We start from the raw sequence: 72,089 nt of genomic DNA, 5'->3' as shown, positions 1-72,089 counted from the left end.
TACATAACTCTTGTGGACTACTGTTTTTCTCTTTGAGAGAAAGATTTCAAAATGTGTAAAAACAAAAGAACTGTTTTCTGTATGTCTTCTAAGACAGTCAGAGCTCAAGGCAGTCCAGATTTACATTCAGAGTGTCAGAAGTTTCAGAGTTACTACCTGAGCAGGAAGAGGGCCCAAAAGGCCAGAGAAGCCAGGGGACCAATCGTCCCCTTAACTGAGAAGATGCAGGAACAGGCCTCTTTCTTTTCAGTCTTAGTTCTCTTGCACTGGCAAGAGCATAATGCCTTTGACCACCACTAGGGACATTACGCTCTTGGGTGGAACCACCAGTGCTTTTGTATCAGCAGCCACAGTAAAAAATAGCAAAAGAGGATAATGGTAGACACTATGTGGTACAAAAAGAATTAGCCTGCAAGCATGTCCAAGATACTCCCTGTGTGTCTCTTCACAAGGGGAGAAATTTGATTGAGTCAGAAGTCCTACCAGAAGTGGCATGTGATAAGGACAGAACCAAAGAATAACATTCTTGGGTCCCCCTGCCACCGTACTCAGGACTGAATCTGGGGTGCTCTAACACTAAGCTACATATGCATCCCTTTTTTTTTTTTTTTTTAATTTTGAGACAGGATCTCACTAAGTTGCCCAGTCTGGCTTCCAACTTGTGATCCTCCTGCTTCAGTCTCCCAGATCACTGGGATTATGGGTGTGTGCCGCTGTGCCTGGCAAGAATAATATTCTTGATACTAGGAATTGAACCCAGGGGTGCTTTAATATTGAGCTAAACTGCTGTCCTTTTTTTTAATTTTAAGACTAAGTTGCTGAGGCTGACCTCATACTTGCCATACTCCTGCCTCAACCTCCCAAATTGCTGGATTACGGGTGTGCACTACCATGCCTAGCTAAAAACGACATTCTTAAGGTCAGTAATGTTATTTTTAATCCCTAAGAAGTAGTGATTTCTGGAGTGAGTTATGAAACATAAAATCATACTTCTAAGAAAAAAGGGGATAAAGTAAATTCACTTTACACAAGGAGATTAAATTAAGGCTCTTTATAATAAAAATATTAGTATCGCTTCAAAATTTATGTGTTAAATCCCCAACTCCCTGTGTAATGGTATAAGGAAGTAGGGTCTTTGGGTGATAATTAGATTTAGCTGAGGTCATGAAGGTGGAGCTCCTTGATGGAATTTGTGTCTTTATAAGAGGAAAAAGAGTCACCACAACTTCCTTACTGTGCCACATAGGGATACAACAATAAGGCAGCCATTTACAAGCCAGGAAGAGTCCTCATTAGGAACCAAATCTGTTGACCTTGTTCTTAGACTTCCCAATTCCAGAACTTTGAGGATATAACTTTATGTTGCAACTTTGTGGGGTTTTTATAGAAGCTAGAGTAGAGGCCCAAATGAGTAAATGATTTATATATATTTAAATGTTTTCTCCAGAGAACATGGGGACTAAGTCTAGGCTTCAGCCTGAGTTAACCCCTTTATATATTCTGTGTGGCAAAGTGGTGGAACTGAAAATGCTTAGCAATTTGGTAACCAACACATGATCAGGTGTGTTAGTAAACTTCTTGCTACTATAACAAATACCTGAGATAATTAACTTATAAACAGAAAAGATTCATTATGGTTCACAGTTTTGGAGGTTTAATTCCATGGTTGGTTGGTCCCTTTGTTTTAGGGCTGTGGTGCTACATCATGGCAAAAGCATGTGGCAATGCAAAACCACTCACCTCGTGACTGGAAGGCAGGGAAGGAAAGGGGTAGGGGCCTACTATTCCTTCAAGTGCACACCCCCAGTTACCTAAAAAGCTCTCACAAGGCCCCATCTCGTAAAAATTTCCACCATCTCCAAATAGCATCAAGCTGGGGGCCAAGTCTTTAATACCAAGCCTTTGTGGGCCATTCAAGTCCCCTGGTACTATAGTACCAGGAATTTTCCTCTAGCTTAGCAGCAGGTATTAAATATTTTCATTCATGCCTTCATTTAATTCACCCATTACTTCTAAAATACCTATTATTGCCGATAAGTACTTACAGTGGATCATGTCCTGAGCCAGGAGATGAAGATTTTTGTAAGTGTGCTTAGGCTTTGCTTTCCATTGTATTCTGAGCTTCTTGAGCTCATTTACCACTGTGTTTATCAATGTATTATTTAAGGAATATTTGTTGAAGAAAGAGAATGAATAAATGTGACATTGAGCCTACCGCTTTTCAGCCAGATTCCAGAGAAATATGTTGACATTCTTGAGGTCGTTCTTTTACTTACTAGCATCGTTGCAGTGTGCACTGCTAATATAAGTTTTTTTCTCTTGGGCTATAATTAACAACACACGAGTTATATGCCAACATGTTTATGAATTTCAAATATGAATAAGACATGGTGGTTTTATAGTCTTGAGGAGAAAAAAGACAGAAACAGGGGAGCTCTGACATAAAATAAGAGTACCAGGAAGAATGTGGATTCAGTCTAACCTGAGGTTTGAGGTGAGTTTTCTTGGCTGTGATCTTGGCTTTATTTTGCCCAACCTATAAAATTTTTCAAAAATGCTATTATTTATCTGGCACCTATTATATGCCATATTTTATTCTCATCATCCTAAAATTAGCCTACTTAATCTGCACAACAAACTGAAATGATGATATCATCCCAGTTTGAATATCAAGAAGCAGAACCTCAGAAAATTAAAGCAACTTGCCCAAGTTGCTTACTATTAAGCTAGTAAGTTTGGGAGCTAGGGATGCAAAATCCAGATCAGTCTGCTTTTCTCTTGGTTCCTGTGTAGACTCACATAAAATCAGAGTTATACAGTGTGGAGAACACATTGGACTTGGAGCCAAATCCCAGATCTATTTCCTATTGTGTATGTGACCTTGGGTAAGTCATGTAAAACTCTAAGCCTCAGTTTTTTTCATCTATAAAGCAGAAATGAGGCAGTTAATGATAGGATGGTTGTGACCATTAAAATATAGAATTTAATTTGAAATACTAAAGCAAAGTGCTTATCTCCATGAATATTATTAAGAAAAGACATTTTAGTTTCCCTAGGTCTGATCAGAGGTCCATGATGCCCTTGTGTTTGCACAAAATACTTCCTTTCTCTTGTGTGCATGCTTCAAAAGCACAATTGTTAACCAATAGCAAATGCTGGGTAATTGTCTTGAGAATTTGAGGTTTTATCAGTAGCTTTTGAGGTAAAAATGTCTCCCAGAGGAGAAGCAGAAGCATATTTTCACACTAGCGTCTAAGTTTTCTAAATTCTTGAGCACAGCTGGGTGAAATAAATTGAAAAAGACTGAAAATATTATGTAAACTTGCTTCTCTCCACTGATGATGGGGAGTGAATTTGACAGGAGACCAGCAACTCAAACAAATCCTAGGATTCCAAGGAATTCTAATGGGCAAATAAAAGTTAATATTAACTGTCAGATCAAGACTCAGATGATCATGTCAAATCCTCACAGGCATCTCAGTGGTATTCCTTCCACGTCTTACACATGTGCCAGACAACTAATAGCATGACCAGTGTGCACAATGCAGTCCAGAGCCATGAAATTTGACAAGGACATGGTTGACCATATTCATACTCCAAATATGATCCTCAGACCAGTAATATCAGTTTCACTTGGAAACTTGGAACTTCTTGGGCTTCACCCAGACATACTGAATCTGGGACTGCAATACACAAAGCCTGAGGTGATTCTTATGTTTATTAAAGTCTAAGAAATACTGAATTAACCCTGATGAGGAAGAGCTGGTGCTCAAATCTACATAGTGGTAATAGAGGCTTTTTTAACTTCCTAGCTGTGTGTCTTTGGACAAATTACTTAATCTCACTGAATCAATTTCATCCTTTATACTGATAGTTCCTACATTATAGAACTGTTGGAAAGTAAATGTGTGACTATATATAAAGCATTAGGCTAGTAATGGTGCATAGTAAGGGAGCTAAGTGTTCTTATTTTAAAAACCCATGTCATACAGAATAGAAACAGAAAATTATAAGCCTCCAAATTGTTGAAGTCAGAGGCCATTGCTATAGTTTGGACGTGAGGTATCCCTCCCCCAGTCCCCCAAAAAAGTTCCTATATTAATTTAGGAATGTTCAGAAGCAAAATAATTAGATTATAAGAGCTGTAACCTCATGAGTGGTTGGACTAATCATTTAAAAGGACTACAGAAATGGGTGGTAAATGTGAGCAGGTAGAGTATGACTGGAGGAAGTAGGCCACTGGGGCCATGTCCTTTGGGATTATATATCTTGTCCCTGACTCCTTGCACTCTCTTTCTTCTTCTTGGTTGCTGAGTTGAGTGGTAAGCCTCAGAGCGGTAGACCTCTGCCACACCTTTCTGCCATGATTTCTGCTTCATCCAGGCCTAGAGCAAGGGTGTCAGCCAACCATGGACTGAAACCTGTGAAACCCCGAGGCAAGAAACTTTACTTCTCTACATTGTTCTTGTGAAGTATTTTGTTCATAGTGAAGCAAAACTGACTCACATAGCCATCAACTTTGTTTCCTGTCAAAGAACTGTGAAGGAGGGAAAATGTTCACACAGTGATCTTTTGAGTAGATTCATCTCCAGATCAGCCAGGATGTCTTAGCATACAGATTAGAAAAGGTCAGCAAATATCTGAAACATCTATTGCATACCAAAATTTAAGTTAAATTATGATATATTCTATCTTTTATTATCATAAGCTTTAGTTTCCATTCAAGTGTATTTCCTAAGAAAAGCAGAGAGCCTCCCAGTAAAAGTGAGATGTCTGTTTTAATGGTTCTCATGACTGTTGCCTAGTGACTTTGGGATTAGAATGTTTGTTATAGTAACATTTTTGAAAATATTTGCCACAGACAAGTTTATTTGCTCACCTGTGTTTTTCGTAGGAATTTGATTTTACTCTCTAACCTATTGATAACAATCCTATTATATCCCTGATTTGACCCTAAACCAGTGGATCAGTATAAAAGGTCTGTGCAGATACTCCTTGAATTAATAGTACAGCCAGGCATAGCAGTGCATGCCTACAACCCCAGAAACTCAGGAGGCTGGAGCAGGAAGATCACAAGTTTGAAACCAGCCTCAACAACTTAGCAAGACCCTGTCTTGAAATAAAAAATGAAAAGGACTGTGGCTGTATCTCTATCTCAGTTGGTAAAGCACCCCTGAATACAATTCCTAGTACCAAAAAGAAAGAAAGAAAGAAAGAAAGAAAGAAAGAAAGAAAGAAAGAAAGAAAGAAAGAAAGAAAGAAAGAAAAAGAAGAAGAGGAGGAGGAGGAGGAGGGGGAGAGGAGGAGGAGGAGGAGGAGAGGAGGAGGAGGAGGGGGAGGAGAGGAGGAGGAGGGGAGGAGAGGAGGAGGAGGAGGGGGAGGAGAGGAGGAGGAGGGGGAGGAGAGGAGGAGGAGGAGATGAGGAGGAGGAAGGGGAGGAGAGGAGGAGGAGGAGGGGGGAGGGGGGAGAAGGAGGAGGGGGAGGAGGAGGAAAAGAATTAAGAGCACAGATTAAGGTTGTTTTCTTGTTTTTGTTTTTTGGTAAAATATGTGTGTGTGTGTGTGTGTGTGTGTGTGTGTGTGTGTGTGTGTGTGTGTGAGAGAGAGAGAGAGAGAGAGAGAGAGAGCGCAAGCACCCATGCTGGAGATTGGCAACAGTGCCTTGTGCATGCTAAGCAAACCATCTACTACCAACTTACATCCCCAACCCCTGTAAAATATATTTTCAAAGTAAAATGAAGTAACTTGCCAATTAACTTTGAAATTCATATATATATATGCACATATATATTTATATATAAATTTTATATGATAATAAATTTAATTAATTAGTTTAAATTAAATAATAAATGCAGTCTTGCTGTGTTGCTCAGGCAGGCCTCGACTTTGGAAATCAAAGAATCCTCTTGCCCCAGGCTGCTGAGCAGCTGAGTCTACAGACTATGCCACTAGGACCAACTGACTGGCTAAGATGTATATTGTGGAATTTAAATTTGCCACAATTAGCAAGTGTTAGAATAATTATGCCACTACTTGGTTGAGCAGAAGGATAGGTACATAAAAAAGAGTATGCAAAATAGATTCATATTAAAAGCTTAGATTGGGTGGAATTGGGAAATTTAAGTAGACTACCAAACATCTATATGTCATACAATTAGTTTTCTCTGAGTTAATGATGCTTTAGAGATTGTAATTTTAAGCCATAGTTGCTTATTTCATCATATTAGCTATTTAACCTAGTTTTCCTTCCTCATTAGTCTACGGTAACCGAAGTGGATTGTTTTCAATTTAACCTATGTCTTTTAAAATCATTTTCATCTTTATAAACATAATTTCTTCAAGTGTCCAGGTGGGGAAATCTTTTCAATATATATACATACATATATGTAAATGTACACATAGACAAATAATAATTTAGATATTAAATGCGGAATTATGTAGATTCATGGGCAGAGAGCAGATTGGTATTTACCATCTATGCTAAATGATATTTGCATAAAGTAATGCAATCTGCTTCTGAGAAATAAACTTCTTTTGTCAGTGGGGAGCAAAATCTTTCTCATTGGAGAAAATCTTTCTCATACCAGGGTTAGTTCAATTTGGACTGCCAGACATCATAATGACAAAGCTTTTTCTTTTAATTAATTGGGTAAACTAGAATAACTCTCCTGCATTCAGAAAGACTATTGTGTTTTAAATGCTCAAAACCTACTTATTCAAAATATCAGAGTTCATTTGTACCAGAAGAAAACCAGGAGAAGAGATGGGGAAGGAAATTCTCACAGTTGTGTTTGTTCCATGGTGTTAACAGATTTAAAACTTCACCTGTATTGCAAACTGTATCACTTTATCGACAGTGAGGAGACACAGCTGTCTGCCTTGGCCCTCTTGCCATACCAAGTGGATTTTGTCAAGCCATCTATTGTGAGGGTAGAGGAGCTCGTTGGTTTAATGACACATTGGCTCAAGACATCCTTTGCCAGCCCCACCGAGGAAAATAAGTATGTAACTAGCACATGGGCCCCATGTGAGCCTTTCTCTTTTCATGTCCCTTTTCTTTATTCTTTCAGGTCCCACCCCTTTCCTCGGAGGCCGAGAGGATGAGGGTGGGTGTAAGGGCTGTTATAGAATATGGAACATCTGTAGGATATTATTCCAAAGCACAGAATAATGGTTTGGTAGGAACCAAAGAACAGAAACAGAAATATTCAGTGGTATAACTGAATAGATTGGTTGAAGGAAGGAAGGCACAGAAAAGAAAAAAAGGAGCTCCTAATATTTAAATGGGACATTTGATGTTTGTGCTTCAAGTTTTCCTCCGGTTACAGCCAGTTCCTCCAGGCTGAGCAGTTCTCCAGAGAGCAGAATCAGCAAAAGTTGACATGTGCATATTTCAGTGTCTTTCCTTTCCTTCCTTTGCAGCAAAATCTAGGCTATGGTGAAGGGATGCAAGAGACACCGTGATGGTTTGAATATTTAAAGATAAACTTTTGAAAAAAACAGAGAACTGGAATAAATTTGTGTAAATTTATTATAGCAGAGATGGGAATTTCTTATAACATGTATACATAGCCACTTTTTACAGGGGATATGTCTTCTTCATCTTTGTATAACATTGCTAATAGTCTTTATTGGTTAATCTGAATGACACACTCTCTGTTTATTCTTTGTATATGTTTGTGTTTAACATTGACGTTAACTTTGTAAAAACATACATTACTCCTATGTAATTGCTCCCATCACTAAACATCTCTAAACATTGTCTATATATTTTTTTTCTCATTTGGTTGAGTAAAAATTCACTAGTGAAAAATAGAAAAATGGAAGAACAAAGAAATAAAACTTCTTGAATGTGTAGATTCTCCATCAGATGATAGGGTCTGGTTTTGAAATTCAACACTTCTTTTTCTCTTTTGTAGTGAAGAGCATTTACAGATCTCGAGAACCTTACCTATTACAGCAGCAATAACAATAATTCTAAAACTTTTAAGAGGTGACTTTGTGGGCAAATTGGACCACATATGTTGCAATCTGTAATTGGTTTTCTATTTTTGGAGAGTAATCTCGTAATATGTGCTAAGTATTTATTATGTGTTAAGAATCTTTAAATATTCAAACCATTTGTCAAGTTAATTCCACCCTAAAAAATGTTTGTTTATTATTATGTGATTTTCAAAAGGGATTGAGGCCACTTATATTAAAAATATTTCATAAAAGAGTACTCAAAATAAAGATTTAAAAGAGAGTTCAGTAATACCTAACAGAACTACCCTTGGAGAAAATAAATCAGACAAAAAAGGTGGTTCGTACAAGAATTTTCAGAATAGTGCTACTAAAGATATTGAAAACTAGAACAACAAAAATTCCTCTGAAGAGCAAATAAACTTGCTGATGACATACTATTTAAGACAAGTGTGGGAAACATGGTAACACATGGAAAGATTTACGTGTAATAATGTTAAATGACTAAAATAGAACAAAATAATATGGATACAAATCAGAGTTATATAAATATATGTAAACATGCTATAAAAGTGAGAGAGAATAGCTTAATGTTTGTTAGGTCTTTATTTTTCCTTCTAACATGAAGAGAATCTCCTGCCTCAGGAATTTTTCACCACAGCTTCCTCCTACCACTGGTAGCAGAAAGATGGAATTTAAATCTTCCATGCATTGTTATCAACCCCTTGGAGAGAATCACAAGAACCAAGTTATTGACTCACTGAAGTTTGGTTTGCTGTCCACCACCAAGACAAGACATTTTACCTACCTTTTTTTTTGTTTTTTAATTTCCTTTACTGAGTTTAAAAACAAATGAATAATAATAAAGAAAATTATACCATTTCTTTAGGGGAAAACTGAATGTTGAAGCAATATATCATCAAATGAAATTTCTATAGCTAATGAATGCCAAAGCAGCAAAACTCATATTTGGATATTAACCAACATGAAATCCTGAAACTGTCACAGTTGGTTGTTTATTCTCCCCAAACCCCATGAGTTTACTTTCAATCGTCAGCTCTTATAAAAAAAAAAAAAAAAAAAAAAAAAAAAAAAAAAATTCCCAACATACATAAACTGAAATTTAAAAGACAATGTATTTTCCCTCTTCACCCCCAATCCCTATTTCCCCCAAAATACTGAAGCATATTGCTCCAAATTTGTTTTTTACATATTTAATTTATTTTTTAAAAGAATTTGTACCTTATGTATTGCTTTGAAAATTGTTTTTCAATCAATCTATGTTGGATCTTTTTGTGTCAGTACATGAAGATCTGCCTTCTTTTAATACATTTAGTACAGATAATTGCTAAGAGAAATACAATGCAAATTTCAAATGTGAGTCACATATGCAATTATACATATTCTAGTAAATATAAAAAGATAAAAATAAATAGATGAAATTAACTTTAAAAATATATTATAGCCCAATATACCCAAAACATTATCATTTCAGCATGCAGTCAATGTAAAAATATTAATTACCTATTTTACTGTGTTTCAAAATCCAGTGCATCCTCAATTCGAACTAGCTATATTTCAAGTGCTTAGTAGGTACATGTGACTTGGACAGCACAGAAAGTAATGTATCATGAACCTATTTAAGTAGTCTCTACTGAGGAACATTTCAATGTTTACTATTATGAACAATAAAATAAGGAATATCTTTTGTACTTATTTTTGTAGAAGTGTTTCTACAGGATGAGTTTTGTAGAAGTGAAAATCTTTGGGTCAAAGGGACAAATCATAACAAATTTAATAGCATTGACTCCAAAAAAGACTGCATTGATTTATATTCTCACACATACAGTGTATTTCCTCATGGACTGACCTGACCGATGTTGGATATTGTAATTCATTACTTTTTCCAACCTGACTGCTAGAAATTTTATTGTTCGATAAATAGTGAGGTTGAAAATAGGAATTTCTTCTCCTGGAAATTGCCTGTTGAGCATGCATTTTTCTCATAATAGAATAAAACTGTCTTCATTTTCTAGGTTAATAGGACCAGATTCTAACTTTTAATTCTGTGTGTCTAGATTCCAGAGACTTCTTTCCTCTTACATGGTGGAGTGCCTCCCAATTCACATCTGGGAACTGACTGGAAAACCCCTATTCTTCAGCCTGGTGCAGGAAATGAGGGCAGTCCTATTGATGCTGTTTGGCACATACACTATCTTTCCAAGTTCCCCATCTTTGTGAAGGTTAACCAGAAACATACAAGGTCACTATCTTTTCTTTTTCCTTAGGATAAAAGACGCTTTATTGCTGTCAAGAAAAAGATGCTGGCAGTACCTCTCTGAGTTATATATTTCACCTAAAGTACTCCGGGTATCATGGTGTAGAAATGCATGGCACAAAGAAAAAATAAACACTTTTCTAGCAAGCCTGATTGTTATAAATTGACATATTGTTATAAAAATGACACAGTAATATTTTATTATATATAATATACATTAATATAATGATATTAATATGATATATGCAATGACATATTATCATAAAGCAATGATACTAGTAAAAAGGAAGAAAGGAAGGAAAAAGAGAAAAAAGAGGAAAGAGGCTGGAAGGAGAGTAGCTTTATTGGGAGTAAATGTAAATGAGAAGGCTTTAATTACCACAGTCAACTTCCTTTGATTAGTGCCACAGAACTTTAATTCTCAAGTGTGAATAAATAATAATTTGAATAAAATGAATGGAATGTATAACAGATGACAACAGCTTGAGAAGGAAATTGAAGATTGAATCCAGGGAAGGGCTGGTCCTCGAGTTAAAAGGAGAAATGAGGGGTCAGAGTTAGAAGGGTAAAATTAAATTTTTCTGCTTTGTACTGGGTACTGTAGGGAGAGAAAACTTCCTGCCCTCTGAAGATTCAGTACTGGAGTTTATGGAGTAAACTGTCAGGGCATAGATTATCAGGAGAAAAGCAAGTTTTATTATAGGCATATGTGTGGGAGTCCCATAAAATGAAACTTGAAGAAGAGCCAGATGATTGAAGCTAATATTCAACGTCCTGAATGGAGATAGGGGTTAAGGGTTTCTGGGAAGGGTGAGTGGAGGAAATGTACAGCTAAAAAAGTTGTCTCAGAGCAGCCCCTCAGAGGGCGCAAGTCTGGGACAGACTCTGTCTGGGTGTGGTATCTTCTCTTTTGTGAACTAATTTTCCCTGGTTGGTGAGATTCCTGAGGAGGGGCTCCTGACAGTTGAGTTCCTTTTTAAAGGATTTAGCTTTAGGTAGATAAGGGGATGTTAGAGTAAGCCCCTCCCTAAGCACTTGGAGAGAAAGAGGTACTAGAGATAGGAGAACAGGAGGTCAGAGAGACCATGCTTCTTTAGTTCAAAGTGGTTGGCAGCTGGGCATTCTGGCTCATGCCTATAATCCCAGTGGCTCCAGAGGCTGAGTCAAGAAGATCCACAAATCCAAAGCCAGCCTCAGCAACTTAGTGAGAGCTGTCTCAAAATAGAAGAATAAAAAGGGCTGACTGGTGACGTGAACCAGTGGTTAAATGTCCCTGGTTTCAGTCCCTAAAACAACAAAGTTGCTTAGCAGGCCTAAGTATCACAATTGGGAGTGTCATTTTCTGATCTGCAACAGTATGATTAGCTCTCATCTTCCCCAGAGTCCTTTTCTCAACTGAGTTCCTCCCTTTAACTCTGACACACTCTCTTCTAGTTGTATATATAGCTTTTGGGTTTGTTTTCTTTCTTTTCTTTTTTTTTTTTTTTTAAGGCCACTCTTAGACCCTGTAAATCCTACAGTAAACGTGTGTGACACTTGCAATGCCTGGGATGAAGCTGCTCATGCAGGAAGATGCAGCCTGTTAAAGCCTCTTTTCAGTGGAGTAATAGCCAAGCACCCCTGGCTTTTCACAGGCAACTGGTAAACCAGCCAAAAGAGCTTGTCCTTGGATTTTCATGGGAGAAAAAATGAAAAAGGATGCATGACACATTGCCAATAAGAATTCTCTAAATGAAAGGTAGTAAGTTCTCTTAATTTACTGAACTTAATCTTTAACAAGTACATTTATGTGAGTCATTTAAGATAAAAAGAGCTATGTTTTGATGTTTTGACCTTCATGCGAAGTGATGTTTCCTCCCTCTTTATTTCAATTTGCTTTGGTGGTTTTATATCCAAAAAAAGTTTTTTTTTTTTTTTAAGTCCAAGAAGTCATAATAAGTAAATAAATAAATGTATCTCCCAGATCATTTGCAAGATTAACTGAAAGGGTAAAATATCTCCCACTTTTTGGTTTCAACTAATTACGGTAACAAGTTGACTTTTCAACTCTCCTTGCAGTCTGGAATCTCGATGGTTCACCTGAATTTTCAAAATTTCCATATGGAAAACTGTATGCACTCAGCAGTACCTATTTACTTCCAGGCATCATCTCACAAATCACTACACAAAAGAAAACTATCCAGGAGAGACACAGTGGATTGCCTCAGAATAAATTGTTTCCAAAATCATTTTAGGATTGCCTGAGTCTGACTTGTGAGTCAGAGGAGGGCCATACTGAAGGCTTGCAAGTCACTCAATATTAAGTAGGGATGTATAAACTGCCTAGGCTATTGAACTGCTCAGTTTTGCTACAACTGTTTTCATTTGTTGGGATAAACTGTTTTCCTTTCCATTAAGGAGCATTAGCAGCCACTGATAATGAAAGCCAGGGCCCACCAGAAATAGAGCAAAGGAAATTTCCTGACTCACTTGCATAGCATCAATTCATCAGCTCTAAAGATATATGAAGTGTGACTGCAGAGTAATGTGAGTGATTAGGTTTCTCCACACACTAGAACACTTACATATAAATGAGCACTGTCCCCTTGGGGAGTCCTAAGGGAACCTGTCTGCTTATTTCAGTGTGATTGTCTGGAATTATTTTGGGATTTCCCCTCTAGGGAGAATGCTCTTTTGAACATCCTTAATAGTGACAGTTTGTCCTTTGAGGATGGATTCGATTTTTGGAAATGGTACAATGTATTCATAATATACATCTGTTGTTTTTGTCTACCCAGAAAGCTTTCTCCCAACTTCTATTGTTTATTCTGTCTTTGAAGGCTCTCAAAGAGGAAATGCTTTTTAAAATGTCTTGGAAAATGGCCAAGTTTCCCTCTGGTTATTGAACCCATTATTTTATGTGGGTTTCTCTTCCTCCTTCCTAGGTATAAATTTAGGTAGGCTGACTTGTCCACTGATTCAGAGGGACAGAGAAGTGACATAGGCCTGACCACAGCCATTGATTCAGGAATGGTCACATGACAAAAGCACCACGATGGCCCTGAGCTCTGGAACTGGCACTGGTCATGTTGGGGGGAAATGTCCCACTCTACTATGACAGAGTGAGACATCTGCTGCTGAAAATTGAGATAGACATTCGCTACTATAAGAAGAGCTCCTGCCTAAAAATGGGACCGACACAAAAGAAAGCAGATCTGAGACATGAGAGGTGATATATAAATCTGTGCACATCCATATACAACTATACAGTAAGAGAGACCAAATTCTGGTTTGTGCTCCTGGATTCAGATATGCTTGAAGCAAAAATTGGCCTGGGATTTTTTGTGTGTGTCATGAAGCAGTAAAGTCCCTCTTTGCCAGAAGGTTTGACTTGGGCTTCTGTCTTACCCCAGGTCAGTCCTAACTAATCCAGTAGGACAGAGTATTTTTGGTGAATGAACTTATCCAGAAGGGAGTATGGAAGGCACTCAATTATGACAAACTTCGACTCAAGAAACATTTATGGAGCACCTGCTAAGTGTTGGGCCTAGTGATCAAGATACTGAGATGAGTTGGTCAGTTCAAGGTGCCAAGCACTTTCACTTACAAAAGACTCTGTTTTTCTCCCTTTCCTTATGCACACTCACAGGGTCCTTCTTAGAGAGGACTTAGTGGCAGGAAGGCTTTGGCATTTATGCATGGTCTGTATGTGTGATTAATTTCCCAAGGTGCATAAGTTTTGAAGAAAGCAACAAATGTTTGAAGTTGTGAATTCTATTTTTTTAAATAGAATTTTATTTCCATTCTCTAGGAACACACACACACACACACACACACACAACAGAAATTTCTGTTCAGGGGAACAGGATAGAATGGTTAGCATATAATTTGCAAGTTTATTTCAGAGTAGAGAAGGACTCCTGACCTTGAGATACTTTCTGTGGAGTGGGAGGAGCAATAAGTGGATTAATGTCAACCTTGTCACTAAATCTAGTGCTGGATCTAATTTTCCCAGCAGTGTTTCTGTCACTGAAGAAGGTCCTCATAGTGTTAGCTTTTTTGATCTATTCCTAGAATGAAAAGTCCCAAATAGTCAAATGTGGTTTTGCTCTTAAGTGGGTATGGTGAGCTTTCTTTGGCTGCAGGTGAGTGATCTACTCAGAAAAGGATTAAGGAAGTTTATTGTAGGGTGCATGGGCCCACAGTCCTCATCATCCTCTCCTGGGCTCGTGCTCTCACCATCTTGAGTCTCTGCCTCTCTCTGCATCTGCTCTATGCACCAACCAACTTCTCCACCTTCTCCACCAGCTGCCTTTACTGACTGGTTTCTGCTTTCTCCTTCCTTCAACAGGCAGAGCCTCTTCCAATTTCAGCTCTCAGTTCAAAATGGCAAATTTCTTCCATGTTTCTTAGTAAATATCCCCAAGGAGGACATTGATAAGTCCAGTGTGTAGATTTGAGCAGATTTCCCAGAATTCCTGTCTAACTGATGGTGTTGCTAGTTGTGATGAGGGTGAGGCAACGTCACCTGGAGACAAATGAGGACACTGAGGAAGCAGGAAAGCTCAGAGGCCACCTGCCCTCTGTAATCCTGCTTCACACGGCTCTGCCTTTCCCCACAGGCCCAAGTGAAAACAGACTGCAGAGAGGCTTATTGGCTGCTTTTTTAAGTCACCTGGACATTCCTGTTTCTAGTTATAACAATCATAGAAATTTTCTAGGGATTTGTGGGAAAGGCAGGAAAAGCCATCACTTTTTCAGCAAGTTGGTAGAAGAAACCATGATCAGAAGAAGCAACTTCTTGTTGATGGCAGTGGTGAGGCACTGGAAAATTGATCTATTGGGGAACAAAGGAAAGTAAAGGGACTGTCCAGACAACCTGCCTAAAACTGAGAAATGCACCTAGAGAGGAAATTCAGTAGGATGCCCTAGACCCATTCACGGCTGCTCCTTGTTCTACTTTCCCTGCCTCGACACAATCTAAAATCATATCAGGTCCCATAGATCAATATTTTAGGTACCCTATGGCTTATCTAGGCTGGTCTAGCAAACTTACCACCATTTATGACCTTGTTTCTACAGAAAAATGCACCCTCAGGGTTGAACTAACTGATTTACAAATGGACTTGTGGAATGCAATTTCTGCCAAAATTGAGAACTACCCATCAATAGCAATCTGGGACTTTCACTTGGGAACAACCACTAGAAAATCAACACCTCTTAGAAAAAAGATTCTGCTTGCTTTCCCACCACCTACTCTGTTCCCAGAGGAAAGAGTTACCCGGGTTTAGTTAGGTTTTAATAAGTGAATTTAACCATGAACAATAGCGATTGTCATGGTTTCTAGTAGAGCAGTTAAGTGAAGTTCAGTGTTGGAGCCAAAGTGACCCAAGAGTGGGAGTTGCTCCGTGGGAGAGAGCAGGCACATCTCTGTATCTCTTCTGCCTCTCTCTAGCTTCCAGGAGAGGTATTCCTTTTCATGTCCTCTCCTCAGAGGCCAGACTACTGTTGCCTAGGAAAGGATGTCTTAGATCACTTTAGGCCAGGAGATCTCAAATTAAGTGTGCTCTGAAACACAGCAGAAGTGGTAAATAATCTTGACTCTCTGCCAGAAGTTTCTCAGTAAGTCTGGGGTACAGCCCAGAAATTTGTGTTTTTAAACCAGGCCCCCAGATGATTCTGGCGCCGATGGTTCATGTATCATATTTGAGAAAGAGCCCATACCCTGGGGCAGAATCTGGCTCTCTGGCTTGGATGAGGGGTGTGTGTTGCATGTATGCGTGCCAACGTGTGTGGGCACTTGCCCTGTTTTAGTTCTGGGTTTCAGGAGAGACATCTTGTCTACACAAAAGGATTTGCCCTACCTAGTTCAGAAGAGCTCTACATTTGAGTTTGGGGCCAAGTTCAAATGAAATAATAACCCCCACTGGTTAGGGCATTGAAGCCAGTGCTTCCTGGGCAGAGCAAGGACTCTCAGCCTTCTTATACATTAGAATTACCTAGGGAGCTTTAAATAATACTGATGCCTGAACTGTAGTCTCAAATAGTTGATTTGAGTATAGTCTGGATATAGTACAGATATCTAGATTTTTTTAAAGCTCCTTGGCTATTTCTAATGTGTAACCAAAATTGAGAAACACTATGATAGGGAAAATGAACTTTATTTTCCTGGGCCCTAGCTGAAAACAATTTTAATATTAATTCTTCTTTTTTTGCAGAACTGATGGATTTAACCTAGGGCTTTATACTGGTGCTACATCCCCAGTCCTTAACAATAACTTTTGGAATTTTATTATATATTTCACCATAGAAGAAATCTCAAATTTGCATTTCTACATGGCAAAAGAAACAAACAAAAATAACAGGAGAGACTATCTTGATTAGGATTTATCTGTAACATACTCAACAATTATGAAAACATTGTTAGTCTGCCTTCTTTTGTCAGTTAGTTATAAAAAAATGTCATGACTGAATTCCCTAATGTATCTCAGCTATAGATAAAGTCAACTACAACAATACTTTTGGCTTTAAGTGCTTTCCTTAGAGAAATAGGAAAGTTTTAGACCATTAAGGTTTTTTACCTTTACATTTGTTCCGAGACCTATACGATGAGATTCAAGGTTGAAAATAGTTACATTTCCTGAATTCTTGTACTTTGCTAGAAGTAGGTGAATGAAATTAATAGCAAAAGTAAAAGTGAACTTTTGAACAAATGGACAACTGATTTTGAACATTAGAGGAACAATGCTTTTATTAAGTCTGTAATATTCTGATATATTTACCCTAATTTATTGGCTAGTTTGTCTAAGCTTTTTCCATAACAATGGTATATTTGGATTTCATGAAAATTAGATTATCTTTTGTCAAACACAGTGGAATTCTGTATTTCAGGGTGGCAATATTTATCATAGAAATAGTGTGCATGGGCTATAGCTAAGCCACATTGTATCTCTGAGGTGACGCTGAAGAGACTGTATGTATGTTTTCAAAATTGTGTGTCCTAAACTGGGGACCAAGAATGCTCTAGGCAATCCATGGACTTTGGAGAGGCAATATACTCTCTGAAACTGTTCAATTTTGAATGTATATGCCTTGTTCTATTTTCCTTGGAGATGGAACAAAACATTTTTGAGAGTCTCAAGGGTTTATAATCAAATAAACAACAAAAAACAACCCACTAAGATTCAGGACTTCATATGTTTAAAGAATCCTTCACTCTGGTCCCTTTTACTTCAGTGTGTTACTGAGAACAAGATACAGAAAAAGAAAAGACAAAAATCTGCTTTGCTCCTCAACCCTGCTCTTCCCTGGGCCAGAATACTTTGCTTATATGATGTTCTGATAGTCATTGTCTTAGCCGAAACTGATTTACTACTGAATGGGAATCAAAGAGACCAGTCAAGATTTCAACTTTTGTTTCTTTTGCCTCTATTTACAGTTTAAAGAATGGATATCATTTTCTACATTGTAGGACAGAATGTAAATTTGACACTGTCCCATCTGATCCCTGTTCCTGTACTTAATTAAATGGTGTCCCCTGAGGTGTTCATTATCAAATGCTGCAAATCCTAATAGTAACCTAAATTTAGATACACCCAACATGGGAAAGAGTGGCCTCTGAAATAATGTAAAGAGGGATGATTTATGAAAAAAAATTAATAGAAAGTTTCCTTAACTTTAAAATTTATTCAACAAGCAAAAGTTAATTCTAATTCCTTTCAGGAATATAAGGGACTAGAATTCCCTTCTAGGTGACATTTAGCCCCATTATGGGGGGACTATGACTTTTGTTAAAATAATATTTTAAGATAAAGTTTATTTAATATTACATATCATCACCTTTTTGAGATATTAAAGGAGGGCAATTGTATAGTTAAAATTTCCCTTGCTCTACAGAAATGGGATGCTTTATATTTTTATTATCAAGTCTATTTTCAAAGTATATGATCAGATAATAGTTTTCATGAGGAATTAAGGAGTGACAATAATCTTTATATGTATTTAAATATGAGGGTGAAATATGTTTTGTAAGCTTCAATGTAATTGTAATGATTTAACTTTTGGGAAAGTTAGTCTGCATTTGCATTAGCAAGAAAAAAGAAACTATTTAAACTTAATTTATAATTGAAAAATCTTTAATTTGAATTTCTATCTAAATGCAGAATAATCCTTTTCATGTTAAAGTTACAGAAATACCTATGAACATTTAAAAGTATTATTGATGTCATTCTTAAATCTGGGTGGCCAGGAACTATCTAAAAATTCGTTTGTATTTGTGATTTTCTAATTGCTTGAGTGACCCATAGAAATGAGTCAAATAGAGATGGAAACATTTTATCCCTCTTGTAAAGAAGATTCCAGTGACTTAAACTTAATAATGATACTACATGTGAGCTCCTGGTTTCTTATGTATTTAACAACAAAGACATCTGAAGATCTCTCTAGTCTGTGAAATGGACCAAAAGTGCTTTGTTACGTGCTAATGATTTTTCAAAATGTTTTAATGCTTCAAGTATCTCCATCATATCTATCATATCTCTATCATAGATATATCTGCAATAGCAAAAATCAAAGCAAATTATTTCAAGTTATCTATTTGCGAATTAAAAATGAACATGATCCCAGCAGCTCGGGAGATTAGGCAGGAGAATCGTGAGTTCAAAGCCAGCCTCAGCAAAAGCGAGGCTCTAAGCAACTCAGTGAGACCCTGTCTCTAAATAAAATACAAAAAATTGGGCTGGGGATGTTGCTTGGTGGTCTAGTGCCCCTGGGTTCAATCCCCAGTACCAAAAAACAACAACAAAAAACAAACAAAAACCCGAACGTGATTGACTGTAAGACTCAAAATTTGGATATTAATTCTTCTGGAGGAATGATAATGAGAGTACCACCCTCAGTGACATTTATCCTCACCTATGGAAGAATATGGATTTCAAAAAATTATTACAATGGTGTTTTCATCCACATTAAATTTATCTAAAATTTTTATACTGTTGCTACATTTGATAGTGAAATGTCCAGAAAAAATTCCCATAGCTGCCTTAGATTATACTTGTGGAGTATAAACTTACATTTAGCTTTCAGAGATTAGAAAGAGACTCTGACCCTTTATATTTTTTAAAACAATCTGTGTTGTTTATTAAATTCCAAGTATTTTTTTTTTAAATTGCTATCCTCCTACCTCCCCTGGTCCTGGCTGCTGTTTTCTGGTGGGTCCTATATCGGTCCATTCTTTAAAACAACATGAACAGTCTAGCAAGGCACATGTCAGCTAGGTTTTAGATTGAGCCAACCCTGGAAAATTGCTTTTTTCAAACAATCTTGTCTTCAGTCTTTTCTTCTGAGGCAAAACTCTTGAGGAAGTGATGAGAAAATAAATCAAGTGGGAGGTTGGGATCTGGAGCAGGCCTACTATTCACACCGTCTATGAATGGCATGGATGGGGTATTAGTACAGCCTTAAGGTAGTAGCTATTGATGCTCCTTCCAAGAGCTTCCTAAGGTTAGAGTCCTTGGGGACACCGGGACCTGGCCTTGCTAGTGGTAGCCACAAAGGGCCGCAAGGCTCAGTTGGTCATCACTGGGTGAGGAAGGGTCAGGCTCACTGTAGATCTGAGTCAGGGCTAAGCTTAGGATTTCTTTCTTTTCTTTGTAAAACCGCAATTCTTGTCCTGCTTTCCTAGCTTCCTCCAGCTGCCTCAGGGCCATTCGTAGCTCTTGAGAGAGAATTCCTGGTGACTCCCGCTCCTTCATGATCCAGTCCAGGGCCATATGACTGCGCATCTTTTCATCTAGTGAATACTGGGAATAATAGGAGATGACTTCCTGGGAACCAAGAAACCAAAGTTCAGTGGCAGTTAAGAGCCACAGAAGCACTGTGCTCAAGGTCTCCCACACCCTGCCCTCCAGTCTTGGGCTTTACCAAATCTCCTGGACATGCATTTAAAAAGGAAACGATGAGCTAATTTTGGCTCACCAAACAAGTCGCTTGGGTCTGAATCAAAACACACTATTAAGAATGACAATAATGTTCACAAAATAAAGCCCTTTACATCTCTAGAAAATGCAAGCCTTTCTTTGAAAATATATTCCTGTAACAACTGGTATGAATACTGCCTCATTCATTCATTGGACACGTCTGCCCAGCATTATTTCCTTTAACAAGCTAGAAAGAGTGAAACACCTATTGCAGGAAGTGTTTAATCAAGGGGGCTTCAGAACAAGACTTGTTGGAAGCCTGGAGAGTCAGCTTCCCAGTTGCTGTGCTATTAGCATACAGAAAATGACAGTCTAGATAGTTCATAGTAACTACAAAGAGAATGTTAAAAATGTATTATGGAATATAGACATTATTATTATTGCTAGGATAATGATAGCTTCATGGTATTGAGACATGGTACAGTGTCTCTTGCTTGGGAAATGATTAAAAATCAGCCACCACCTTCAATTCAATTGTTAATACATCCTACTGTCATGTATAGGTTTGATTGTGTGGAGTGGATGCATTGCTTATTTTTATTTTCAAAAACATGTGGTATTTATTTATGACCTTAACAAATTAAAAACAATCATGGAAAAGTGTTTATAACCAACCCAGCATATTTCAAAGGACTTCTACAAAATCAAAGGAAAGGGGAAAAAAATAGCCAAAGCCATTGTCAGCTACTCATTTCTTTTCCATTTTTGACATTTTGAAAACCAGGCTTTCTAAGCAAAGAACAACAGAAAACTCCTGGGGCAGCAGGGCACAGGAAAACTCTCACATTCACCCTCCACTTGCTGACTATAGAGGCTTTGTTCCTCATACAAATTCCTGTTAGGAAATTCTCGAAAATAAACTACAGTCTTTCAAATTCTGTTAAAGAAAGATATATCTCCCAGAGGCCAGCAAGTGAAGACCATTAAATACGGAGGGTTTACGTTTGCTATTAACAAGGGGGAAAGGGTGCTTTTCATCAGAAAGAGTGAGAGACTCTGTCTCTGAAAAAGGAAGAACTGCTGAAAAATTGAGGTGATTGAATACTAGCTTGTCCAACTTAACAATCTTTTCTGTGGTCAGTGGGAATGTTTGGTGTGTGTATGTGTGGGGAAATACCTTAATCACAACCACCTTTGCCTGTTGGCAGTAAGAATGTTCCAGATGGTGTGTCTCAACTTCCTTCTCCACTAGAAGGTTGAGGGCATCAAGCTGAAGCAGGCAGGACAGTCACACAGAGGAGATTCTGCATCTGACTTGGAGACCAAGCCTGGCAATGGTGGCTGTGTTCGGCATTCAGTATGGGTATTTATATCAGTCCTATGCCCAGACATTTTTCGTGTATTTGGACTGTTTTATGTATTTCTTCATGCACCCTCTACTCTTATAAATAATTATGAAATTTAAGTAGAGAAATAATCTGCATCAAGGGAATTTCCCAAGAAGATGACTGCGAGCCATCTGCTTCATCATACAGAGCAACTCTAGTGCTGACTGGACAGTCTCACCTGTCGAGAACACTTTGTTTCACGAAGGGCTTTTAGACTTCCATTCCAGTGCAGTAGTTGGAAAATGGTCATCAGCTCCTAGGAAATGGAACACCTGTCATTAGTCATGAAGCAGATGTGTCCATCTGCAAGAGAGGACCAGGGCATAACTCTGATCCCCCAAAATATTAGGGAAACATACAATAGTATCATAATACATTGGGACTTTTCAAAGACCAGAGTCCCCAGTCTCCTGGAAAATTCATTCTTCACACCCTTGCTATATCTGTGCCTGCATAACACAATGACTTGTATTTCTCAACATTGAAAACTCATATACTCTAATAATAACACACCCAAGATGCTTTCTAAATATACCAGCACATCTGAAAAATAAGGTAAAGGCAAAGTTAGATGTTGCATTGTTTTTTGAAGTTGTCAGAGATTGGGAAAATTTTAAATGTTCTTTTTTTTTTTTTAGAAAGAAATTATTAAACAAGTATGATATATCCATGCTACTGAATACTTCACATACAAGAAGGATGAGCACACGCTCTAAGTTCTAATGCAAAGAATTCCATGATATATTGTCAAAACAAAAGCAAAGTGCACAACAATGTATACTCTGTGCTACTTTTGATTAAAAAAGAGGGGCAGTGGTTGAAGCTCAGTAGCAGGGCACTTGCCTAGCATGTGTGAGGCACTGGGCTGGATCCTCAGCACCACATAAAAATAAATAAATAAATAAAATAAAGGTTAAAAAAATTATCTATTTGAAAAATAAAAAAGAAGAGAAACTCCCTATATACACATTGACATGTAATTGCCTAGAAGAGTTCTGACAAAGCATAAAAGAATCTGGTAATAAGGTTGGTGATGTAGCTCAGGTGTTAGAGCCTGTGCTTATCATGTGTAAGGCCCTGAGATCAATCCTGAGAACCAAAATAATAATAGTAAAATAAATTAATTAATGAAAAAAACAAAAACAAACAATAAGAATCTGGTTGTTGTGGTGGTGGATACCAGTAATTTGGGAGACTGATGAAGGAGGAAGGCAAGTTCAAGACCAGTCTTAGCAACTTAGCAAGAAATTGTGGAGGAGGAGGAGGGGGAGGGGGAGGGGGAGTAGGGGGAGGAGGGGGAGGGGGAGGTGGAGAAAAGGCCAGGGAATAAGAATGTAGTGGTAAAGCATCCTAGATTCAATCCCCAGTATCAAAAGTCAAAACAAAACAAAACTGGTAGCACTTGCTATTTTTAGGAATGGTAAATGTATACCTGGGAGACAGGAGTGGGATCCTTCTTCTAATCTTTTAGAAAACCTTTTGAATTTTGAATCATGTAACCATGTTACCTTATTAAAGAAAACAATTTAAATTTTAAGAATTTAAGCCCAAACTAAATATGTAAATATCACGAAATAAAATTTATAGGAGGATACTAGTTTTGACTGAGCTTTTGCAGGACCCAACAGACCAAACCAAAATGGAGTCACTCATGCTAATATTATATGTTACCAAGCTGAAACTAAGCTATTTTTCTGATCTTCCAAGAAACCAGAAGAGAGAGATCCCAGTTGTAGCTGGGATCCCAGCATGATAAGGAAGTCGTCCTGCTTTTACCTTTACAAGGAAATTAATTTTGAAACAACCAATCTACTTTTGATTCTGTTTCTGCTTTCTTTTTTTTTTTTTGATGCAAACCGCAAGAGGTGTTTATTCCAGCACGCTGGGACCCAACTCGAGGAGTCCAGTCCCTAGCAGAAAATCTTGTAGGTTTATAAAGGCAGAAACCACACATCGGGAGGGGTCGCACATGAAAGGGAAAGGGGGACAAAGCTGCCGGGAAATTTCAAAGGGGGTCTGGGTTTGCTGATAACATACAACATGTTTCACAATGTTTTACAACAGGGCGTAGATTCTGGTCAATAGTTTCTGGTAATTCTACTGTTTGAGCACTATCTAGCTATCTGGCTCAATTTACCCTTTTACTCCCTGTTTGGGGCTGATTTCTTGGAACAGCTTTAGGGGCTTTGTTCCCATTACTGGGAGGGTGACCTTAGAGAGTTGAGACAATGGGAGGGAGACCTTAGGGAGTTGAGATAACTGGGAGGGTGACCTTAGGGAGTTAAGATAAAACAAACAGCTTAAAAAAAATGTCCATTCTTTCATTTCCCCATTTTCTTTTCTGGTAAGTTCTAATCATGGAACTTCTGTCTCTATATACTCTTCTCCAAAGCTATTTCCTTGGCGGAGGGACTGGTATTGTTGCCTGAGCATTAGTGCCTGTACAGCACTTACTCTTCTCCTGATGAAGGTGACCAGGCGATTTCAGGCAGGCAAGAGCCGAGGGGGTGGGCCACCAATTAGCAGCCCCTTGTTTGAAGTCCTTGATAAACAGTCCTTGATAAAGGCAGGTAAATTTGGTAATCAATGGCCTCCAGAGATCCTTGACATTCCATTCTTCCAGGGGCAGTCTCCAACTTGCAGAGGCAGATGACCTCATGGCTTCATTTCCTCAATTTGACCCGATCCCCTATTTCTACACTAACTACCTATTCCCAATTCTGGCTTCATTCCCCCCTTTAGCTGTAGGAACCCATAACTGCTTGTTAAGGAAATGAAAAGGGGCGTCGGTCATTCTGGCTGCTTCGAAGCTGAATGGGGGCAGCGAGGGGCAAGCAGTCTGGAGTTCCTTCTTTTTTAAAAAATTGGGTCAATTGAGGGGTCCCAGGAAGAAGCCTGATGGGGAAGAGCAGGTTGTAAAGTCATCTGGGGGTGGCTGCTTCTCCAAGGTCGACTTCGCGGATGAGGGGGGCCATCTTTTCCCGGACGAGCCCCCAAATGTAAGGCCCCCAAAAAGGAAACCCCAACTCTGTCCCATGGATGGACGGCAACCCCAATCAACTGCAGGAGGCATCACTTGATGCAAACCGCAAGAGGTGTTTATTCCAGCATGCTGGGACCCAACTTAAGGAGTCAAGTCTGTTTCTGCTTTCTTTAGCTGTTTTCTGCCTATAAATTCAATATTTACTGCTGAGTTCATCAGAATGCTTATTCTATTTTATGGAAATCTTGTCCGATTCTAGAATAAAAGTCAACTAAATCTTTAAACTAAATTTGTTGTGATTTTATCTCATGACAATACAAAACATATAATGGACAAACTACAAAAAAACTGTAAATTTCTCTAAATTTATAAATTCAGTCAAAAAATGCCTCAAATTGTGGACAAATAAAATTGTATTGACATTATAACATGTTATACACACCCCCCCACACACATAAACAAGTGGACAGTGTCTACATCTGAGGGCATTGAGTTCTGCAGGAGCTCCATTTTTCCTTTCACTGCCTGATATCAAGGGCAAGCTAAGGCATATCAACATACTAAAGACTTTTATTTTCCTAATGTAGTTATAACTAGAATCCACTGAAGTTATCTGTGTTTCACTTATAGAGGGATTTTTGTTTTTCTTTGTTTTTGCCAGAGAGACATCTATTAGGATTAATAGTATAAACCACAACCACATAATTATTGGAAAATTACTCAATATAATTAAAGAATTTCCTGCTCATGAAAAGTTATGAAAAACATTTAGACAGATGTCCTACTTATACAAAAAGCTGACTTTAATTAACTGTCCTTACCTCTGCTTACTCAGGAAAGAGTTTTCATTAGGAAAACCAGGAGATACATATTTAGTCATAGATGTAGGCATCTTAAAATTATCTGGCAAATTTTAAAGCTCTAAAACTAACTGTGGGAGGAGCACATAGTTTTACCTAACCTTATTTTAAATCTGCCATTATAATTTAGTGTTTCTCTTCTTTTCAGTCTGGGATCAAGTTTGGCTCTCTTTCCTGTGGTCCACTGAACAGTAAGTACCTTGGGAGCCCAGAGAGCCACAATAAAAGTAAAACCATTTATTTCCATTAATAAAAATACAATATGAATATCAGGCAAGTTGCTTGTTCTGTCCTAGAGACCCACTGTCTGCCTGGGGTCCTGGGTCTAATATCCAGGGAAGCGACCCTCTCATGGCCTCTCCTCCCCCTGACCCCATCCAGGTTTTCATTCCATCACAGCACTGCACTAATATGGAACAGTGGAAGGCTTTGTTCCAGAACACAAATCTTGCCTAATGAGTCTTTCATTGCTGTGCTTCTCCATCTTTCCATGAAAAGTAGCCTCAGTGACTTTGGAGGGTAAATTTGTTCTACCCTTCCCACCAAACCTACTCATGAATACTTTGTAACCATAAAAGTGAACATAAACTGTGCATGCTCTGATATGGAACAGGATCTATGATGCAATAGGCGGGTCAATATTTGTAAGTAGAAAATTTCTTTTGTTTTCATATTTTATAAAGAATCTACTTGAGCATTATATTCATTGTGTATTTCCATTTTTTAAAAAGAAGATAAATATCACCATACTCCTCCACCTGACCCCCCCCCCCCACTCCAAATCTGTATGTAAAGTTTGGGTTTTTTTGTGGTACTAGAGGTTGAACCCAGAGTCTTGTGCATGCTGGGCAAGAGCTCTACGCAGCTACACCCTCAGCCCCTATCTAAAATTGACAATCAAGTAAAATATACTGGATTTATTTTGTGGTTTCCAGTATCATCTTGATATTGTCCTATCATTCCTGTAGTCTAGTTTGAGAAACAGATGATTGCTATTCGGGCTTTTGATTCATCCTCTGATAGTTGTCTAAAAAATGTACTCTTCTCCCTCCAAGGTCTTCTGGGCTCTCATTCTTATCTCTAAACTAAGGGCTGCCTCTTCCAGATTAAATGATGTCATTCCAATCTGAAAATCCCCAAAGATTCTAAAATCCACAACTACACTGTGAAAAGAAATGGAAACATTTCTCCTGCCCCTTGACAACCTTCATGTCTCACAAACTTCCCCAAAGAGAATTATAACCATTTTTGCCTCCTGATTCCTTCTCTGGTTTGTCTGAATCATGATCCCATCACCAAGCAGCTGTTTTTCACTTCAACAGTAACACGACCACCTCTTCAATGTTGCCCTGGTTGCTAAAATTCTCTAGGGAAAATGATCTCCTTTCACTCTCTTACATTATATCCTGACCTAGGATTTGTCCTTTGTAGAGATAGTAATCACCACTATACTTCCTGTCCCGCTTCTCTGTTTCCCTTCATAAGATGAAATTCACCATCTTCCTAACACTGAGTGAGATATGCTTAACCCCAGAAAACCCTTGCACTATTGCAGACTGATGGGGAGAGGCTGCTGTGGACCTATGAGGAATCTCTTCCTAGTCCCACTATACTTCCTTGCTGCCTGGTGCTTGCCGTCTTGCTTTCTACCTGCAGAAGTCCTGTCACTCTAAAGGAAGTTAGTATTGTCTGTTCCACCAGGTCTGCTCTTGGCTGAAGTCTTTTGGGCCCTGGTGTTTGTTATATGGAATAGTCTAGAAGCCTGGGAGCCTGACTGAACTGATGGGAAAATGAGGTGGGTCAGGAAGGGTTTAGGCTGAGTGAGATGATTCATGCACGCTAAATGACTTTTATTTAAAATTTTGATTTTGTTTATTAGGAGGAATTTGCGTTAGTTTTGAGTTTTTAAAAGATTACAGTATAACATTATCTATCTTGATCACTGAGTATTTTCAGTGTCTGTTTCAATTTTGGGCCAGAGATAAAGGCTTGACTCATCTAACCCTAGTCAGGGCTCTTCTCATAGGTCTGTCAGAAGCAAGCCCTGCTTCATGAGTGTGAGGTCTATGCAATCACAGCGTTCTGCACTTGGTTTAATATGCCACAGTCTCAGACTTCTTAATAGTTTTAGAACAAAGACCCTTGCATTTTTGTTTTGCATTGGGCTCTGCAAATTATATAGCCAGGGTCATGATCAGCAAGGAAAATTCAAGTTGAATGGAGAATAAAGCCTGTGTTTCTTTCCTCTTCAGGCAAAATTGCAGTTGCAGCTCTCAATACACAGCTTTCCTGGTTCATTTTGTCATTCATTCCATTTAAACTGGCAACAATTGGGCTCTGTCCTCAGGGTTCTGCCTGGTATTGCCTCCTATTAGACATGATGTTTGATTTTTCGGCTACTTTGTCAGGGAGAAAATGCTCACCCCTTCCCTCTGGAACTTTGTCTGAAAGACTGGCTTGGTTCTGTGATTCATCAGAAATAAGAAAAACAAACACTGTAAATGGAGAACTTGAAAAACAGGTGGGCACCATCTCCCCACCCAAGAGAATGGATTTAAGAGGAAATTTGTTTATGGGATGAGGTTTTAAAAGGCGACCTGGAGAATTTAGCAAAGATGTAAATAAACAACTCTTCCATGGATTGCATTAGGCTTCAGAATAAAAATATTAACCAGCTTCAGTCAATGTCTGCCTAGAAGCTGACCTTGACAAGACCCAGCGACTATTGCTGCCCCATTCTCCCCCCACCCCCAACAGCAGGCAGTTTTCTCCGTGGCAGGGTTACCTCAAAACAAGCAGCCCTGGCTTCCCGTGCTTCCCTCCCACGAAGTGAAGGTAAGCAGAGGCCTATCATGTTTCCTCTGAGTGCTGGCTGCAGCGTGGGCCCCCTGAAAGCCTAAGGGCAGTCAGGAGACACCAGCCTTGTTTTTCTACGGCACAGCCATCCATGGCTAGATACAAATACATGGCTATGACCCACCAGGGGACTGAATTGCTGCACCTCTGCAGAAACAGCCCAGGTCTATAGTCAGTTCCCATTATTTGCAGACCCAAGCTGATGCATTTAGCCTAGGCCACTAAGGAATGTGCTGGGCCACAGCAGGCAGGCGGAAGGAAAAGGGATGTGCTCCATAGGTCTTCCTCCAGGGTTGCCAGAATCCCTCCTGTGGGGAGGGCTTTGGATTTTCCCCGCCCTCACGTTTTCCCCTTCCTTGTCCCTATCCTGTATCCAGTCTCTTTATGAGAATTTATGAAGCATTTCCACCGTATGATTCAAATTATTATTTCACATATTAAAATCCCCTATTACATAGACCACACAGAAAACACAGCCCAAAGCAAGGCAATTAAAATATTGCTAAGAGGAGGTTGAGTAAAGCCTTTCATAGTACTTGGAAGGAATTTTCAGATTTTTAAAAATTCTCACCTTCTCCATCTTTGGCATACTGACTCAATCACATTCAAAATCATTCTCAATTTTTCTGAAAATAGAGCTAGTAAATCACATGGTAGGTACTGTGTAGTGAGGCAAGAAATGTTCGTTCTATAATAAAAGAAGTGTAATATTCTTTGGGTGTAAAGGGAGGGATTTTTTTTTTTTTAATTATTTTCTTCCATGTGGGCAGGACTATGCTATGTGCGTTATACATGTCACATTACTTAATCTAGAGTGGGCATTATTCTTTCTATTTTATAGATAAGAAAACTGAGTCTCAGAATGGGCAAGCTTCCAGGTGGCTTCACACACTGGTCTGTGTGATTTTTAAACATGTACATTCCTTCTCATGAGTCATTCTTTTCCCTTCTAATTTTCTGTTTAGTTTTAGATCATTATGGAAAAAACGGACCTTTTGTAGTTCCACCTTTTTATCCTACAGCAGGGACTCACAGTCATCTTGGCTGGAAGCTACCTGTTCCCCATCTGAAGCTTCAGGTTAGGCAGAGCTGTCAAGGAAATCCATCCAGCATCCCCTGGCATTTCAGTAAAGCAGTCCTCCAGAAAGACATAGAGTAATGTTGTTGACCTCCTGGAAGCACTTGCCACATTGAATTATGATAACATTAGTTAAAGGCTAATCATCACATCAGATGTGGAAAGAATCCAATAAGCATCACTTATTAATGCTATTATTATTGTTATTCACATAAATATTTATTTCGCATATGCAGGCACACTTTGACTTCCCATGGAGTAATGGTCTGAAAAGTCCATTGTAAGTTGAAAATGCCATTGAGTCAAAAATGCATTTAACTAGCTGAATATTATAGCTTACCTTAAACATGCCTTCCCTACTTTAAACATGCTCAAAATATGAACTACAGGTGTGCAAAATTATCTAATGCAAATCCTATTTTATACTTAAATATTGAATTTGTCATGTATTTTATTGAATACTATATTGAAAGAAAAAAAAAAAAAGGTTGTTCAATGTGCTTTCACACCATGGTAAAGCTGAAACATGGTAAGGAGGGAAACATCTGCAATATGTAACATAGCAAGCTCCTCAGCTCTGTTGTTGCTTGTCAGCAGCAGATGGAAAAGAGTAACAGATTGCTAACTTTTTTGATTTGATTGATGATAGGAGGAGGCAGATCTTATGTAACAGAAATATCATAATTGAAGTGGTATTGTTCAGTGTACATTGCGAGAAACTTCCTCTATGACAATTATGAACTAGAGGGGTACAACCAGAATTTCAAAATTGATTTGGCTTAAGGGGAACTTTGTACTAAGAAGCTGGTGGGGTATTCCAGGGAAGTAAGACTGCTGTGCTCCTCACCTATATCTTAGACCTAAGTCTTTTACTTCCCTTCGTAAAAGTGAAAATTTTGCCTGGTTTGCTTGTTCATTTTAGTTTACTGAAGTGTGGCTAAAATGGGGCCATGGTGCTCTATTCTAGAAAGGGGAAATTAAACAAATAGTTTTTTTCAGTACTGGGGATCAAACTCAGAGGCACTTTACCACTGAGCTACATCCCCAACCCTTTGTTATATTATTTTGAGACAGGAGCTTACTAAGTTTCCCAGGCTGACCTTGAATTTGAGATCCTTCTGCCTCAACATCCTGAGTTGCTGGGATTACAGGCATGTACCACTGCCCCCAGCTGAGAACTATACTATTAGAAAAGGAGATGTTAGTGATGTTATCTGCATCTCTCCTGGACTTCTGGATAGAGTAACCGGAAGGCAGGTACCTGGAACTCCAGCATAGTCTTCCCCATGTTCGACTCCAGCATATAGTGATAGGCTCCAATGCTTGTGCTAGGGTCATCTGCATCGTCTAAAGTTCCCTTGGGAAGGAAAGCAGAAAAAGAAAATGTCAGTGATTTCTCCTCCCCTTATGTGAGTGATCAGGGATTAATTCTGTGGCCACACAGCAAATTTACAACCAACTGTCCCAGTTGATTTTGGATAAAATCCTTAATCTCACCATAATTCAGAATAAAGAGGGTTTTGGAATCAACTTGAATCTAGCTTTTGATTAGAATATTGACTGATTATATACTTGATAGAATAGTGGTTTCAAAGTAGAAATTCCTGTATCATTGCATAGCGTTTTCGTTGTTGGTGGTGTTAATGCTCGTGTGGCTACTGTCTGAGGATGACTTCATTGCTTTCTGAACTCTCAAAGCACTGACCCTGCTCTGATTTCAGTGATAGCCAGGCAAGATTATGTAACTGATATTGAAGAATTCTCCAGCTGTATGGATCATTCACATTTTATTGCTATGATTCTTAGTGGGAAATATTCATAATATGCTGGTATTTGGATTGGAGACATGGATCTTGGTTTATATTTTTTCACTCCTGGACCACTTAATCTTTAGGAAACTAGGTGGGTGAGTGATGGGTAGAAATGAAATTCCCTTTCAGTGTGGTTGTGGGGAGTGGTGCTAAGAAACTAACACAAGCTCTAGAAGGGCATGCAGGCCTCCTTCAATATCCCATGACCTGAATTCCAGGGAAGGTGGGCAATGGCGACTTTGTGAGGCTGAGCAAACAACGTCTAGCATCAGATAGCAGCAAATTTATAGCTTTTGAATGCAATAACATTAACACACTGCTGCTGAAATATTTATGTTGGCTTTTTAAATATCCCAGAGGAAATCCATGCAGAAGCCTGCAAGTCATATATATTCTCTTTCTTTAGAAATTTCCATGAAAAAATGATAAATTACATTTACACTGAGGGCCCTCCCTGCTCCTGAGTAAATTCCACACTTATATAAATCAGGCATCATTTTCCTAACTTCTCTTCCTCAAAGGCACTTGAAATTTACAGGGCCGGAAAATAAAGGCTTCCTTTCATCCTCAGACTAGATATGGAGCAGAGCTCCCTGCCTTCTCCCTAGCAGGTCAATTGCTCTCCTTCCCTTGCTCCTTCCAAATATCTTCTCTATATGATCAGAGCATTTGTGAGGGGAAAATGACCATGATAGCCAAATGATGTCTCCTTCATTATCAGCAGCTTTTACAGAATGACAGATTTCTAGTCAGTTTTAGGCAAACAGAGGGAAAATCTTAGACAGGATTAATGCATGCTAATGCAAACCAAAGGTGGCTACTCCCTTTGGTAATGCCAAATTCCTGTCATTGGGCATATGCAGAGAAACACCTGTCACAGGTGGGAGGCCCAAGGCTTCCTCTGTGGCTTATTATAGTTTGGAGGTAATGGGACAAGGACCTCCAAATCATTCATGGGCAAATAAATAATTCAGTGCTGAATTGCTGAGAAGATGTCTTATTTAAATCTCTAAGGGATTTTGCTCTTAAAGTTTTTTTTGTTTTTTTTTTTTTTTTTTTTTTTTTTTTTTTTTTTTTTTTTTTGTGGTGCTGGGGATTAAACCCAGGGCCTTGTGCTTGCAAGGCAAGCACTCTTCCAACTGAGTTATCTCCCCAGCCCAAAGCATTTCATATTTGTGTCCATCACAGAAGTTTTCAAAACTCTCTGAAAGAAATAAATTGATATTAAATTATGATAATTTTAAAGGTTAATATATATCAGGTTGACTGTCTAAATAGTCAGTGTATTCTTAAAAATACAGATTGTAGGGCCCCACGTTGACTGGCCTTGAAGTTAATAAATAAATCAAGGTAGATCAAATGATCTACCTTAGTGTAAAGTTTGATTAATTGTGATCCAGGGAATTCAAGAATATTACTGAGCCACGCATGGTGGTGCATGCCTGTAATCTCAGTGACTCAGGGGACTGAGGCGGCAGGATCACAAATTCAAGGCCAGCTTCAGCAACTTAGCAAGACCCTGTCTTTAAAAAAGGGCGGGTGGGGGGAGAGCTGGGAATATAGCTCAGTTGTAAAGCACCCCTGGGCTCAAACTAGAGTCAAAAAAAAAAAAAAAAAAAGAAAGAAAGAAAGAAAAGAATATTACTGAGATGTATATTATTGAGATGGGGAGTGGTAAGCCAGTTCCAATTTCATGATTTCCAATCCAAGTATTCTTTTTTGCTGAAAAGTAATCATTCAGTGGGTAAAAATTTAACCTATGCAATTTTTAAATTAAGAATTTTCTCACTTTAACATCTCCCAAGATTCAGATGCCTCCTTGATATTCTCAGGGAGGCCAGCTCTTCCCTCCATTGATGGTACTCACACTGGTGGAGGCCACTGCTTCCTGAACACTTTCCATAATGAATTCCTTGGTGATCCTTCGAGAAGGCAGTTCATTGAAGAGGGAGTTGATTAAGGCCACTTTCGCTGCATCCCGCCTGGCCTCAGCTCTACTTAAGCAGTACTTGAGAAGGGAAGGACAAATGGAGTCATTAAAGGATTCAGCAACTCACCATTTCATCCCTGCATCAGTGGGTCTCTGGATATTTCTATTCTTATACTCACTGTCTGCACCTGTTCTTCAATACCCCTTGCTAATTTCCCTGAAGATTATGCAGATTTTCCATCAGCTGTAGAGCCCATGCAAATATCTTGATTGTCTTTGATGGCTTTTTTGAATTGCACAGCTATGCAATGTCTACTATGGATCAAAGATTTTTGCCTACTCTGTTAATAAGTTGTAATAAGAGTAGTAATGGCTGCTATTATGTGCTAGGTTATTTAAATTCATTATCATGGCCTTTCTTAAATCCCTATTTCAAAGAAAAGAAGTAAGGAAAGAAGATTAACAGGAAATCTGGAGTTTCTTGAACAATGATTATGACCCAGGATTTGGAGTCAGACTGCCAGAGTTGGAGTTCAAGTTCTAGCACTTAATAGTTGTAAGACTTTGAACAAATTAATTAGTCTCTCTGTGTCTCAATTTCCTCCTTTGTAAAATGGGAACAATAGCAGGGTTGAAGTAAAAATCAATCAAATATTACAGATCAAATATTGAGAATACCTGGTACATGGCAGCACTCTCCAAGAACAGGCCAGCCGTATGTACTCTTACCTCTAGGTTCATGCAAGGGTACTGCTATCAATATCTACTGTTTTTGCTTTTCCAGCATTATTCCCCTTTTGTTCTAGAAACAGTTCTACAATTTTCTTGAGGGCTACCTTTTTCACTTTGCTTTTAGCTCATGCACTTTGGGTAGGTCATTTTCCTTTTGGTTTTCCCAAAGATAGACAACACAGACAGCCTATGATTAGTCACTCATTAAGAAAAATGTCAGTGTTCCCAAATGTAATGTTGCTCCCCATCCTCCTAGCCTGGCTTCCATATTGCCCACACAGGTCTGCCTGATGGAGCCTGTTTTTTTTTTTTTTTTTTTTTTTTTATGTCCTCTCTTGTCTCTTTTACTAACAGATAAAAATTCCTATTCTTCGAGTTCTGGCTTGATGTGTATCCTGGGTGTACAGAGATGAGCGAAGGCTCTCTAGGTTTTAGCCCTTCTCCAATTCCACCCCATGCGCCCTATGTTGACCATCTCTACCCTACTCAGGTACACTCCAAACATGTCCATGTGTTCTCCAGAGCCCTGCCTCTTCTCCTCATTGCCACAAACCCAGTTAGGGTCCTCTGAATCAGGTTCCAGGTCCTCTGTGATTTCCCCTCAAACTTTATAGAATAGTAGGGATGATGCAGAGATCATGTAATCGACTACTGATCACTTTTCTCATCCTTTCTCCCAACCTCCAGGCCTTGAAGGGGCTTAACCCAGGGTCAGTGTTTGGAGACGCTTGTTATGTGGTCAGTGCATGGATGAAGTAACTGAAAACCTCTAAAATGACAGGACAAGACACTGAGGAGGAGAATTAAAAATAAATCTGATTGGGTCTAACAAAGTAGAATTATTAAGGGTAGGGAGAGCTATTTTAAATCACAACACAATCAATCTCACAAAGGAGGTTAAAGACCTCTACAATGAGAACTACAGAACACTAAAGAAAGAAATTAAAGAAAACCTTAGAAGATGGAAAGATCTCCCATGTTCTTGGATAAGCAGAATTAATATTGTCAAAATGGCCATACTGCCAAAAGTGCTATACAGATTCAATGCAATTCCAATTAAAATCCCAATGATGTACCTCACAGAAATAGAGCAAGCAATTATGAAATTCATCTGGAAGAATAAGAAACCCAGAATAGCTAAAGCAATCCTCAGTAGAAAGAGCGAAGGAGGGGGTATCGCAGTACCAGATCTTCAACTCTATTACAAAGCAATAGTAACAAAAACGGCATGGTATTGGTACCAAAATAGAAAGGTAGATCAATGATACAGAATAGAGGACACGGACACAAACCCAAATAAATACAATTTTCTCATCCTGGACAAAGGGGCCAAAAATATGCAATGGAGAAAAGATAGCCTTTTCAACAAATGGTGCTGGGAAAACTGAAAAACCATATGCAACAGAATGAAACTAAACCCCTATCTCTCACCTGCACAAAACTCAACTCAAAGTGGATCAAGGACCTCGGAATCAGACCAGAGACCCTGCATCTTATAGAAGAAAAAGTAGGTCCAAATCTTCAACTTGTTGGCTTAGGATCAGACTTCCTTAACAGCACTCCCATAGCACAAGAAATAAAAGCAAGAATCAATAACTGGAATAGATTCAAACTAAAAAGCTTTCTCTCAGCAAAGGAAACTATCAGTAATGTGAAGAGAGAGCCTACAGAGTGGGAGAATATCTTTGCCACTCATACTTCAGATAGAGCACTAATTTCCAGAATCTATAAAGAACTCAAAAAATTCTACACCAAGAATGCAAATAATCCAATCAACAAATGGGCTAAGGAAATGAATAGACACTTCACAGAAGAAGATGTACAAGCAATCAACAGATATATGAAAAAATGTTCAACATCTCTAGTAATAAGAGAAATGCAAATCAAAACTACCCTAAGATTCCATCTCATCCCAATTAGAATGGCGATTATCAAGAACACAAGCAACAATAGGTGTTGGCGAGGATGTAGGGAAAAAGGTACACTCATACATTGCTGGTGGGGTTGCAAATTAGTGCAGCCACTCTGGAAAGCAGTATGGAGATTCCTCAGAAAGCTTGGAATGGAACCACCATTTGACCCAGCTATCCCACTCCTTGGCCTATACCCAAAGGACTTAAAATCAGCCATACTACAGAGATACAGCCACATCAATGTTCATTGCTGCTCAATTCACCATAGCCAGATTGTGGAACCAACCTAGGTGCCTGGCAATTGATGAATGGATAAAGAAACTGTGGCATATACATACAATGGAATATTACTCAGCCATAAAGAATGATAAAATTATGGCATTTGCAGGCAAATGGATAATATTGGAGAATATCATGCTAAGTGAGATAAGCCAATCTCAAAAAACTAAAGGACAATGATCTTGCTGACAAGTGGATGATGACATATAATGGGGGGGTGGAGGGGTTAGCGTTAGGGTTAGGGTTAGGGTTAGGTTTAGGGTTAGGGATAAGGAGGGTGGCAAGAATGGAGGAAGGAAGGACTGTATAGAGGGAAAAGAGGGGTGGGGGTGGGGGGGAAGGAAAAAAAATAACAGAATGAATCAAACACCATTACCCTATGTAAATTTATGATTACACAAATGGTATGCCTTGACTCAATGTACAAACAGAGAAACAACATGTATCCCATTTGTTTACAATAAAAAAAAAAGGAAAAAAATCACAACACAGAGTACTTCTCCATATAATCTTGCTATGGTTTGGATCTTTTTTTTTTTTTTTTTTTTTTTTGGTGTTGGGATCAAACCCAGGGCCTCGTGCTTGCAAGGCAAGCACTCTACCGACTGAGCTATCTCCCCAGCCCTATGGTTTGGATCTTGAATGCCCCCCAAACCTCAAGGGTTGAAGGCTTGATTTCCAGATGTGTGGGACTGGGAGGTTGTGGAACCTTGAGGAAGAGGTACCTAGCGAATCAAAGTTAGCAGTGGACCTAATAGAGATGTACCCTGGAAAGGGACATTGGGACCCCAGCCAATCTGCTTTCTGTTTCATTTCCTGGCTGCAATGAGGTAAGCAACTTTGCTGTACTGCACACTCCTGCCATGATTTGCTGCCTCATCATAGGTCTCAAACTAGCAGAGTCAACTGACCATAGACTAAAACCTCTGAAACCGTGACCAAAATAACATTTGTCTCCTTTTCAGTTGATTCTCTCAGGTATTTTGTCAGAGTGATGGAAAACTAATACAATCATTTAAGTGAAAGAATAGAGTTGAAGTTCTAAAATGTATGTGGAAAATAGTTTGAGTTTTTTTTTTTATTGTAAACAAATGGGATACATGTTGTTTCTCTGTTTGTACATGGAGTCAAGGCACACCATTTGTGTTGAGGTTTTTCTCTTTGGTTTGAATGATGAGAAAGTAGTCTTTGGGTGTAGCTTTAGGTAGCAAGGTCATTCAAAGCTGAGACCTCTTCCAAGGTTTAGGTCACCTGTACAAAACCAGAGGGGGTCTGGGCAGACAGGTTTACTCTGTGTTGTAGACTTTGCTGGAAATTCACAGGATGTGGAGTTCTGAGTCAGCAGTCCTTTACTGCAACTGATGCTACCTTCCCTAGGAAGTGTTTCCTGAGCATTTTCAAGGACAGGTTAAGAGGACCACTGTCAGTGAGAGGCACCGACTACTGCAATTTTATTTCTTGCTAGAGCTCTGCCTGCCTGCTTCACCTCCAGGTTCTGAGTTTCCTACGGGTAGAGTCCATGGCTTAATTGACTTTATGTGTCTTGCCCCTTTAGCACAGTTTTTTGAATGAATAACTGAATTCAGCATAGGAAAAATTTTTTAAAGTCACTAGACTACCAAATATAATGTTCAAGAAATTCTCTTAAAGAAAAAATTCTTTAATTTTAAGAAAAGGGTCCCATTTCATGATACCTTATGTGGTATGTGTAGCCCAGTAATATAAAAATATATTAATACCTTGATTTCAGAGGAATAATTGGGTATTATGTTTAAACAATCTGATATGACCATTTTTGCCTAAGTGCAAGATACGTTTATTATTCTTTGGAAAATCAGTTCCCCATTAAAAAGCAAACAAAGTTTTTGCAAGTATTACCTGACATCTGTAGCAGTAGCTCATTTTAACAGCAATTTAGTTTTACAAAATCTACACTAGAGCTGTTGGGATTTTAGAATTTAGAGAATTAGATTCAGACTGGAGCACTCTTAGGAAACAAGTTTCTATCTAAATAATAGCAATTTAAACCATCTTTCATGAAGAGAGAGACCTAGTAAACACTACTTAGATAAAAGAAGCTATCTATTTTAAATAAGACCAGCTAAGTACTAGATCAAAGGCACCACATACATTTACAACCAAATGGCACTGCTTCAAAGATCAAAGTGCAGCCAGGATGAGAGAACAGAAAGAGCCTTTACCCAGAAAGCTTGGGAAAGGAGACTCAGCCAGTATCAAGTTGTTAAGGCGGACACTTGTCTTTACTTATTTTCTTGTTTCAGTATACAAAATTCTTCCTTAAAACAGGAAAGTGTACCAATTGAAAAGTGCATAAAACAAAATAAATTCTGAGCATTTTGAGCCTTTTCTTACTATTGTTCTTTACATTTCTGAAAGACAAGTTCTTCAAACTGTCTATAACATTAACCAGTCACTTCTATAAATCCAAGCCAGTAAGCATTGCTTATTTTTCCTTAGGGTTCTTTTAAGGGAAACCTTAGACCCATAAGAAACCTGTACTTGAGAAAGAAATTCAGCAAAACAGAAATCTACTGAGTCTACCTAAATCAGAGTGTCCTGATTCTCCTGGAAAAGGTGCTGTTAGAGTTTCCATCAAATAGTGGGAAACACTGTAAGAAAATAAAATATGGCAAGTGACAGGACGTTTTACTGGTGTCCAAACTGGTCATCAAAGGCATCAGTTGGGGAGTGAGTGAAGTATGATGTTGTTTCAATGCAACTTCCTGCTAGAATTGGACTTCCCAGGTTGTATAGTTTATTATTGCTATTTTAAAGCCAGCACCCCATCATAAATACAGATTAGTACACTGTGCCTTATCCACTAGCCAAGCTTACTTGTTAGTATAGAGAGACAACACCTCTCCCTTACACTCTGTGAACATGCAGAGCTAGACCATTTAACAGTGCAGATTTTACTGAAGTCAGCTGTGAATTTCTTAAGAAGGAATGTGGAGCCACATGCTTTCCAAGTGGCCAGTAGACCTCACTCAGACATTATTTGTCTTGATGCTCAGATGCCTTTCATTTGCTGGTAGATTATGAAACATTATAAGAATTTCAAAGTCTTCTGTCTAATCTAAAATTAAAGAAAAAAGAACAAGGGAGAATTTAAGTAGCTCAGAAAAGCTATTTAAAGGCAGTAGTAGCTTGCCTGCAACATGCCCTGGTGATCCCTCCTTCTGGGGTTCACATCCTGGTGTATTCCTGCTTACACTGCACTAGGGGTGGTCTTGAAACAAATGAAACATGGCAGAAGTCATGGGCTATCTCTTCTGATGTTACTTTGTAAAACACCCTGAGCTTCCATCTTGGTCCTGCTGGCTTTCTCTCTTTGATTACTGCTTTAGGAAAAGTCAGCTTTGCTGTTATGAGCAGCCCTGCAGAAAGGCACATGTGTCAGGGAATAAAAGTCTTCTGCCAATAACACCTGTGTGAGATTGGAAGCAGGTCCTCCAGTCCCAATCAAGCCTTCAGATGAGTATAGCTCCAGCTGACAAATTGCTAGCTCCCAAGATCCTGAGCCCGAACCACCTAACTAAGCTGCCTTCAAATTCCTGGTCCTCAGGGACTGTGTGAGACAGTTAATGTTTATAACTTTTGAGACCATTTGTTATGCAGCAATAGATAACTATGACAAAGGCTTTACTGAGTGCCAGTAATCAGAAATTCTCTTAGCATGCCCTTGAGGGAAAGCTTGATAACAATAATCCTCATTGCTGACACTATGTGCTTGGCACTATGCTAAGCATTTTATGTTTATTATTACATTTCATTATTACAGCAATGCTGTGAGGCTGATTTTGCAGTTGAGGAAATGTAATTTGAAGACATGTAATTTGGCAAAGGTCACATAGTATTCCCTAAACCAGTAGAGTACTCTAGACAAGACTCCAGCTTTGACATTCCATGGGTCATTTTGACATTAGATTCCAAAGTATTTTCTCCCATTCCATGACAAACCTGACTTGATTCAAAAGGCCAAGGAGGACGGAGGACACTGGGGCACTCAATTGTGCTGGCAAAGGAGGGGAATGTGTTGATGATTATCTTAATATCCTTTTTCCTATTCCCCATTTGATGTTTTCCTGAACTATAGGAAGATAGAAATACAAAGACCAATATGACTCAACAAGAGAACAGAGGTCATCTCCCGTGGGAAATGTCTCCTGACCGGAAATGCCTCCTTCTGACTGGAAATGTCTCCTTCTGACTGGATATGCCCTCTTGATGAACTATGCAGCCAAGAGCTTTGGAAAGTCTACTACTTAGAGTTGCTCAACGATTTTAAGAAATGTTTGGAAACTTCAAAAGTAAAAGTCATTCATATTGAACCTTCCCAGTTGTACTGGATAAGAAATTCCACCCACCTCACCAGCTCAGCTCATTCTGGCTTTGTTTTATTTTGAAGTTTAGCTCATCAAAACACACCAAGGTCCTCCCTTTGAAGACTGACATTTTAATAAGATTTCCAGGTGATTTCGAAGCACCTAGGACTATTTTTAGAGGAACATCACTCCAGGCTCTCCCTGACTGTCTCATATTTAACTGGCAGGGACAGAACCAGTTTCGTGTGGCCCAAGGCTTATCAATTTAGGGAGCTTATTTAAGAAGAACCATATGAAATTACAAGTGAAAAAAGCTGGCATTGTGACTTCAAGGGACCTTTGTGGAAACTTCTTGGTCTTACGGTAAATTCACCTTTGCTAACAATGAAAAGTGCTAATTTCTCACTAGAGGACTTGCCTCTACCCAAGAGTCAAAAAAAGCAGCATTCAGGTTAAAAAAAAAAAAAATCCTTCATTATATTTCTTTTAAAATTTGCTGACTTATCTAAGTGATGTCTCAATTTTACTTTTACACTCATCAGTTTTTACGATCCATCCAAGATGACGGTGATGATGATGATGATGATGACAACTTTGTTCAAGAGATTGGGCGCTTAGCCACTGAGCCACATCAGCGCCCTTTTAAAAAATTTGAGACAGTGTCTCACTAAATTGTTTAGAGCTTTGCTAAGTTGCTGAGGCTGGTTTTGAACTTGAGATCCTCCTGGCTCACTCAGCCTTCCTAGTTGCTAGGATTACAGACATGCAGCTCCATACCCTGCCCATGCAAGATTAATTGTTACACTGTCCTCAAATAAAATAATTTTTAGGATGCACAGAAGTTCTTAAATTCATTTAAATAAAATTTTGAGAGTCACGAATATATTTTAAATAGAAATGCCTCATAAGAAATTAGTTTTATTGCTATTTATGAAATACTTTAGAACTATTTATAGGTGTGTTCCTGTTTATAGGAACACCTTCTAACCAAGCTGACACAATGTATACTATGAACAGCAACTTTCCTGGCAAACCTTATTTGAACAATTTTTCCCCAGACTGTTTTTTTTTAAAATGAGGCAGGATACACGTGTGATATAGACATTTCTATATCCCAAGATTTTACTGAACATATACCACAAATACAGTGCTTTCTACAGTTATTCATGCATGTGTTTTAAAGACAGGAAGAAAGGTCTTCAGATCGAAAATATACACAACAAAGTTACGTTCCCTTTTACTCACTGCCTATCAATGGTAGCCAAGGAGTTGAAATGTGACCTGTAAGAAGCAAAGTTTTTGAATAACAGTAAGTAATAGCAAATGCTGCAGATTGTATCTACATGGGAACTCCAAAGTTAATAATGCCATCTTCCCTGGGGTTAAGGACAGGTCAGTGGTATTTAGGTAGCATTCATTCAATAGTACACCGTACCTGAGAGGTTCTCCCAACCTGGGACTGTGCAGGTGGCAAACCTAATAAACTGACTGTGAGAGGTGAGAATTCTTGCCCAAATCCTGTAGGCTGTTATGTCTAACATTCAGGTGGTTAGGAACATTTTGCTTTTGCAACTTGCAGTCTCCATGACTTGCAGAGTTTGTGTGTATGACCTGCCAGCCCTGGTCAGTGTCACCAACACCTCGGTTACATCCTGACAGCAAGGCTTCAGCAAAAAAGAATGCCACTCGCCGGGCCCCAGTGCTTTCAGCTCTTTAAGACCTTGACTGCCCTGGCCGAAGCATGAACATTTGCATGTGTTCCAATTTATCTAATTGTGAATGTCTTAGCATTTTACCCCCTTCCAGATGGGGATATGAAAAAGGGTAACCATTGAAACTCAGTCACTCAAGTTAATACTGTGTCTCTCTGTAGGTCATGCTGCCAGCAAACATGTTAGGAACAATTTAGAGCTCTGTGTGTGCTGGGAATGGGGGTCTTTGCTAGGTATGGGGGAGGGGACTGGTCTGGGAGTCCAATTTTCAGAGAAAACTCACCAGTTCCTGTCAACTGAAAGAAACGTTTCAGGCACATGGTAGGTCAGAATGTTATTTTATAATATAAACCACCTGGCATTCTCCTAATTTACCTCTGCCACAAATGCTATTCTACACACATACCTGGACCAAGTCCCTGGTAACTATTACAAATCCACGTGATACTGTGCTCCTTGAAACCTTTCTTTTTCTTTCTTTCTTCCTCTGTTTTTTAATTTATTTTCTTTTTCAAATTAAGGTGAAAACAAGATGAATTGATCAGGACTCAAGATTTCAGTTTATTTTCATAGTAACTTTGATGTAGAAGGATCACATGAAAGAGATGGGAGGGAACTAGAAGGAGATGGAGTCAGACTTTCCTCCCTACTTAGCAAGGACAGATGAGAGGGACCGTGAGACTCATCCCGGAGTTTACAGACCAGGGTCTAGGAGACTCCTGTGGAGTTAGTCTGAAGTCTATCATGGGGTCTTTTCTAAACTTTCACTACATTCTACTGTCCTCTATGAAGGTCAAGAATCTCTGTCCACTCTGCTTAATGAGGGAAACAGATTAAAGTTAAGTAAGGAAGCTGGGGAATAAATACAGGGTCTCATTAAAACAATATGCACTTCCAATTTCATGGGCAAGTCATTAAAGTCTGATAATTAGCTGAAGTGACTTTTAAATCGGATGGGGTTATAACTGGCCTCCCATCTTTGTGTCTCATTAGTAATAGAAGAAAATCCTTTCCTATGGAGATTTCCACCAGGAAGTGTGCCTTTAGAAGTTGTTATGCTGCATCTGAATCTAGGTATTCAACTCTAGAGACAGAGAAGAGGTCACCGGATGACTTCAAGTAGAAATACTTAGCATTAAAACAGCACTGCTGCTGGACAATAGTCTCGATTTTATGGCAGGAACGAAGCCACTATTTGGAGTGTGGAATGTTAAGGCCAGCCCTTATTAAATTATCAGCAAAGAGAGCATTACAATTCCATTTAGTCCATTATATAAATTGATCAAATTTTCTCTTAGTCATTCTCTCCTGGGAAAAAACTTAATTTTATAAAATGAATTTTCTGTGATTTAAATGTACCTTTAGTTGCCTGGACTTCAAGAAGATTCACTCAATGTATGAAGGTATAAACCATTTGTTATTATATCTGATCAGACAGGTGAAGTATGCGTTTTTTGCCTTAAGTAACAAAAATAAAACAATCTTAAGCACTCCTATCTTTCTTTTAGTCAGTACCATCCTTGGGAAAGTAGTTCTTTTAGATGTTTTCACAGGCAATAACTTTGGTTTGAAAACTAAAGTGACAAAATAATCAAAGGCCATTAAATGAACTCAGTGCCTTTTAGAGATAAACTTTTACAAGGAGCTCATCTGCTCTCAGTGTCCCTGTGGAGCAGCCCTGCTACACAAGACCAACCATTCATTATAAATGGGAAAAATGTCCCACAACAAATCGACGGTTTGCCTGTGGAAATATTAAACGTGTCAACTTCTTGTGGTGCCTGGTGTTGTACAACTAGCCTAAGAACCACACCCCAGCTTTTAACACCTGTTTATTTTCTGTGAAGCAATTTTAACAACAACAAACTACTTAGGTAAAAAAGATATGATACCCTGGTGAATAAGTGTCCCACACTTCAAATAAATCAAGCTATTCTATCAATGTTTTAGCCAAGGGCACATTTTTCATTTAATCATAATTCATGCACATAAATAATTGCATGTTGTAGTACTAAACCCAAAGGAATTATTGCTTTTACTCAAAATAAGAATGGAATTCATTAATCCAAATCACTCTAGCAAACTCTATATGGAAGACCATGTTACTGGCTTGAAAACAAAACTTGAATCCCAAACCTTGAAATCAAAATATAAAATGGAATAAAATGTTCAAATTCTCTTTTGGATTTGGAAACAAAAGCAGCTGCTGAAGCAGTGAGTGACTTTTCTTCTGAGTTCCTCAAGAAAGGAGTCAGAAGACAATCTGATGGCCCTTGTGTTGCTCTTATGGTGAAACATGGAAAGTTTATGGTGAAAATACAAGTTTTCATGGCTGTGATATGTGGCTAGGGAAGGATTAACTGCGTAGACAGAAATTGCATAAAGAAATTGCACTCACAATGAATGAATTTCTACTTAATGTCTGCAATCTTAGAAAATGGTTTCTTTTACAAAAGACACAAAACTAATGCATTTCAATATAACTTCCGGAAAAATATTTTGTATCAATCAATTATTTATTGTTTAGAAATTCGAAAATAAAATCATCCTTTTACTTCTCTTTTTGTAGTAGTTTGTGAAGGCCTTGTCTAAAGACAGGGTTATAGTTGCTGCTTTGTTTTTTTTTTTTTTTTTCTCTTTCTCTTTTGTGGGTTGTGGTGTCAAGACCAACAGAAAATTCTTTAATTAGTCTTGGTGGACACAAGCTTTCCATTTACTTCAATGGGAAGTTCCTTTGCATAAAAAACAGCGGTTTGTGTCCATCAGAGCCTTTGACTGGACTGCTTTCTTTGATTAATCAGAAAACTAAAGTTGAGCCTGAATACCACTTTTCTAAAGAATGAATGAGCATAATCTCTTATGGCTTTCATGAAAGTGCCTGAAACCAGAGGGATTAGTGGTGCGATCCAGGCCCATACTCCACTTCAAGTATTTTCAATTACTTGGCACCATTGGAGGTGACGTCCACGGCTCAGTTAGAAGGCTACTGCTGGCATAATGGTTTCTCCATGTTTCAGCACATGGTCTTGGCATTAATAATCCGACGTGAAGTGATTTGCAATGCACAGGGGTGACATTGGTTATGTGAAAGGCATTGCAGGAATGAGCACGCAGGCTCTCCTAGGCCAACTGCTGGCAAAAGCACAATGAAGTGTTCTAGGGTGAAAATAGCATGTAGGAAGTTTTCTGAACTGACAAAGAAAACTGTGGGGACGTTGCTTTAAGAGAGATTTTCTTTTATTTTTTTCCTCCTGGTTTTCCTTTCTCAAATTATGTTTTGGAGAGCCAAATGGGTTAAGGGGCCACGTTTGGCAGCCAACCACCCAAATACATTTTCAAAACATATTTGATTCAGGAAATTCTGGATCTTTTAAAGCAAAGATGTTAACAATCCTCTTGAGAACCTTAAAATATGATGATTTAAACATAAGGAAAAGGAGACCCTAAAATGACCAGAGAGATCACCCAGAGGCCCTCCAGCTGAAGATTTCAAATTTTCATTTTGTTTTCTATATTTTTTAAAGACCACAGAGAGGATGTTGGATCTAATTCCTAAGGGAAGTCCTATCATTTGGGGCCAAAATTTATGAGATGAATTGGAAATTCATAATTCCCAGGAGAGCAAAAATAAGAATAAGAGAACTAGCATTTCTTAGATTCATATCCCCTCAATCTACTCAATGATCTGCCAAATGCATTATATACTAGATAGATTATAATGAGTACATTTATTTATTTTTATTTTATTTTATTATTGTTATTTTTGTGGTGCTGGGGATTGAACCCAGGGCCTTAATGAGTGCATTTATTAAATAAGAACAAATGTATTGGTGCCTGAGTGTGAGCACAGCCAAGGTTGGTCATTTGTGGTCATGAGAGTCAAATGGGGGGAAGTTATGCTTAAATTAAATCCAGAATTATAAGTTCTTTGTAATCAATGGTTTAAAATTCATCCTCTTCTAATATTTTAACTACAGATATGAACAAAATAATATCAGTTGATTTCAGTGTCACTGGCTTTTTTGTCCTAGTCCACTACATTGCAGAGTTAAGTGGAATATCTTTGCTGACTATTGATTATATACAAAAATGACATTAATTTCATTCATTTTTCAGATTTGTTATTCATTCATTTCTGTATTCGTTTAACAAAATATATTAGCATTTAATATATGAAAAACAGTGCTTGAAATCATGAGGGACATACTATAGATGCTATCCCTGAGGAACTTACATTTTATGTCAGTGATAAAACATGCATAGTAAAGTCAGTATAAGATAGAAAACATGAAACATCAGAACAGAAAGAGAAATAATGGCCTTGGGAAATCAAAGGCAGAGATTTCTAGAAGGGAGATTCAGAGAATATTTGTGGAGAATATGACATGGTTTGGAGTCCTGAAATGGGGCAGGGCTTAGACCTGAAGAGAAGGTAGCAATGACACTCATAAATAGGCCACTGTGTGAGTATGGGAATAGTTAGTGTTATGATTGGGATCTCAATTGTTCCCTCAAAGCTTGTTAAAGACTTGATTCCCAGATGGTGACACGACTGGGTGGTGGTGGAAACTTTAGGAGGTGGGAACTAGTTGGAGGATGTAGATCACTGGGGGCATGTGCTTGAAGGGTACATTGGGATCCTGGTGCCTTCCTCTCTCTCTCTCTTTTTGCTTCCTGCCCATGATGAGTTCAGCAGTTATCCTCCACATTCTGCTCCCTGCCATGTTGCATTGTGTCATCACAGGCCCAAAGGCAACAGGGCCAAGTGACCATAGACAGAAACCTCCAAAACTGAGCCAAAATGAGCTTCTCCTCTTTACAGGTTGTTTATCTCAGGTATTCTGTCACAGTAACTGAAAACTGACTAACATTTTTTAATTAATTTATTTATTTTAAATATCATTTAGGTGTAGATGGACACAATACCTTTATTTTATTTATTTATTTTTATGTGGTGCTGAGGATGGAACTCAGTGCCTCACACATGCTAGGCAAGCACTCTAGCACTGAGCCACAACCCCAGCCCTAACATGTTTTTTAATATGATTCATGTAATATTCTTCTATTACATTGCTATGATTGCATCCCTTCTCTTACATTTAGTGTGGTACATGTCTTTTTATTTTTTCCTTAATTAGAAATGCCAACGATGTACCTTTCTTTTTGTGTCTTTTCAGAGATACAGATTTTGGTTTTGTTAACCTGGTTTCCCAATTCTTGCACCTTTCATCAGTTCTCCTAATTCCCCCACCAGTTCCTATACATTTAATATGATTTAAAAACCAGAATAATGTACAGAAGCAATATCAGAAAATGTTGCTTGGCCACTTTTTAGCAGAACCTGCCTTTAAGTCCTGCCTAGTCACAGAGCTGTGTGATTCTTTTGTCCTTATCCTGCTGGAAATATGCGGGGCCACTTCAATCTGAAACTGGTGATTTTATTTAACTCAAAGAAAATTGCTTCTGTTATTTACTCCTCCCCTCTATATCCTGTGCCTCTTTCTGGAGCTCTTAATAATGTGCACTGTTAGGGTCTTTCCCCACGTCTCCTGTACTGTCTTCCTCCACTGCTCTTTTTGCCCTAAATTCTTAAAGACTTACTGCATTATTATTTTTTAACTTTGTTACCTGTTACTAATTTGACTGTCAACTATGTCTGCTCAACTCTTCACACCTCTTTTATTTATTATTTCTATTATTCTAATTTAGCAATGGTATATTTAACTTTCTTGTATGCTGCTTGTTCATTTTTTTCATAGCTGTTTTAGGGGTCGAATTCCTTTCAACATTTCCCCAAGATATCTACTTCATATTCTTTTATGTTCTGTATTGCCTGAATTACGTTATGCTTTTGTTTGCTTGCCTTGGCCTTTCCTCTTATGCTTTTGGTTTTCCTCAGATGTTTAGTGATCTTTAGTTCACTGACATTTGTGGACAAAGATACCTATTTATTTAGGTGGCCAGCAAGATCTTTCCCTGGGTTGAGTGTGTTTCTTAGGGAGTATCCCCAGTGGGAGGGCTGACTGACCCTTTGGATAAGCAGAAGGGTATGCTCACTGACAGTTAATCTCTCAAAATGCTCAATTGTGGACCTGTAGGTACATGAGTCAAAGAACCTTTTTTTTCAGTTGTGGCTTTTTGTCTTCTTTCCCTGCCTTTATCCTGGTCAAATGTTCTGAAACCCACATTCAAACTGCTTTCATTAGGTGATTTGCTTTCATTCCTCAGAGGTCAAAATCCACTGCTTACTCCTGCTCAGGGAAGGGAACAGCAATACTCACTGGTTCTATGGGTCAGAGGTTTTGACAGCAGTTCTTTAATTAGCTTTAAAATGATTCCAGAATACCTTCCTGCTCTCTGCATTTGTTCATCTGTTCCTGGAGTTTCTCTAGTTCTTTACTTTCACAGTACATTCCTTCTGAATGTGTTTAGACTGTAGTATTTTTGCACCTAATAATCTGATTCCACTTTCATCTCCCAGAATTGTCTCAAGGTTCAGCTCTTCCAGGGCCACCCTTTCTTGTTGTACAGCATTATTGTGAATTTATATATTTTTAAACATGTCTTTAACATTTCAAGGCATTGTAGACTAGAAAAGAGGTTGAGGTATATGCTAAGTCCATCATCTTGATTCAATCTTGAGACATCTTGGCATTTTATATTCTACGAGCAGTTCATTGTGTTGATTCTGTAGGCTATTTGATGACTGCCTGAATATTGGTCTCCATCTTAGTTGTTCTTCCCAGTTTTAATTAAGATTAGATGTCCAGAAGTTGCTGGTGACAATTAGATGAGAGCATGCTTTCTCTCCAGCTCCCCACTGGACAGAATGCAAGGTAGTTCTATTTTCCCAAGCAAAGTTAACCACAAGTGTAGGAGAGGGCCCTCCAAATTCTTATTGAAATCTACAGCCTCTATCCTAAGTCCCTGTTTAACCCACCAACCTTCTGTAGTCTTACTTGTGCCCCATTCCTGAAATCACTCTTCTGAAGGTTATCAAGGACTTTACACTCATCACTACCTGTGACCATGGTGGCTTCAGGTTAGGAACGCAGAAACACAAGTCATCTCTCTGGAGCTTTTGGTTGTTTGCAGTTTTTTCCCTGGGGGCCTCCAGATATGTCACAAGGACTCTCTTCATGTTCCATAAATCTGTGGTTTTTGTCTAGCCATTAAAGCCAAAGCTGAGGTGTCACCCTAACATCTGGCCTACTGAAGTCCCTTTGCCCTTACCTTCTAACCACACCGTACACAGCTCACCTCCGTGGGGACTCATCACTCACTTCCTGTTGGTCTCTCAGTCTTTAACTTCATTTAGCTCTAAAGCATTTTCCCCCCAGTATTTGAGATTAAACCTAGGGCTTCACACAGCTAATCAAGCCCTCTACCACTGAGCTGCATCCCCAGTTCTTGTTTTTTAGAAGGGTCTCCCTAAGTTGCCCTGGCCAGTTTTGAACTTGCGGTCCTCCTTCCTCAGTCTTCTGAGTAGCTGGGATTATAGGCGTGTACCACCACGCCTAGTTAGATCTGAAGCATTTTCATACTACTGCCAGAATAATCTTTCTGAAACATGTTTGAATATGTTGTTCACCTTCAGGGATTGATTTTATATAGAATAAAACCTGTGCTCCTTTGTAGGTTGTGATGGTCCCTTGTTTTTCAATAAGAATGCCTAGCTGTCATTTCCCGTGGGTCCTTGCCACACAGATTGATGCTCATGTCTCACAAGTCTGCAAGTGTTTGTGGTTTCCTCTTGCTGTGTGCCTTTGCACACACTATTCCTTATGCTGCAACTCTGGTCTTCCCTTTTTGACTGGCCAAGATACCCTCGAATGCACATCCCCACTTGCCTTTGTGCCCCCTAGGAATCCTTTGACTTCTCTGAGGCAGCATAGTTGTGGGTCTGTTTATTAATTTACATTCTTTCCTCACTCCACCAAGGACTTGAGACGATGTAAGACAGACACAACAGATAACAGGATAACATGAAATAATGAGGCATTAAATTCAAAGAGAGAGTAAAGGTAGAAACATGAATAATACCAGGTATGATATTAGTCTTAAAATTGACGTTAGTCTCAAAATTAATATAACATTAAGTTCTGTAGACTTACACTACAAAGGTACACAATGAAAATTTGCCTCTGGACTTCTTAGCTGTCAAAGCTAAGAGAGATACTTGGTTGCTTATGAATTTCACAATGTCCATGAACTATAAATAAAGCATCTTTGCAAGTTACTAAAAATTGAGAGATTATTGTATTAAAAATGTATCTATAACTTGAGTCCTCACTGACTCTTAAGTATAACTCTGTAATTGTTGTAACTTTTTAAACATTGATTTCTTCAGCGTATGGACAATAGCCTCAGCCCACTGTTTGATACTTCCTGTTATTCAATTAGTAATTATTATACACACTGTGTAACTCAAGGTTGAGGTAATGTAGGCAAATGTTTTTGTGTGAACAAGTATACAACTAGAAATCTATCATTATTGACACAGACATAAAAACTTACCCAACTGGAAGGGTCTTTATTAAAAGAACAATTCTCTGGATACCAATGATGTACCAGATATCATGCTGAACACACTACATGTATATTTCATAAGACTTCCAACCAATCCTGTGGATACTGCTCACCATCTTAAAGTTGGGAAATGGAGAACTTAAATAAGTTTCCCAAGGGTATGCAGGTAGATAGCGGCAGAACTTGGGCTTAGTACTGATGCTTGATAGCAGCCCTATGACTCTCAACCCTTTGCTGTTGGTTCCTGCTTTGGTGTGCTGTAGATTGATTAAATTGATTGCATTCATAAAAGTGGAGACTTTCTACTGATGGGAAGCCCTGATGGAAAGGCTTTCCCACTATATCTTAGTTCTTTAAGTTTTATTCCAGAAGTTTTTGTAGGAAAGGGCAGCAGCTATCTGGCAAATAAAATGCTATACTGTAAATTTTATGTTCCATAAAGAAATATCAGGGTATATTCTCACATAAAGCTAAATTTAAAATATTTTAAAAATTGGAACATTTGACCAATTTTCCAGGATATATGATAGGATATGGCACAAATTTGTTCACTATATCCAATTCATATAACTTTACTATTTTACAAAAGGATTTGTTCTAGTTTAACACAATTAACGTTCACTGAAGAATTGGTAATTGCTTCTCACCTGAAAGTTGCCAAAACAGCTCCCCCCTGGGAGTGTCACGTAACTCACAAAGGGAGGCCCAGAGGATGGCAGAGACTCATAGACCACCACACCTTCGCTCGGGAATGCAGCCCGCTGCTGCTGCTTGCTTTCCCAAAATTCCTGTAACATTGACACAACGTTCACTGAAAAAGATGAGAAACAGCATCTGTTACCAAGGATGGACATACCCTGGCTAAAACAAAAGTGTATTTGAAGCTTAATTCTATATCCTGGCAGTTCCAGTTTAATCAGTATGTGTAGGGTAGGGGCTGCTTTCAGCTGTGAAAGAATATATTTTACTTAAATGTATTCAGATAAATAAAATACATCATTTTAACATATGAATATATTTAATGAGCAAGATAAAAGGTTTTCATAATTGTCCTAATTCCAATAATGTTGCATCATTTATAAATTACTTTTTAACATTAAATTTAAAAAAGTCACTCTTCCGTCTTTGAAAATTTTCCTTAATACACTTTTCCAGAGTTATGTTTATCTGTGGCCTTATTTCCCATTTCTCATCAACTCTTTTTTTTTTCCTTATTTTTTAGATGTTGGTAGACCTTTATTTTATTAATATATTTATATGTGGTGCTAAGAATCAAACCCAGTGCCTCACACATGCTGGGTAAGCACTCTACCACTGAACCACAACCCCAGCCCCTCTCATCAACTCTTAACCCTGCAAAGTGAAAGACCAGTTGTGAAGTAAAGATGAAATCAATGTAATTTTAATTTGGATTTATCATTTCTAAAATTTAAGAGGAAAAATTCAGAAAAAAGGAAACTCTCGTATGCTCCCTCTACCCCAATCTAAAGGAGAATGAAAGGCAACTATGGAATAAGCAGGAGGCTGGGAAAGGCCATGAGTGAAACTAATAACACGGAGACCTTGTTAAGGATAAGGTCTGTTAGATGACTTCAGAAAACATGGTAATGGCTGGGCCATGTGTTTTAGATTAAATGACCCATGATAGCCTGCAGAAGTTCCAGATCAAATTAGGTTGGTTTGTTTATCCTGTACTCCAAATTGAATTGTAGAAATTAACAAGGATAATAGAATTGTAGAGTCAAAAGTGACCTTATGGGTCATGTAGGCAAAGCTCTGCCTAATGCAGGAATTCCTAACCAGTACTCCTGACAGTTGCCCATCTGGCCTGTACCTGAACATGTGGAAGGACCGGGTACCTGACATATCTGAAGTTGCGTGTTTCAACTGTTAATGGTTCTGTGCCAAGGTAAGCTGAAATCCGCTTTCCTGTAAGGTTTATGCAGGGGTCTGCTTCTCACCTCTGGGCTTCTCATGTTCGTTTATCTCCTAAACCACATGAGAAACTGCGACATATATGAAGGCAATGTAAGATACTTGCTGTGCGCATTTGCTTGTCTTCTTGTGTGAAAAGAACAAAGGTTTTCCTTGAAGAATCACATACTTTCCAGGGGTGGATCTGGGGATTTGACCAAAGCCAAATCATTTACAGACAATGAGTCCAGGACTTTTGCTGGGAATTCTCTTTTTTCTGGGGTTGCAATAGGTTTAGTAATTAAGTGTGGCACTGCTGGAACAAAAAGGAAAGCTGGCTTGAGAGTCGGCCAAGAGATGGAGAAAGAAAGATGAAGTTCTGATGACATAGTGTGAGCCCATTGTTCTGTTTGCACAGATCTAGGATCCTTGCTTGGGTTACCTAAACAACTTATCTACTTTTTCCTCTGAGTCATTTTGAACTGGCGTTTCTTACTTGCATATGAACATATACTAATACAGACAAGTCTCACATTTACTGAGGTTCTAGATTAAATGGTTTTTATTCTGTCAAATATTTTTTACTAACATGATGTCTATGCCCTTTGCTATTATTATTTTTTAAAAAAATATTTTTATATATATGTAGTTGTTGATGGACCTTTATTTTTATTCATATGTGATGCTGAGAATTGAACCCAGTGCCTCACACATTCTAGGCAAGTGCTCCACCACTGAGCCACAACCCCAGCCCAACCTTTGCTATTATTCTAAACACACTGCTAGATGTCCTTCAAAAGGCTGTACATTGATACTTTCCTGGGAGCCACAAGTGTCACAAACTTTGATCCAGAGGAGAAACATTGCAGGACCACTTTCTATCTAAGCTGTTTACTAGAGTATAGGCCCCTCCCTGCAGCTCCTCCCTACATCACTGATAAGCTTCATGGTATATAATTCAAGCAAGTTCTGGAGACCTCTGAGGAATTGGATGACTAGGTATATACAAAAACAAAAAAAACCAAAAAAACAAAACAAAACAAAACAAAAAAACTTCAGTGTTCAATAATTGAGAAGTGTTTGGGGAAATAAATTGAGAAAATGTAAGACTGTCAGTGGGGAAATTGAATTAATAAAATATATATTGAAGGGGGTCAAGCTAAGAATTGTTCATTACAGAGCTTTTAAATCATTTAAAAAATTGAAATAGTATTTTCTGCAAGTAGATGTAACTCAAAATAGAATAATAATGTTTATATTCTAAACTATATTTTTGCTCCCTATCCTCCTCTCTTCCTCTTCTTTCCATTTCTAAGAAAACAAGGATTTATGAGCCAACTGGCTTGTGTCTGTACTTGCAGCTGACCTTCAGAACTCAGCAGAGATGTCCAGAAGATTGAAGCCTAAAACTACTGGAGTGGCGTGTTGTTCTGCTACTCAGCAAGGGCTATTAGCTTCCTGTTTTAAGTTAATACACTGCAGAATGAGATTTAGTTGAGATCTGGAGTAGGAAGTTGAGAATTCAGGATTCATGATTATCTAGGAAAAATGAACACAAGAATTCTGGCATACAAAACTATTTGGATTAAAGAGTTTTAAGGTATGCAATAAGTAAGAATAAAAGCAGCAGTTTTCAAAATTTTCATCCTACAACCTCGGAACATTTCTTTGATGGTCCTACAGATGTCATCACCCCTATAGAGTGCAACATATGTACATGCACACACACCATCCATCTTTCTATCTCTATCTCCTCTTGACAACTGGAAAACCAGATGAATGGAGTGCAGAGGAAAGAAGGCCAGCTTGCTGTTTGGAATTTCAAAGATTGGTATACCAGAGGATGCTATATTTATGAAACACGTGCTCCTTTATTTTTGTGGCATCAGCAAGGTTTATGGGCAGTTTCAAAGAAAATGTGAACAGAGGGTCACATTTGAAGAAAACCACCCAAGATTGAAGTTAAGCGTCATTACATAGTTTAGTCTGTAGGTGCACCCAGTTAATTATCCTGATTCCCATGTTACAGAATAAACTTGAGCTACCAAATGTGCAATATCCACCCCTATATCTTGTGACCATTTGCAAAAATGCCCAGCTCCACCTTATTTCCTGCAGTCTCAAATGAATTGTGCTGCTTCTCCTGAGCATTGTTCTCTTAGTCTTTCTTTTGACCTATTTTTCAATGCTTCTCTTTACTTACTGCTTCCCAGAAGCCATAATATGTTGGGGCAATGAGGGAATGAATAAGTGAATTAATCAATCAATTAAATGGAACATTCAACTTTGGAACTATTTCTGGCTACTGCTTATGAACTTTTCCTAATATAGCCAAACTGCTGGAAAGAATATTTTATATTGTCTGCTTCCTTATCTTACATTCATTTTTAACCCACCACAATCTGACTTCCCTCTACATTATTTCACTGAAAATACCTTGATGAATATCACCAATTCCTAGTTTTTAGTCCTCATTTATTTGACCTCAGCTGCATTTGATTTAACTATCAATTTCTTCCAGAAATTATAGAAATCTCCCTGGTATTTTCTGCTTTTCTGGTAATATTTCTCCTTGATTGTGTCTTTTTTTCTAATAATTTCTCCCAGTTGCTTTTGTCGTTATCTCTCCCTCCGCTAATTCCTCGTGTTGGTTTCCAATAGAATCCTGTCTTGTCTTCTCTTACTTTTCTCTGTTATTCTCCTTGAATGATGGAACCTACCTCCACAACATCTACTGCAATATATGACAGCCCCTAAACCGTTCTCCTGTAACTCCAACTTTGCTAAATAGATACTTCCATTTGGATGTTGCACAAATGGAACATATTCCCAAGCCTAACTCATTTTCTTCTCTGTACACTCTTCCTCCTGAATCACTTTCTTTCCTTCTGAATTACTTGGAAAGTGATATTATCATCTACACAGTAACCTAAATCAGAAGGCTGGCAGGAATCTTAAACTTTATTTCCTCTTTCCATATCTAATAAATGCCTGAGTTTCATCAATGCCATATCCTTTATGTCTCCCACAGGCATCACTGCCTTAGTCCACAGTGCCATTATCCATTGGCTCATACTCCTTGCATCTCACATGTATAGCACAGGACCCTCCTGATGCCAGTCATCCTCCCAGCTAACCCATCCTGTTCTCAGGGCAATATTTTTAAGTCTCATAGCTGATCACATTCTCCACATTTTAAAATCCTTTTGTGTTTCCTTCATTACCTGTGAAATAAATAGCTCTTGGCAAGGCATGAAAGACCCTCTGCTTTGCTACTGTATTTCATCCTGAACTCCTCTCTCCAAGTGCCCCTTCCAGTCTCCTCATACTTCCATATTTCTTATAGCACTGGTAAGCCCCATACTTCCTTCCATCCTCCTGGAATGCCCTCATTTCTATTGCCTTCTGTCTTCTTGAGTGGCACCTATTCATTTTTAAGACTCACCTCCAGCGTCAGCTCCTCAAAAGTAAAAACAAAATATAATCTCCAATCATTTGCTAATGAAAGTGCAGAGTCCCTGGGAAACATCATGAATATCACTTGGCATTTGTTAGAAATGCAGGAACTCAGCCCCCACCTCAGTCCTACTGAACTAGATCATCATTTAAAAAATTTCTCAGGCAGTTGGATGCATATTAACGTTTAAAGAAGTCCTACTGTAAGAAGAGACTACTCCCATCTTCCTTATCATGTAACTACTACAGTTCAGATGCTGCTTGATCCTTCAACACCCTCTTGAAATAGGTATTTTCATCCCACCTTAGAGGTGAGAAATAAAAGTTTTGTGTACAATCACCCAGTTACAAAGTCCGGGATTTTTAACCCAGTTTGTCTATGTGTCTAGTCTATGTTTTTTTCATCCCATGATACTCTCTCATACAATGAAACAAGTTGTTTTCATGCATGTCCACCTCTACCAGAGACTGCACTTTCTGGAAGAAGAATGGCATCATTTTCCACAATGCTTCAAATTGTAGTAGAAACGTAATATGCATTAGTTGAATTTTTGAATGTCGTCAGAGGGGTAGGAGATGTGCTGCATTTGTGGAGATTGCTGGCATGGTGGGTATAAAGAGTTCACCACAAGAATTAATTCACTTACCTTTTCCTGTGAACCATTTTTCTGACATTTTGTTCTTGACAAAGTCAAGTAAATCACATGCTAATATTTGTACTTTTAAATAAGTGAGATGATATGATTCCAGCATTGAGCTGTCTTACTAAATGAGCAGTCTGTGTTCATGTGAATAGACATCTTCTGGATCAGTCTTCAATAATACTTTGCTCTCTTAGCAATGGTGTAAATACCCACTGACTGTATGGCTCATAGTGGACTGTGCCTGAGCCTCCCATTCCAATTCTTTCTTTCAATATGTAAAGGAAGGAGTGGTCTCAAGAGGAATAAGAGGAAATGACCATGATGACATTTGAGGGGCTTATAGCAGCATCTGTCTTTTTCATTTCCTCTATTCCTCTTTGCATGAGCAAAAGGTCTCTCTGCACTACCTCAGGGAAGGAAGTTCTAATCTAGAACACATCATTTTTAGCAGTGTATTATTTATCTCAAAGATTAGTAAAGGTCCTTTGAAGTTTCTCTTTTCTCTCAAATGGACATGAAAGGAAATGGACTTTATCTAGATCAAGGTCTAGATTTATCAGGTTAAGATACATTTGTCATCTAGTGATTCTGAACATTGAACAAGAGAGTGGCCATGATTCTCAGCTGGAGACCTGGAGAAAAGAGACAATTTGGCTGGCACTGGAGTCAGAACAGGTCAAGGAGCACTTTTGGTGCAGGGCTTAACACAACTCATCTTTGGTTTTGCTATGCTTAAGGTAATCAATGTCTAACTGATAAAATTGCTATTAAAAAAATAGAGCATCAAATGGCTGAAGCTGGGGGTATGGAAGGAAGGAGAAGAAGAGAATTGGGGAAATCTTGGAACAATAGCATGATATCCAGTTGTTTTTGTGATTTCTATCATCTTTTAATATCTGAGAATATGGAAAGCAATTTACTTCTGTGTTGACATTGCATATGAAATTTTTCAATTCTTCCCCCTGAGCTGCTTTTTTGGATGGAGTAATAGACCCCTGCAGCAGGTTTGACTATTTTGTTTATCAACAAGACAGTGTATTATGTAGTTTACACATATTAGCATGACTATTTTCTTCTTCAGTGTGTTTTGAAATATGAATATGATTGAGTTTTCAGAGTAGTAATTGGATCCTCCAGCAAGTCAAGTTCAACACTGAGTCTTTCTCTGCTAAGCCGTGAAGACACTGTGGAACACCTTGTCTATCTAACCTTTGACAGAAATCCTCCATGGGTGTGCCCTTGAACACAGGGTGATTATTTTTCATCTCTATCATTTTTTCTCTTTTTAAATTTTACTTTTAAATCTTCATCTCTGTCTTAGTTCAAGTGCTCCCTCCTACTACTGTGAGTGTTATTTCTCCCCTCCCCTCTCCTCCCACTTCAGAGGAAACACTACCTCCTCCATCATGCTATGCTCTCTGATTCCAGCCCACATGCATCCCCTCTTCTGAGCGCTATTCCATTAGTGGCCCTGAGTCTTAGCACTTAATCACCTGTAAACCATGATAATAAAATGGATATGGTGATCCTGGCTAAATTTATCAGGTAAGACTTGGCTGAACTTCCTTCTGGCCGGAGGAATGAAACACCTTGTGGTAACAATTCATCTAATAGTACAGTTTTCTGTTACTTAACTTACAGCAGACTATGGGATTCTAGAGGGCAGAGATTGGTTCTTTTCTATAGCCTTCTTGGTATCCAGCATAGGGCTATTCACCTAGAAGTAGTTATGGAGTTCAGTTGTAGTCTAAGAAGACTCTACATGGTCTGAGCAGCTGAAGTGCAAGGAGTGTGTAGAAGGTGAGTGAAATTCACTGTGATTCATAGAGAGGTCCGGATTTCCTTCTCAATGAATCTCCACCGTGATCACATAGCATGGGTGTGATGGGTGGCCATGTCCCAGCTAGATGTGGCAGAGTTCATACAGAAAGATGCAGCTGGGTCAGAGTAGACATAAGATTGCTGGCCACATGCTCACTTTGGTTTGTACGTTTACAATAAATGGCTTAGGAAAACTCTGAATGGGGATGGTAGCTCCATTAGTTTTGGCTGCCAACTCCAATAAATTTGTGTCGACTGCCTGGAGTGCTCTGCTGAAAAGGAGTTAAAAATAGTTTCTGGGATCAGTAGAACAGAACCCCATAATTAACCAACAATGTGACATTGGCATAGTCGATGCGTCAATCCTGACCTTGATAATATGAAATAATAAAGAAGTTCAGGTCTTTGCACGGAGATCCCCACAGAGCTTTACAATCTGACTGGAGAAACAATACATTCATCATGTAATTAGTGAACAAAATATTGAGTGCTAAACTATGGAACAGAGAGGATGTTTAAATAATATTTAAAGCTTAAAAAGTTGTAGCACAGTAATTATGTAAATACAAGGGGGAGAGTAGATGAATATGTGAAGGAAGTGTCAGAAAAAGTCTGCACAGGAGGGGAGTCTAAGCTGCACTCTTCCTAGAGGAATGGGGTGTAGACAGGTAGGGAGGAAGGAAGAGGATTTGTGCTTTCAAAAGAGTGAGGGTGGCATCAAACATAAGAATAAGATGGGTGAGTATGCCTCCACTGAAGAATTGTATAGGGAGTGAGAAATTCAGAAGACGCCACCCCAAATATGACACTTTGGTATGCTGGTTACTTTCAGCCTAAGATACTTGGGGACTGATGGATGCAAGCAGAGGTTTTCTCTGAGCTGCTCTTAATCTGCCTAAAGATGGATCCTACAAAAGGAACTCAATAGTCATAACTCCCCTACCTGGGAATCTTGCTGGGGATATAGCTCAGTTGGTAGAATGTTTGCCTTGCAAGGGCCTGAGTTCAATCCCCAGCACCACACACACACACACACACACACACGAAAAAAAAAAAAAAAAAATCCATCCAGACTCTCAGCTTTTATTTTGAGGGATTCTCTTAGAAAAAATTTTATGATTGTAATTTTTATCTGCCTAAAACAACCTTTATTCACTATACACTTCCTCCCTTACCCTCTCATAATTTGTGTCTCCACCATCTTCCAGAAGCCCCAAGCCCCTACTCCTTTCCATAACTCAGGATACTATATAAGCTTCAATTATCTGACCCTTCTTTGACTCTCATATTTTGTGGGAACTCTTTGCATACACATGTACTTAAATATGGATTTTTCTCTTTTGATCTGTTATGTGGCAATTGAGCCTGTAATCCAGCTAAGAAACCTAAAAGGCAGTACGAAGTCATTTTTCACTCTCCTATAGGAGCAATAAGAAAGCATGCTATTAGGAAAAGAGTATGATTTGATAAGTGACAGGGTAAAGGGACTTAGCTTTTTTTAATACTTGGAAATGATTCTGTTGTCTTGATGCCCCAGCTTTACCTGGGTGGAGATAAAAGCAGGAACACAGAATCCATTGCCCTTTGCCCTTGCCTGAAGTACTATGCTGCCCGTCCGTGGAACTGTGGAGTCACAAGGAAGGGCCAGACTCTCAGAATGTGCGGTTGCTCTTGTGTATCTGGGAAGCTCAGGGCAGAACATTACTCTAAGATGTGTCTGTGTAGAAAAAGACATGAGAAGTGTGCAGGAGATGAAGCAAGCAAAAGAGTGCTCCTGGGCTGGGGAATGTAACTTGGTGGTGCGGAGCACTTGCATAGTATGTGTGAAACCCTGGGTTCAATCCCCAGCACTGGGGAAAAAAAGGTGCTCCTTCCACATACCAGAAGGAGCCTGAAGCAGCTTCAGAAAAGGACATCAATAACTGGACACCCAGACAGCCCCTATCCTAAAAATTCACAACTTGTCATATATACACATTATTGTATTTTCATTTTCACAGATTGGACATAATGGAGATACCATAGAGACCCACGATCTATGTTTCCATATGGAAAGTGTGAGATGTAGAGAATTTAAATACCCAGTGGATTTCAGAGTATGTTATAGAAGAATGCTAAAATATAGGCACTACTTCATACATAATAAAATGTGTACTGCATCTTGTCTCTCCATCTTTTATCAAAAGAAAGGCTGTTAACTGAGTAGTTAAAAGTCTGCTCTCTAGAGTCAGAATGCCTGGGTTTGAATCCTGTCTGAACCACCACAAGATACTTAACTGCTTCATGAGAAGCAGTTCCTCAGCAGTACCTATGTCATAGAGTTGGTGTGGAAAATGGTCACAATAGGTTTTACATATGGTACTAGAGAGTTAGCTATTATTTGTGATTACAGAAGGTGACAGAAAAAATAGAAAAGGTATGATTATATGTTTGCTTATTGCAGCTTTGAAACTAACTTCCTGAATTGGAAACCATATGATTAAATATTCTAAAAATAGTCTACAAGTCTGAAAAGTCTCTAGCTGAATACATCCTGCTATTTATTCCATGATATGTGAAGAGTTCAGAGATTGAAAAGAGAAAGATTTTTTGATAACACTCACTGGCGAATTCAAAGTTCCATAACAGCATATAAATGTGTCCAATGCTACATGTCTCCGGATATGGAAGCATGAATTTTTGTCTCAATTTTTGACTTTCTAATGAATGCTAAAGGCAACAGATCTTCTCTTAGAAAAACCTACAGAAAAGAGTTAACTTTTATCTTAAATTAATGTTTAATTTAAGTTTAATTAATGTTTAATTTAATGACTGCATATGCCTCAGGAAAGCAGAAACAATATATTTCATTGCCCAGTTCAATTACCTGATATAACTTCTGCATAGAAGGTAGTCATTTGTCTGCAAAAAAGGATCTTAAAATCTGCTATAAATTTATCAGAAAAAAAGGATCAATTTCTTTAAGCCCTACATGAGGAAAAATTTTAACTGGGTAAAATTTCCCTTGCCAAAAACAATTAAAGAAAAATTAGAAAGACTGTCATTTAAGGATAAATCATTAAGAGGCTTTCAAGATGATTAACCTATTTTCAAATTGATTCTCTACCTCTAAACAGGTGGATTTGTGTTATATAATATTTTAATACAATCTTCAATTAAATTACCCTTAGTAGGTGATATTTTAAAACAGACTTAATTGGTAGTTTCTATTCTAGCAATTCAATCCTGTACAACTTGTTCTTCCCAATGTCATATCCTAATTTTGTTAAGGAAAGATAGGAAGAGTCCCCCCCAATAATTTAAGGAACAAACTCAAAATGTGATGCTGTTTTGTCATTTATGCAAATGGGCTGAAAAAATGGGGTGTGCTTGGGTCTTGTGCTGAGCTTGAGTGAACCCCAGGACACTGTCTATCCATGTAATCATCCTCAGCCCTTTCATTGACCAGGCATATAGAGTGTTGGAGATGCAGCCTCTGTGTCTGGGTCCCTTTTTATTTTGTGTAGACACTCAAATGTGGCCACAGTGGCAGAGTGGGACACAGGCAGCTTGGAGTCCTGCTTTGTTCCCAGCAGAGGGGTTCTTCTTTGGTTGTACTCCCCAGAGTCAGCTCCTTCAACAGCGGGGAAGCTGGCAGAGTTTCTTCTTTTGTTTGCTTTTTCTTTTCTCCTTTCACCTCCACCCACTGCCCCAAATATTTTCTTGAGGGAATTATGATCTTTTGGGGTTGTTTTACAAAGTCAGCTTCTCAGGAGATTCTATGAAACATTCAAAAGGAATATTCATTCTTTTTGGTTTAATTTTCACCTTTAGAACTGAAAACTGCTAAACTATAAATCTTTTGGGGGGATATTTAAATACCACTTACTTTCTGTGTATTTGCAAGCACAGGGGGTGAGACTAAAGACTATGAAGGAGCAGGAGGAAATCACAAAGGCAAAGTAAAAAGTCATAAGTATACAACACATAAACAGTATAAGTAGCATGCCTGAATTCACATGTGCACTTTATATGTGCACCATGGGTCAGATGATGTCACCCAATCTCAAAAGATGCCTAAAATAAAAACCTGCTGTAACCTATTTAACCAATCAGGAAGTATGTATCTTTCCCATATTCCACCAGGCATTGACACTGTGTTGTATTTAAAAGAGACTTTGTAGGACCTTTGATTTTAGATTACCAAATAAGTTTCTGTTACACAGATTGCTTGATTATCAGTTCTACTTTGTTTAAAATAGTCAAGTCTTTACAAATGGGGCTTTAAGTGTATTATATATCTTCCTTGCCTGTAAATAGTCATTTTAAGAATACTTCTCAATACCTGACACAGTCATCTAACCAGTGTGTATATACAAGGCACAGATAGGATTTGGTCGTGAACAGCATGGGCATGGCCCTTGGAGACCCACAGTTGGTGGTACATACTGAGGATGGACATAAGGATGGGTAAGTTAAGCCTCTGTACTACTGTGGGGAATGGGATGATGATGAGTTGCTCTAAGTCCAGGTGGAAGCATCTCTCTGGCTGAGTTGCCTGGTGTGACTGTGTTTACCTGTATGGCCCCTTGTGCTCCAAGCTTGCTCCTATCTATTTGACTGTCAACTTATTCCTGCAAGGGGTTAGCCTGTGATAACTGTGGCAGTGGATGAATGGATTAGAAGGGTCCCTTCATCACAAAGGAGAACACCTGCCAATGGCAAAAATCTTCTCCCCTTATTGTGAAGAAGAAAGATCAACCAATCAGAAATCAAAAACCATCTGTTTTGCACCTGTTCAGATGCCTGTCTCTGTGGTAGGCAATTTGGGGTTTCAAAAAAGTACAAGATCCAGCTCTTCCCTGGGACTTACAACTTAGGTGTGGACAAAAACACCCCAGTGAAGTGATAATAGGCTGTGCAGGGCCACATGAGAGATATGTAAACTAAATAGGACGGGCCATGAGTGCCAGTGGAGTGGTGACTAAATGATGGGTTCCACAGCTGCTTAACAAGATGAGCTCAAAATAGGGATCAACTGATTATCATCATACCAGGAAAAAAAGGCAAAACCATAAGTCAAACAACATTTTGTGGACACCAGAGAGAAAATGTAGAAAACCAGAGACAGGGTAATAATTGGCTGTTTTGTTAAGAATAAACTTCCATTAAGACTCTTTTTTTCTTTCTTTTAAAATATGATTATTTTAACTACTTCTACAGACTAAACTTTAATGGGCATTTGAACATGGAGGAAAAGAAATACAGAGCCTTTGGGGTTAAAACTTCAATATGAAATGTATTAAATAAAGAAGATTCTTTTATGAAGGGCTTCTAAAGTTGTCTTACATTTCTTAAATCAATCTGTAGCACATAATCAGTAAAACCGTATCATTTAAACAGAAAGATCGTAACTTAGAAACTCACCCTTAGGCAGCTGTATCCTATTATGGCCTGTAACTTAACACATGAGTTTCAGAAGTTGTTAAAACTGAGTTCAGGCTAACAAATCTTAGCTGTTTAAAAAAAAGAAAACTCTGGTGAGATGAGACAGCTTGGGTCTCACAGGATGGGTGTCTATCATATTTTATTTTGACCTGTTAAGTCTTATTTATACATAAGAAATATAACTATCAGCACAGATATGACCTTTAAGTGATCAAGAAGCTACCTCCCCCAACTATTTTGAAAAATTTTCCTTTGGTGCTGAGACTTTCAGTATTTAAACTCTGTCAAATGTCAGTTTTTAAAAAAATTTTTCTTAGATGTTGATAGACCTTTATTTTATTCATTTATTTGTATATGGTGCTTAGAATTGAACCCAGTGCCTCACACATGCAAGGCAAGCACTCTACCACTGAGACACAACCCTAGCCCCTCAAACAGTTCTTATGTCCCTGATGGCTAAACTGAAATCTACATTTTTTTCTTAGTATAAATTTAAAAATAGCTGCATCCATAAAAAAGTGGAACTATCATTTGAATAGGCTTCTATAAAACACACATCTATAGTTTAATGCTAAAATTATTAGAGCTTAAATTAGTATAATTAAGATGCAGTCATTATTCTAAAATGAGGTAGCAAACAGTGGAGTTTTTGTTTCTGAGATGTATATTCTTTCAGGCACGGTTTATATTGTGCAACACAATGCCTCGTGTAGGGATTTTACCACACAAGGACCTCCATCCTTTCCCTCCTACTCCATTCCTTTCTGTGAAATGTGAATACTATAAATGTATCATCAAATTTATAGATTTCAAGTAACTACACTAAAAAGCATGTATGGAAAAAATACTTGACTCTCCAGGGTTTTGCTCTCTTCTGCTGCATATAGCCAGATTCATGATTACTAAGATGTTTTTAATAGCTCTATAGTCTGGTCCAATTTTTCCAAAGGGTAAAAATATACTCTTTGAAGTAAAGTATTCACCTATCTGATGTAAATAAAACCTTTCATGCAGAAAAATGTTTTCCTAAATAAAAGAGTTAATGCACTTCAAATATGTGAGAAATTTTCTTCAGTTGAGCAACGTGTAGTACAGGTTCCATCTTACTATTTTATAAGCTATGGAAAAATATTATGTCACTTTATACAGTCAGTGCTAGAAAAAATTCATTTTCATAATGATAATTAAGACAGATTTTAAATTTTTTTTTTTTTTTTTTTTTAAGAAAGTGTGTCTTGATTTTGGCCTTCAGTTAGTAAAAGTGGTTTCTCCCCATAGGCACATTTGACATTCACAAATCTTACATCTTTCCTGAGCTGGTGAATTGTTTCTTGCTGAGAAAAAGCTTCAATTCCCTCTAACATAGGTATTAGGAAGTGTAGCTACAACAGATGTCAATATAAGCTTTTCCCCAATGTACCATAAAGCCATAAACTCCCAGAACTTATCTAGGATCATGGTTAACTCCAATGGTTCCTTATTGCCTGAGTGTCAGTCAGACCCAACTTGCATCCTCCCAGGACATACTTCTTGCATGACTGTTGGACAAGACTTTTCTCTCCTCAAAAATGTTCCACACCTATAATCCCAGTATCTTGGGAGGCTGATACAGGAGGATAGTGAGTTCAAAGCCAGCCTCAGCAAAAGTAGGTACTAAGCAACTCAGGGAGAACTTGTCTCTAAATAAAACTCGAAATAGGACTGGGAATGTGGCTCAGTGGTCTAGTGCCCCTGAGTTCAATCCTCCGTAACCCTCCTTTGCAAAATGCCCTTCCTTCCCACTTTCTCAACACACTTCTGCTCAGATAGACCAAAAGCCTCCCTCCGCACTCCTGAAGGAGCCCATTTCTCTACCCTCATTGTTTTCCTAATAGATACTGCTATTACAACTCAAGGACACGGTAACCAACACCTGAGTCTTTTAGGCATTAAATGTGAGGAACTGGAAGACAGAATTTGTATCCTGTGCCTCCATCCCTACTACTAGAAACACTGTCCACAGCAATCCCACAATACATACCATTGTTATCTACAGGTGAGGGAACTGAGGTTCATGGAGGTTAAGATAATGTAGCTAATAAGGGATGGAGGTACATGGCCAGGACTTGCCATCCTCACGTTAGTATTAAATGGATGAAGGAAGAGTCCCTGAATGACTGATAAGCATATTACACTCTTGCTATTTGAAGAGTTAACACTCAGATCAGGATCTGCAAGTGCAGTTCTCTTGAAGTCATGTGATGATCTCTTTTGAGAAAGCAAGTGAGGACCTGCCAGACAATGGCAAACAGTAGGCACGGATACTCCCTTGAAAGAACACCAGGGTCTCGTTCATGATAGCTCATCTTTGATTGTGATGCATGACTCATGATCAGAACCTGGATATTTCACAAAGATGAGAATAGAGGGCAACATGGAGATATTCTATAATTTCTCTGCAAAGATATCCTGTCTGGTAGTATAGAAATATCCAGTGTTACTTGTTACAAAGTAGAGACAGTGATGTAGTGAAGAACAGTCCAGTGTCAGCCTAGATTATATTGGGAGACTGCCTTGTTTAAAATCTCTTTCCATTATTTTTCATTTGAAATGTGAAACAGTGAATAAAGAACAAAAAACGTGTTATGGAATTAATTTCCTTTCAGGAGAGAAAATAAAAGACAAATCACAACTACTGCCAGATGAACACCTCCTCTAAAATAAAATGACAGATTTAACATATTGTAAAATTTGAAGGACCTCCTTGCCTGAGAAAAAACTTTAGAAGTTCATTTCCTTAAATGAATGTAACTGTTCCCATGTGCATCTGTCTCTGACCAGAAAATGTTCTGGGTACTTTTTCTGACCAATTATTGTTTTTAAGCAATTCAAAAGCCAGTGGAGGGCAATGAATGAATAGAATGATCATTTACACTCCCGCCTTACATGTGTCCAAATAGTGAAGAGGGCAAGCACTGCCTTTGCATTCACAGAAGAAAAATTCAGAAAAACCTGGAAGGTTTATTTATTTATTTATTTTTAATGTTCCTTTGTTTAACTGAGCTAGCTGTTAAAAATTCTTGGATCAGCTTTTCAGCTTGCAGGAAAGCAAGGTGACCATTTTTCTTAATTGGCAGTGATGTGCTCAAGTACTCAGCCCTTCCCTTCTGGCAGAAAGGTTGGAAGGGGTGGCAGAGAGGGAGGAGCCAGGAGTGAACAGGAAGAGAGGGAGCTTCTCAGAACCTGCCATTCAAAGCTGGTGGCAGTTTTTTATAGGCTGCCAGCAAGAGTGTGGTGGCAGAAACTTATGAGTGTGCCAGAGAAAAGAGGTCCACGTGCCAAACTCTGGCATGTGCAGCACCTACAGGTTGCCAAGGCATGGTTTAGACCTCAACCAGACTTGCTGTTCTGCATCCCCGCTGATTCCATAGGATGGCGAGTGATGTTTTCATGCTATGGAAACTCCTGGTACAGAAATTTACCATTTGACTCCCTTTTATTTAGTCATTTTTCACATTATAAAAACCGAAAGAAAGAGGGCCAGTTGCTTAATATTCATACACATTAAGCCAGGCAAGCAATTGCTGAGTAGCAGCCCCTGCTAGGATAAACAGGCAGTGCTATGCCGTCAAATCTAGGTTCTGTGTCAATGAATGAAATATATAAAATGGGACGCTTTTTGTTTTTGCATATGAAAGACCGCCTACAAAGGCCTGGGTCATAGAACTTAATATAAGCTTTATTATTACCTCCTCTAAAGAATTCTATTCTCTCTTCTAAACTGTAAGCAATTTCTGGAATTTAGATCAGTTTAAAAAGTGCGGCATACAATCTCAGATTTAAACTTCTTAAATTTACAGTGAGCTTAGGGAAAAATCTTCTATTTCTTTTTACTGCCTCCACCCTCAGCATAAGTCCCCTGGTCCTATATAATTTATCCAAAGCTTTGGGCAGCCGAAAAGCCCTTTTATCCTTCACTAGTAATTCAGAGCCTTTGTAGGAGAGAGACATTCTTTCCTTCTCTTTTCACTTAAAGAAACATACCACGCCTGAATAGACTCCAGGCTAGGCTAGGGGATGGAGTGATTTTTATTAGCTCCAACATAGCTATTGACAAATGCTTGCAGACAATATTAAAAAAGAAAAAGAAGAGGAAGAAGAAAAGGCTTTCACTTTATGCCTTAGAGGGTAGATTGGTTACAATTTAATTCTAAGAGGAAAAATTTATAGAATAAAATGGCCCAACATTTCTCTTTCTTCATCACACATATGAGAAATATAAACTAAAAGGACATCTGGAAAGGAACGTTACTCAGTAATCAGAAAGCAAAATCCAAACCATTGATGTTTTGATGGAGACAAACATAACTAGATTCACAAGGAGGAAAGCTGTAACCGATTGAAGTTAAAAAAAAAAAAAATCCATATGCATTTTACCTTTTGGGCAGTTCCAAAGCAAAGTTCTATTTCAGAAGCCCTTTGTAATATGAAACCCACTGTAGATAAGATACAATGTGAAGATAGTCTGTTTTGCAGCAGCAGGAAATCAAATTGGTTCCAGAAACGAAGTTATGTGACAAATAGTTTAATAGTATTGCTAGAATTGGAAAGCTTGATTTAATTATTTTTCATAATTTTTTTAAAAAGATTTTGAAATAACTGCTATGCCAAAGGGTGGGGTGTTGCAGAGGTTGTTGGGGGGAGCTTCTTATTTTATTTTTAACTGAAGTGTTATAATTTGTTATCAAAATTAAGGAGCTCATTGGTGATTTATTATTAAATTTTGTTTGCGACAAAAATTTTTATAGAAACACAATACTTGGTCTAACAAAACTAATATATGTTGTGGAGGCTTAAACAGGTTAATAAATACAGGTATATTTTATTATCATTTCCAAGTTATTTTTAGTTTTAATCTTGGTTCCAGTCAGTCTTGCTTTATTTAAAAAGCATCTGGAAAAGTTCATTAAGACTTGGCGGGTTTTAGATTTTAGAAGAAAGGACTTCTAAACAGTCCTGCAAGATGTGTCACTGCAAAATAACCCAGCGCCTCATGCCAGTAGGTGAAATGAAATCTTTCTTCTGACTGAAGTCCTAAGTTAAACATCACTTAGGACACAGAACACGACTACAGAGATTTAGAAGAACTCATACTTAAATGGGATGTGACTAGACGTTTAGAACTATTTTCTAAAGTCAAAAAACTTCTTTTCCATTCAGTACTTACAGTCTTTGAAGACTAGAGCTGGGTCTCTGTGAGGCAAGACTTGGGCAATGATGTGTCTCAGAGATTCCAAGGTTCTGTCCATCTCGGGTCTGCCTGTGTGAGCCTGCTGCACAGTGTCCTCATGCCTGAATTCTTGCAGTCCTGGACTGAATTTGTGCAGCTCATTGATGCACTGGATTACCAAAGAATCCCTTTTAACATCTGCCAATCAGACATTTCCCAGAATCTAAAGACCCCTCAGGGGGCCCTCCTCTCGGGCTCACTTATCTTTGTTGTATGCTGAGCTAATTAGCTCGAAAGGCTGGCTGACAGGCGGTCCCCATTGCTTCCTTCTGTTAAACACACCCACCTACAGGCTAGCTGGGGAAGCTCGCTAATCATGGGAACAGATTTCCTCTCCAACCAGATTTTGCCTGAATGCTGTGCAGCTTTCTTGCTTGATTTTTTTTTTTTTTTTCCCAACTACACTGCCCCCAGGAACGTGAAATCAAGAAACTTATTCTCAAGAAAATTTCCTAAGTAACATAGAAGCAGCTCAGGACTGCCTGGCATGTATAATCAGTATAATCAACACGATCTAAATTCTCCTTGGTAAAGGAGTACTATAAAGATAGTGACTATAGCCAGATTGTGCTTTGTGCCAAATTCATGAGCATTACTTTGGAAACCAGTTTAGTACCCTCAAATATAGTCACTTCTGATGGGGCAAACCTGGTGAACGGTTATACAGTTTGCTTGGGAACATTTATTTCTCTATTTATCCTTCAAGGAAAATCATTTCCAAGGTGGACTTTAATTGATTCTTATATCAGTCTTATATTATTATCTTACATTTCATGAGAATTTTGTCAAAAAATCTCAGAAATTAAAATATACCTTTCAAAGAATATAGGTAGTTATTAAAAGATCTTAAAGAGGTGGGGCTGTAGCTCAGTGGCAGAGCACTTGCCTAGCATGTGTGAAGTACTGGGTTTGATTCTTAGTGCCACATAAAAATAAACAAATAAAATAAAGGAATTCTGTCTATCTACAACTACAAAAATTTTTTTTAAAGGGTCTTAAGAAAACCAAGACTTTTTTAAAATCTGTGATCAATACCACCTGTAACAATTTGCCAAATAATCTTTTGACAACAGACATAAATATGTCAAGTGATCCAATTGCAAAAACAAAGCATTGTAACAGTAATAAAATAACTGATTTCTAATATTATGAGCTATATTAGTTATTGAAGAATTTTGGAGGATTTCTTTGCTTTTCTTTAAAATATTTTTCCACAGTAGACTTAAGAAGCTGTTTTCCAATGTTCTTTCCAATTTTCAGATTCCATAATTATGTTGTATTTTATGATGAACTGAAACCAGTCCTTTAAAGACTATATAAAAATAAAATGTCTTCCATGTGATCAGTTTCTTCAGCTATTTTGTAGAAGTGTGGGCTTAATAAAAGGAAAAGGAAGGAATGGGGTTGTAGCAGCAATTCTTATTATAACGACTATCACCTGGCAAATGCCCACAGGGAGAGTAGGCCACACAAAACACAAACGTGGTACTGCCCCAGAGCATAAAAGACATTGATTGATTGAGATCTTATACACACACACACACACACACATACACACACACGAACTTGAAAGAAATCACTCACACTTCATATTAAGATACTTATTTGGGGTAGCAAAGTGCACTTAATGCAGCCTATATACAATAGGAAAGTGTATGTGTGCATATGTGTGTGAGTGTGTGTTGCTGTTGTTGAGTAATGAACCCAGAGCCTTTTGCACGGTAAGTAAGAAAGAACCCCTACTACTAAGCAACACCTCCCGCCCAGGAAAATCATTAATGTCTTTGCAGTCCAGGAGTTTATAATTTAAAAAAATTTTTTGGAGGCGAGTTTATGCTTTAAAACAAATGGTTTGTGGACAAAAAAAGCTATCATATAGTTATTGACGTTAACTGTAAATGAATGCAAGTAATTGCAGTGTGATATTGCATTGGAAGCCACGATAATTAATGTTGCCATTAGAGAACCAGAAAAATAATATGGATTTCTTAAAAACATAAGACTGATAATATAAAACCAGAGGACAATTAGAAATTATTGGTGCTTGAATTTTGATTAGTAAATGGGCATTTCTGTGGGCTTAAGTAGAATTCTTAAGCAGGACTTAAAAATATTTTGATAGTATAATGTGATAGAAAGAATGATGAATTTGGGATCAATGGAACTTAAGATTTGGTATTTGCTATCTACTTAACCTTGAAAAGCCACTCATCTCCTCTGAGCTTATAGTTCTCATGCATAAGATTCAGCAGGATGCTCTCTTTCAGTTCTAACATCTGTGATTCTATGACTATGTTATGAATGAGCACAAGTATTATCACAGATATTCTAGTCCTCTGAAAAGTCATGTATTTATTTCCTAAAAGTTGGACTGATCTTCAAACAAATCACTGCTATTCCTACAGTTGACCTCATATCCATTTATCAATCTGAGAGATATAAATCAAAATGATGAATTCAAAGATGCTTACTGCTAATGCTAAATACAATGAAAGGTTAAGAATTTGTTCTGAAAAATAATCTCCAATCTCCATAAGGTTTTTATAAAGAAGGCAAAACTATGAACATCTTCATAGAGAACACCAAAGCAGCTTTGCAGAGACAAATTCATATAAACATCATGATCTTTAATGAGTTACATTTCATGAAATGAAAACAGGAATTCTAATGTAGATTACACAACATTCCAGTTAGATAGCATAGTTTCTTCAGTAAGCCCAATCTTTCAATAAAAGTTTTCTTAAAACTTTGCTTATGCATTTCTTCCTTGAATGTCTGTAAAGAGTTCTAACTTTAAAGTGCTGTTGTAAAACAGTCAGAAAACCAACTATGTGGTTTCTTACTATTCTCTCTCTTTGATGTACAAAGCAACTGATGGAGGCGGAAGAGCCTGAGAAACCCTTGAGTAATGCGTCCATTTTTGTATGGTCCCACATTCACACATTGGATTTCACTGTGACATTAACCCAAATGCACATGCCAAAAGCACAACTAAAGTTCAGAAG

The 72,089-nt window shown here is 38.3% G+C and overlaps 1 protein-coding gene across 1 annotated transcript; it reads right to left on the bottom strand.

Annotated features, from left to right (window-relative positions):
- Nucleotides 1–19,344: 19,344 nt before the first annotated feature.
- Nucleotides 19,345–69,340, bottom strand: LIX1 (limb and CNS expressed 1). The gene is made up of 6 exons (XM_079144564.1): nucleotides 69,022–69,340; nucleotides 51,201–51,364; nucleotides 32,980–33,120; nucleotides 30,563–30,658; nucleotides 21,703–21,780; nucleotides 19,345–20,043 (listed from the first exon to the last, which is right to left on the bottom strand). Exons 1-6 carry the CDS (start codon nucleotides 69,101–69,103, stop codon nucleotides 19,756–19,758), a joined length of 849 nt encoding a protein of 282 aa, XP_079000690.1. The 5' UTR covers nucleotides 69,104–69,340; the 3' UTR covers nucleotides 19,345–19,755.
- Nucleotides 69,341–72,089: the final 2,749 nt, after the last annotated feature.

This window comes from Sciurus vulgaris, assembly GCF_902686455.1.
Source record: "Sciurus vulgaris genome assembly, chromosome: 6".
NCBI classification, from domain to species: Eukaryota; Metazoa; Chordata; class Mammalia; order Rodentia; family Sciuridae; genus Sciurus; species Sciurus vulgaris.
Note: the sequence above shows the minus strand (reverse complement) of the source record. Positions and strands in the feature narration are given on the sequence as shown.

What these genes read in the sequence shown, in the direction of transcription:
- LIX1 (XM_079144564.1), bottom strand. Translation starts at nt 69,103, where the DNA reads ATGGACAGAACCTTGGAATCTCTGAGACACATCATTGCCCAAGTCTTG. An exon ending in GCTGTTTTGGCAACTTTCAG is followed by an intron (nt 33,121 to 51,200) that starts GTGAGAAGCAAT and finishes TCCCTTCTCAAG; the next exon opens with TACTGCTTAAGTAGAGCTGA. An exon ending in AAACAAAGTGTTCTCGACAG is followed by an intron (nt 20,044 to 21,702) that starts GTGAGACTGTCC and finishes CTTGGTTCCCAG; the next exon opens with GAAGTCATCTCCTATTATTC.